Source organism: Ceratotherium simum, chromosome X (genome assembly GCF_057802395.1).
Source record: "Ceratotherium simum simum isolate JZ-2026a chromosome X, ASM5780239v1, whole genome shotgun sequence".
Classification (NCBI taxonomy): Eukaryota; Metazoa; Chordata; class Mammalia; order Perissodactyla; family Rhinocerotidae; genus Ceratotherium; species Ceratotherium simum.
The window spans coordinates 50756764-50828852 of record NC_141940.1 but is presented as its reverse complement, the minus strand read 5'-3'; the positions used below and the strand labels follow the sequence as shown (position 1 = coordinate 50828852).

Here is a 72089-nt window from a genome sequence, read left to right as displayed (position 1 = left end):
TTGAATACAAAGGGAAAAGAGACAGAAAAGAGGAAGAGAAAGAGGAAATAAATTTTGTAGTGTATGGGAGAAAATGGGATGAGGAGTAAGGTGGAAGAGTTTGTCTTCCAAACTGTAAGGCGGGGGACGTTGTCCGCTGGGACAGGAAGGGAGGTAAAGTTTTCAATGAATTTAGTAATCACATGAGATATAGAGAAAGAAAGCACAAACACATGCATGATTATCTCTATTTTCTTTTTGTAGTAGTGGGCAGGCATGAGCAAATAAGAACTGAGCATAGTAAATATGTTTTTCAATTTTTAAATTATTTTCTAAAAGTCACTGAGAACACTTATAACTAAATTTTATTAAGAAGACATAGAAACTGTTTACTCCTAAAAGACAAGTTGTTTCACATTTAGCAACATTCGTCTATTTCTGAGAATGTTTTGAAAATACAAATTTTCTCAATATTTTCACATAATACTACTATATCTTAAAGTGATTAAATGACACTGGATTTGAAGTTTACTATATTTTAAATTTTCTTACATCTTTCAGTAAATGATACTTGTTACATAAAATTTTACCATGGCAAAAAACCAAAGTATACTATTGACACTTTATATGTTACGCTTTTCATGCAAAAGAAATATTCCAAAATTTACATGGAGAATGTGTGGCAAAGAAGGATTTTAATGACATAAGAAAGTCAACATAGGATTTAAAATAATTTTTCAGCGAAATCAATTTATTTTTAATTGCTTGGCCCCATCAGAACCTCAGTGACAGAATTTCACTAATCTTCCTTCATCAGTATCTGACGCTTTCTTCTTAAAACTCTTTTATTCGAAAAGCTGTTTTGATAACTTTCTTGTCACTCATTACATATTTACCCAAAATGTTTCTCAAACTGTTCACAAAACTTTCAAAATGTCTTCCTTCGTAATATTTGTTCTTGACAACATGAGTCCAACCAAGAAATGATTTCTAACATTCCCGGACTTTCACATAAATGAAATGTCAGGTGAAGCCTCTGGCTTTTAACAGGAAAAAATAGATGGAAAGTTGGATAGAAATACTATGCATTTGCAGAAAAGAACATTATTACATCAAAATGGATGTCTTTTTGTACATGGATTTACTATTTTCTTCTCTAAATTACTTTTGTGCTTGTTTATTTTGCAGCAACTTATTATAGCACATGCTTTTCGATTGCAACGTTCACTACGTGAATAAAAATTGATGAGCCATGAGTGGAAACAATCAATTGTATTTATTGGAAGGACGTTTTAAAAAGGAGTACATATTCCAATTTAAAAACATCGACACACTGCAGCTTTGTTGAAAAATTTGGTATTGGAGAATATTTTATCATGGTAGAAACTGATTATTTTAAGTAATACATGTTGCTATCATTTAAAATATACCTGAAATCATATGTGTAAAGTGAATTAATTACATTTTGGATTAATATATAGAGTCTGACAACCAAGGCCTTTCTTCATAAAAGTTTAATGTGATAATTAAATTCCAGAGAAAAAAATAAATACATAAAATAATCCAGTTGGAAATTTGGTTCACAGAGGTTTCCTTTTTTTTACCATTTATCTTTTATTAAGTACTCTGTTAATTTAGTACTGTGTCTTAAGTACTTAGTACTGTGCTAACATATTTTTTACATTTGCCAGGCACTTTTCTGGGTACTCTACAAATATTCATTATTTAATTTTCACAATGACCTTAATGAGGCAGGTAATGCTATCATCCCAGTTTTACAGATGAGGAAATTTATGGACAGAAAGACTAATTTTCTCAGAGTTACAGCTACTAAGTAGTAGAGCTGCGATGTGGACTCAGGCCTTCTGGCATCAGAGTCTGTGTTCTTAACCACTGTGTTATAATATCTTTTAACTGAAGAGCATCCCAGCCAGTTAGGTAAACTATATTTTTATATGTTATAAAAGGTACTTAACTGACTTGCTTTTATTCCCCAAATTCATTGTTACATGAAAGTATGCAGGTAAGTTTTAATAATCTCAGCAGGACTTGTATTCACACATTTTTAATACTGACGTTCCGTACATGGCCATTTTATCTCCTCTTACACATTTTGCTTCGGCAGTCACCTTCATGTACATGACTTCATCTACCGTTTCTGCAATGATGAATGTCTTATGCCTAGCTTTTTCTCCTCAGCTCCAGATTCACATGTCTGTTCCACAGTTACCACCCTGTTGTCATGTGCTCAAGCTTCAGATTAGGAGGGTGGGTTAATTATTTGCACACTCACCAAAACAACAAAGAATGGGGGATGAGCACTTCCCCGCGTACACAGAGAAGTGTTTTTGCATAGCAAAGAAAATGAGTATCAAAAAAAGAAAAAGATATCTGTATACACTTCAAGATCAACATTTTAACCACAGTATTTGGTTAACATACTTTAATTAATTAATTAATTCATGTATGCATTCATTTATTCATGTTTATTGGGTAGCTACAGAAGATACCATTTCAAAGCAGAGCTTAACATGTTTCTTATTCTTGTACTTTTTACACTTAGTAAGTCCCTTCATTGGTAGGGCAAGCTCTAGCTTATTCAGTATTTCCAGGTCTAAGAAAACATTTTCATTTAAAAACATCCTGTAGTATTTTCTTAGTTTTGCACAAAATATACAGCAACATTTTGAATAACTTTTACTTTGTTCCAGCAAACAAGTATGGATTTTCCTATTGAAGGTCTCCACTTTGGCAATTTGACTAGTACGTAATGACAAATTTATTTAAATATAATTTTCTAAAGGACACATGCTCAGTTGCATCAGTAAAATTTTATTTTGTCTGCATAGTAAATCTCCACACCTTGTTGTGGATTTGTTTTACATATGAAATTTCCACTCAAAATCAGTGAAAGGGAGATTAGAGGAATGAAAATGAGGCCTAGTAAGTGTAGATAATAATGTAGTGGTTATCCCAGATTGATAAACTAAGTAGTGTTCAGTCCAGGATAAAGACATATCTGGGCCCTTCGGAGCCACTGGGATGACTACTAGGGATTTATTTGCATGAGGTATGGGAAGGGAGACTTCCTAAGAAAGAACTCATCATCCCAAAAAACAAAGCCTTGAGAACTTCACCATGTGTTCAAGGAGAATTGCCCATTGTGAGAGGGGAAGAGGATTTTGAGTGAAGCATGACATCTGTACTCAAGTTGTCCTCTAACCCAGTTCCTACAAATTCATGCCCAATTCTCATAGAGAGGGCCCGTTATAGAAAGAGAGTCAATTCTAAAGCACTTGCTTTACTAACATCTTTGTAGGAAGTGAGCACACAAGCTACAGTACAACATTGAGGGAAGCACAAGTGGGAGCTAAAGGTAGAGTACTCTCTTGTGTCTGCACTTGGAGGCACGAGTTAGGCCCATTAGCCTGAGTAGGGAGTTGAACCAGAGAAGAAGTAGGATAGGCCATTGCACTGCAGTTGCTGTGGTCATAGCATTGGAAGCTGGCAGCCACACAAAAGAGGAAGAAAATGGGTAGACAAGAAGATTATTTCATAAATGTGACACCCTCTGAGAACTCTCAGATTTAGTGGGGAGGAACTTGAAAAACCTAGAGCTTTCACAAAAGATGGGGATGGGGACCAGAGATATACATTGTTATTCTTATTGGGTCTTTCAAAAAGCTAAAAATAATTACTTTTATGTGTTCCTTTTCTATATCTTACAAAAGGTATGTTAAAAGTTATGTAGCTACTTAAATTCATTTTTCATAGATCAAACTTTTATTGGGAATAAACAACATTAATAGAAAACACGAAGACTCATTTTAACCACATACTTAAATTTCTACAAACACAGAACAAATAATACACACACACAAATAATTGTGTACACTGGAACAACCTTGGTGTTGCCTATAAATGAAAACTTCAGAGTATCAGAAGAAGCTAGGTGGAGTTGTTATGCTCTTTTAGTACAACGACCTACTGTCATTTTTGAATGAATATGTGCAAGCTAACATCTAATTTCTCTTATTTTAATTAAAATTCTCATAGCTGTTTATGATATTAAAAAGAAAAAAAATTGTGTCTAATTTTTCTGTCTTTTCCCTTAAAATAGCCCTTTTATTGCTTTAGTTGTAAAAAATGGCATACATGATAAAGTAACTGGTTTGATTTCTCCTTTATGTACACTGCTTCAGAACATCTAATTGTTTTTAGTTGTCTACATAAAATTCCTCTAAATCAAAGCAAAACAGGAAAACAAGCAAACAAAATACTCCAGAAATAGAAACAATAAAACAATAAAAAAAAAATTACATTGGCTCCCTGCTATGTGACTATCTTCTCTTCACAAATCACCAAAAGTTGCTCTAAATCCAATAGGGATCTTATCCTAGCCAATTGCGCTTTTTTTCTTTCTTTTTAGTTAGTTTCAATTCTTCTTGATCTCTCTGCTACCATGCCTTCTTTAAAAATTCTTGCCATCATTTGCTTCTAAGATTCTGTTGTCTTGTTCTTGTATTTCTCAGTCTGGTGCATTCTTGATGTCTGCTAGCCTCTTTTCCTTCTTTTGCCCTTTAATTCTGGATATCCTTCACAGTTTAATCTTTGATCTTTTAACACTTTAGAGATTTCATCTCTCAAAAATGTTTAAACTACCACCTGTCAACCAAAATCTAAACTTTGGCCTTGATCATTGACCCTTGTCCCAAATAGCTGGCTTACTCTAAATATTTTGCAGCTCTTCACATGGCATATTTTTTTGCATCACATTAATTTGTACCTGGGTTGATTTTTGTACATTTCTTTAAGTAAGCCTGTATTTTAAGGACCATTGTCATCTCTACGGCAGAGATAGTTTCTCATTTCTTTTGCATCTTTCCAAAGCTCCTAGTAAAGTGCTTTTTAAATATAATGAACATTCAATAATGGAGCTGAAAAGCAGTCAAGTTGCTTGAGCTCAGTTTCACTCTATTATTTCTTAGTTTTAACCATATGCTTAGCACTGACAATATAGAGATCAATAAGACACCGTTTTTCCTAGAACACACAGTTTGAGGGTGGGGAGACAAATATGTAAACAAATACAATCCACTTGTTAAGGGGCATAATAGAAATACAAGGTATATAGGTAGCTCAGACAAAGTAGTAAACGACTATAAGGAAGTGGGGAGGTGAGACTCAAGTACCTTCAGATATTTTAGTAACTAAGGAAAGTAAAATATTCATTTGATAGGCAGTAGAAAGGTAAAGAAGTTAAGATAAAAGGCCTGGATAATACGTATCTGAATAATTGAGAGCTGCCTGTAATATATATTTTTGACATGAACTAGTACTGGAGACTAATGGCAAGGTTCCCCTCTCAGAGCTGATTTGAAATATATTAGGGTCTCTGGGAGATGATTTTTTTTCCCCTTGCAAATGTGTTTCAGCTGACACTCATTGAGTACAATAAACTGAGATGAAAATTAAAAATGAATAATGGAAATTAATTTTTATACTAATTTTTATTCTAAGGAGTTCATCTTTGGGTATATTAAAAATATCAGTAATTGTTTTGTGTCTGAAGTCAGATTTTTTAGAATTACAATCTAATGTGAACCTCCTGGCAAACGTAGTACTTTTTAGCTTTAGGAAAATGAACTGAAAACCAACTCCCACTACGACAGCACTTTTTGAAGTTTTAACTTAAATAGAAATATGAGGCTTACCGAAATCTTGCATATTTTGGTTCTTGTTTCAATTGGAAAATGAAAAAAAGGGTATGGATATGTTCATAATTTTTGGTAAATCTTACATAAATGCACAAGAAGGAAATTATAATTATGAAACCAAAGCTGAGCTTGATGCTTAAAGAACAAAGATACTTTTTATTATTAATTTTTGCCTGAAAAAAGACTTTAAAGATTTCTAGGGTTGCTAGGCTTAAAAATGACAGCTCTGCCTTTAGACATTTAATTGCTGCTTGGGGACAATTACTTGTGCAAATAAAATTTCTGTGCCAGTCTGCAAGTCTTTGCTGCCATCTGTTGGCTATCTGAGAAATCTGTAAACTGCTTTCTAATGATAAAGACAAAATGAAGCTTCAACAGAACTGAATAGAATTTTAGGGGTCATCCAGTGCAACACGTGGCCTCTCCTTTCCACTCACTTACACGTTTAAATTACTTAAAAAAAAAAAACTACTACTATACACTTCTACTTGTATGTGTGTAGGAAATTTCTGCATTTTCAGAATGTTGTGGATAGTCCTGGCATCCATTTTAAAGCAAGAAAAAGTTCCAGAAAATAAACAATAGAAGAAATCAGAATGTATTAATTTTTTAAAATTTAACTGCTCTAAAATACACATAAATCATATCTGAACATATGTACAGAAGCTAACAACTCACACTTTAAAAAAATATCCATCTATTATTGCTGAGGGAATGAAGGTAAAACAAAGGAAATCAACCAGCCTTTTCTACTTGGCATATATTAAATGAAGGGCATGATTGCTCCCTTCAGAAATTGGTCTTTGTACTCATTTCTTTCTCTTCCTATACTCTGCTTGCTTGTATTTTTACTGTGAATAAGATTAAAAAAATCTGCTTTGTGCATTGTAAGGGTACTGAATATGCTCCGGAGAAAACGAGAGGTCCGAGAGCCAGCAGCAAGGAGCATTTCCGATGGCCTCCTCATTCCCTGGTTGTGTTTGGTATATGAAGCACAAGCAAGCTGCCTCTCCCCCGCTTTTGCCACTCGGCCCCTAGCTCACCTCTTTTGAACACTGTGATTTATAATTAAAGCCATGCTTTTGGTTTTTTAGTCACTTGCCTTTTCCGAAAGCTTCCTTTCAACAAGTAAATTCCTCTAGTAAAAGTTTTTCCTATAAACATCTTAGAAATAAAAATGCTATGGAAATCCTATACAAATTGAAAAGTCTGAACTACCTCCACTAAATGTGTAAATGTAACTAGAAAAATTCATGATCTTCTACATCATTATCCTTGTTTTAGATCCTATGAACAAAATGAAACAGTCTACAGGCAAATGGCTTTCAGACCAGACATACTGTTCTTCCTACTGTACTGTTATATGGATCTTTCACATAATAGTTTAGAATATATTATAGCAATTCAGAGCAGTAAACTCTTCCGATGTTTGCACCATGACTGTACTAAGAAAAGGTGAGGATAAAATATTCGCATGCAGATAAACCAATTGGTATGCCAAAATTTTGCTCAGAATTGGACTGTCATATTTTATTTCTACTCCTATTTTAACCTCGAAGAAAAGAAATAGAAAAAAAATAGTGATGCTCTGTATACTTGAATGACAACGACTGTTTCCATACCGTAAGATATATTAATTAATTAATTTTATTCCATAAAATCAGTATTTGCTTCATTTCTATTGTTCATCTATTGGGTTTAAATATGCCTTCGTTTTTATGTATAGTGGTTTCTACAGACAAGCAGAAGTGAGATACATAAAGCAAGAAAAGGTGAATAACTGGAAGAGCCAAAAATGGCAGCAGTTTTCTAGTACGAGAGGGAAACTTGCAAATATCAAAACAGATGATTAGAAGTCTTTGAATAAGAGTGGGTTGAAATCATGGTGTTTTAAAACCATTAATTTTAGAAATATGTTTAGATAAGTTCCTGAGGCAGAAACTAGGAGAAAAAATGAAATCTTACCTACTCTTAGAACATTTTGTTTTAATTAGTGCCCCAATGAAACAAGCATAGAGAATGGGTAATGGCAACGAATGCTACTGGCCTAATGATGAAATGTGCTAGACAAATGATTCAACTTAATTTCAGTTAGGCCCATTAATATTACACCATTTACTATATCCACAAACTAGAAGAGAACCAAGAATCCCAAAGTAATTTGTCCAAAAGATTTATAACTATGTGATAAAAATAATTTTTATGTACTATATTGCTTAAAGGAGTAATAGGCACTTTGTGAGATTAAGAAACAAAATAAGCATATAAGCATATCTTCATCAATACCTCTAGGTGCTCCATTGGAAATTCAAGGAAATACTCCTAAACAAAAAAGAGAGGTTTCTTTGGTTTTGTCTTTATTGTCTAATAGAATATTCAGGTATTGCATGTTACTATACTATTTGGGAAAACAAGATTATGGATTCTCTGTTTTAACTCATTAAATGAGAACAACAACTCCAAAGATTTTATTATTTCTTTGGTTCTATCCTTGAGTATTTCCTTTATGTATCTATCCATATTTTCATAGGTTTATTGAGCTTAGGCTGTGTGTAAAACATACATATATGTAAACACATATAAAGCTATACCCATGTGGATATACACTTCCTTAGAGACCAATGAAAAAAACACTTAAAAAGGAATCATTTCTTGGGATATTTACAAATAACTTCTGTTGGTTAAATAATGTTATTTACAAAAATAATACATGATTCATTTAATATAATTCGAACAACAAATTTATGAAATAAAAAATATGAAAGTCATCTTTCATCTCCCCCCCATACTACTTTCCTTTCCAGAAATAGTTATTGTTTGTGGTTTGGTCTGTATCCTTCCAGATCTCTCTTTCTCTCTCTCATATTAGATTAGGGGTGTGTGTGTGTGTACATGTGTGTGGCGAGGAGGGAGAGAGAGAGAGAGAAAAAGAATACTTGTTCTGCTACTTGACATTTTGGTATTTTCACTCGGTAATTTACCTTCGATATCTTATTATTTTAGTACATATAGATCTACTGAATTATTTTTTAAAATCTGCATATTATACAAAAGTATGGATAGACTGTAAAATATTTAACCATGTCTTATTGATATGCATTCAGGCTGTTCTCAGTCTATGCCTATTACAAACAACGCTAGAAAAAAAAAACCATGCACAAATCTGTATGTATTTATAACTATGCACATATGTAGGACTTTCTGTAGGATAGCTTCCTAAAAGTACATTGCTGGGCCAAATGGTAGGGACACAAAGACATTTTTGTAAAGAATTTTTGCATAGAACCTAGTCTGATATTTATCATACTCAGACAAAAATTAGCCCTATGATGACAGAATCTGTAAGGGATACTTCTTACCCTGTTTTGCTAGTCCTGGGAACCAGAACGTTGTCTGTAAAAGGAGCTTCAACCCAGCCCACGACTCCATGCATACCAAAAACGGATATGACTTTTTTGAAGAGAAAATAATGGTTTGAGTTTTACTGTCTCTGTGAATACTATATAGACTTCTTTATCTATACTGATAATATAAGTGTGTTTTGGAAGACAAAAGAATTGTTAAATTGAATTTGTCTGTCCCTGTGCATATTATATAGTTCTCCACACTAAGTATTTTTTGAGATATCTTAGCCTGGTGATGAATGCAATACTTTCTAGTCTGGTTGTGTCTAGGTTCTTTGTTTTCAAAGAACTGATGATTTTTACCAAGTTGCATACCATTCTTGTTACTCTGGGATTGTTTTGTCCTTGTATTGAGGTCTTTAATCTTAGTTTCTACTTACGAATTTGCATATAGCTTTCTCTAAATCAAACCTTTATCCAATTACTTCTACCTAAGGCTCTGCTTCCATCAAGCATGCTGTGCCCAATTCTAGCTTTTCTTCTATTTATTCATCTAGGAATGGCGGTTCTGCTGTGGCTCTGTCTAACTGAGCACTTTGTATTGTGTCTATGTTATCTCATCAGTATATTAGTATTATCGTGATGGGAGCATATTTGAAACACTTTGGGCTGAAAGACAGAGGGGACTTAACGCTTATTGCGGTCTGAGTTGTACCACAGCACGTTCTGTGTAATACCATTAATAAACCTCTGTATGTAGCCATCTGCCACCTCATCCTTATCCGCAGTCACAACACGGGATATCACCGCCATCTCACACCCACTACTCCAAATTAGCGAGCACAATGTCCTACACATAACAGGCATTCGAATGTTTGTTTAATAAATGAGTGAATTAATCAATCCTACCCACAGGTTCTTCTACCATGAAGTTTGTCAAAACGCTGAAGTCTGCCGTATTGTCATTTCACTTTGGAGAATTTGGAGTAATTTCATACAAATCAAAAATACTTCTTCAAATCTTAGTATTCTATAAATCTGCCACATAACCTTGTTTTTATCCCACAGGTATGCAATGCTGGAGGCCATTATAGGCCATTAAGACAGCATTAAGGGCACCCCTGCCATTGTTTTGCATTGTGTTCTTGATGTCTTCTTAGTGCTTTCTTGCCAGATGAATGAATTGTTCATATTTTAACCCAGCGGTCCTAATCATTATTATTAGGTATTTAGCATTAATCACTAAATGTTCTATCACCTATTAAAAATATGCAAGAATTATATTCTATAGAAAATATCAACAACTAAAACATTGACCTTTTCAATGTTCTGATATAGCACATCCATTCCAGTTTTTCCTGAGTGCCTACTCTAACTAACCTATGGGGAGCAGGTGAAATAGCCAGCCATTCTAAATGCAAAATATTCGAAAGGTCAACTATAAAAATATTCAATTAATGATGGACCATAAATTGTGATAAGCAGAAAATAGTAGTTATCAAGAAGGAATTCATCCTCATTCACTTTAATGGGAACAGAAAATGGCAGGGATGTAACCTCTTTTGATTTCATGTAGTGCCTATGGGTTTGTGGACTGCCTCAGGCAGCACTAGAACTATGAATGCTGCCTGCAGCAGATGAATAATGATGCTTTGGATTCTAGATTGGTTTGCAACATTTATATTTTCTTTCTTCTGTATCACATCACTCTTTGATTAAAGCCATAGCATCATTTCGGTTAGAACGCTTAGAGTCTCATGCATGTTGATGTAAGAGAATGTCGCACTAATTTAATATTCTGACATTTTTCAAATTTTCATGGATAAAATCAGATGCCAAAAAATATGAAATCAGAAAATCCAAGACCTTCTGTAAGTGTGGACCCTTTATAAAGCTGTTTCCTACACTTGGAATGCCCTATTCTCTTCATACCATGGACCTATTCATCTTTGAAGTCTAGTATAAGGTCCTCTCTTCCATGTTGTTAATGGCCAGTCTTGGCCAAATTAGAGAATTTTAAAGAAAAATGTTCATATTATTTACAAATTGGCCATAACTTGAAATAAGGAACATAATAATCAGAAAACTATATTGGAAAGTGGTGGTCTGTCTCTTCTTACAGTTCCCACTGTTAGTTATGTTAAAAGTGGCTTAGATGAGATATCCAAATCCTCAATTTCAAAATGGTTACATCCATGGTTGCTAATTAATCTACTTGGTTGTTCAGAGTATTATACACCAACAGTAGTACAGGCCAATGGTTAGGGCTCTGAATCTCAATCTTGTCATCTCTCATTTCATGAGCTCTCATCTATCTGTTTAGCACACAAACTAATTTGAGGTCTGTCTCCCTTTTTCCATAGGCTCTCCTTGAGTCTCACTTGATTTTTCAGAGGTAGGATTTAAAAAGCAAATAAGACATGCCTTTCTTCCCTAATATCTAGGATAAGCTACTCATTTCACGCTTCCTTTCCCTGATTTTTCACTTTGGTCTGCTAATTTAATCAAGGGCAGGGCCATTTCATCCATTCTCCTTTTCTTCCTTACTAACAGAACCCTAATTTTGGAAGGAAGTGGCATAGTGTCTTTTCCATTTTCATGAGGGAAAGCTACATTTACCAGACCCTCTTGCCACTAGGCATGCCATGTAACTTTGTTCCAGCCAGTGAGCTATAAGTAGATTTTACCTGTGAGGCTTCCAGGACAGCTATTGTTTTTCTGATTAAAAAAGAGCGAGAAAGAAAGACTCAGCTGCAACGAGTGTTTTGCCCTTCCCCTTTTGTTCTGCCTAGAGTTAACAGCAGAAAAAGAGAAGAAACTTGACATAGTGGGGCCACATTTCTAGCCCTGGACTGCTTACTTATGGATATCTTTTTATGTGCAAAAGTAAAATTTTACGTATATAAGACATTATTTGTCAGATTTTCTATTAGTATATCTTGAAAGTAATCCTTACCAAAACAACCTATAATATAACTTCTCGGGGAGAAAGAAAGACAGATGGGGAGAGAGGAAGGGTGGAAGGCAGACAGAGAGAGAGAGAATAGTTCTGTGTATGTAGAAGTGAGGAGAAAACTCGATTCTCCATAGGAAATTAGGGTGTATAATTAAAAATCACTTTATGATACTATCATATTGTTATTAGTGCTGCTGAGTCAATTCTGACTCTTAGCGACGTTGTGTACAGCAGAGTGGAACCCTGCCTGGTTTTTTTGTGCCATCCTCTGACCTTCTGGCACTATATCAGACAACTTTCGCTGCTATTCATAGGGTTTTCATGGCCAAATTTTTAGGAAGTGAGTGACAAGGTCCTTCTTCCTAGTGTGTCTTAGTCTGGAAACTCCACTGAAACCTGTCCACTATGGGTGATCCTGCTGGTACTTGAAATACTGGTGGCATAGCTTGCAGCATCACAGCAATGTGCAGCTGCCACAGTATGACAACCAACAGGTGGGTGGTGTGGTTCCCTGACCGGGAAATGAATTCAAGCTGTGGCGGTGAGAGTAGCGAGATACTATCATGAGTGGGTGATATTTAACATAAGCAATAGAATTATAATAGTTGAGATGAGTATTAGATATTTGGACAATTCCCTTCCTAATAAGTGTAAAGTGGCTAATTAAAAGTTTAGACAAAGAGAGTGGGATAAGAGTAACAGTAGATTTCAGAAAGGACAAAGAAATATAGATGGAATGAAGAAGGAGAAAATTATAAACATGTCAATTAAAGTTCTAAGTATAATAAAAGTCCAGACTGATTCAAAATTGTTTCAAATGAATGAAACAGTGCAAAGAGGAGTGAATACATTTTGTACATGGAAGTACTCCCGAGTTATTACTTATGCCAATCTAGCATTCATCCCCAAGGGAGAATTTTTTGAGAATATTTGGCTTAGACTAAAGGAAATGAGCTTCAGTCATATTGGTGAAATCTGAATCTTGACATGCATGTGTCATTTACTTCCTGTTGTTCTTTGTTCTGTGGATAAAAAGGAAACATTGAAGCATTTGGAGAACTGTTATTTGTACTGCATCTTGGAAAACCAGTTGTGATTTTCTTTGCTTTTCACTGTTAAATAATCTTCTAAATTAGGCTCTTTTGGTATGTGGTATATAGTTTCCTTGTTTCTACTAAATGAACCAGATTACCTGAGACAGAATTTTGCCATTTTATGTATAGGGATATTATATAGTAATTCATGAAGCAAATTTATCTTGTCACTGGGGACAGATGTTTTTGCATTGGCAAGTTCTAGGCCTGTTAGTTTGGGTTTGAGTGAGGCTAGAAATTGCAAACTGCCATGCTTAGTTGGCCTACATTCAGCTCCAAAGAACATAGGTTGGAAATCTAATCAATTGAAAATAGTTAAAAGAAAAGTTGTAATTTTTTCTTCTCTGGGAATCTTGATGACAAGTATTAAGCACTATCTTCCTGGGATGTTAAGAGCATGATTCTGCCTTGAAGCAACTAAAAGAACTAAATTATCTCTTTTAGGAATTCTTCTAAGATAATGTGATTTTGTGAGAGGGATAATTGTATCATACGGTTCATTCCTCCTAAAACAGGGAAATAAACATTTTACCAAGAATAACTTATTTGGACTACAGAAGGAACAAGAGTCTACTAAAGAAAGAGAATGCTGTTTATTTGTCAGGGTGTTTTTGGTGGCATGTGACAGCTCAAGCTAGAATAAATGGAAAGGGGAATACATTGGCTCATAAATGGGAAGATCAAGAGGTTAATTGACCTTAGGCATGTTAGAATCCAGGGTTTCAGCCAATGTCATTAGAAATCTGTTCTTTCTTTTTCTTCATATACCGGCTTTATTCTCAGCCAGGCCCTCCCTATGAGATAAGCAAAGATATTAACATGCTTTATGTCATCTATACTGCTTGAAATTCAAGTATAAGAAAATTCCTCTTTCCCAATAATTTCAGCAAAAGTCCCAGTGAGGACTTACATTGGCACAGCTTGGTTCATGTGCTTACTACTGAACCAACTGCTGTGCCCAAGGGGAGGTACTACCCTAATTGTTCAGGCCTTGGTCATATCCCAGGCCCGTTAGTTTGGGCTTGAATGATGCTCGGAACTCTGGAATGAATGATGTCAACCCACCGAATCTGTATTAATTCTGATAGTTAACAGAAAGGTGTTCCTTAAAAAGAAAACCAGATGCTATTACTAAAAGAAGGAAGAAATGCTGAGCAGGTAAATTCTACAGATATTCATAATACACTACAATCCATCACAGGAAGTGTAAGTAAAAAGACAAAATCATTATAGGTGAGAAACGTGGAACTATATACACTCTTGTCCAACTGGCACTAGATGGCTTTTTACTTCATAATAAAGTAAAAGATCATTTCTTGTGTGTGTGTGTGTGTATTCCAGATATCTTTTAATACAATAGATTCAGACTTCAGACTTATTCTACTTGATAATATATTTCAAGGTTTTAATAGGTCTAGCACTGAAACATTTTATAGATGAGCAGGGAACAAAATGCAGACATTATAGTTTCAGGATTGGTCATGTGGCTTTCTTTGACATTGTATTAAATGCGTTGTACTTCATTTTCATATGCTGCTTCTTTTTTTAATTTTTTTTGTGTTTTTTTTTTAACTTTTTGTTTATTGCAGTAACATTGGTTTATAACATTGTAAAAATTTCAGGTGTACATCATTATACTTCTATTTCTGCATAGATTACATCATGTTCACCACCAAAATACTAATTACAGCCCATCACCACACACGTACCGAAATATCCCTCTCACCCTCCTCCCTCCCCCCCTCCCCCCTGATAACCAGCAATCCAATCTCTGTCCCCATGTGTTTGTTTATTGTTGTTATTATCTACTACTTAATGAAGGAAATCATACGGTATTTGACCTTCTCCCTCTGAGTTATTTCACTTTGCATAATACCCTCAATGTCCATCCATGTTGTCACAAACGGCTGGATTTCATCGTTTCTTATGGCTGAGTAGTATTCCATTGTGTATATATACCACATCTTCTTTATCCATTCGTCCCTTTTTTAAATTTTTGAATCAGACTTTTAGAATGGATTAAATACTGAATATTAGGGAAAAATTAGGATGCAGTTTCACCAAAAAAGCAAGGCATATATACACCCATTGAGTCCAATTCATAAGCAACAGTGAAACTAGATGCCTATCCACTGCAGATGGTTTTATAGGCCATGATATGTAAAAGTTAAAACCATAGCTGTTAGTACATGACATAGATTATGGGTGTTTTCTGAAAACACCAAAATAAAGTGGGAGATTCATGGTGGTTTTTCCCACAAAATACTAGATGCTCAGAGAAGTTAAGTTTCAAGATACTAGACTACACTGGCAGAGTGATTGTAATTTACTGAAAGTACCTTAGTGATATGAATATTTTAACAGTGATTCCAAATAATATGACATCTACTAATATTACTCATCCATGGGATCCTATCTAATATATGATTTTCTAATTTATTGTAGAAAATATGCATGATAATTTTGACAGAAATTCTTATTGTTTTTGAGTTTTTTATTAATACTTTGATCTTAATCACTTTTCCATTTACAAAGCAGGAATTATCTTTATCTCACAAGGCATTCTGAATCTTGATCAATTGGTCTGTACTTGATGTTTAAAAATTATTTGATAAAGAGTGTTGAAGACTGGGTGGGGAATTGTTATCAAAGATAATTACTATGGCAGAAATTTTGAAATCACCTTAATTTTGACATAATTCAAAGGACATTAGGCAATTGCTTTTGCATTTAAAACAATGTTTATAAGGCATTGTGATATATATATACATATATAATTTTATTTTACTTAAATCATCATGTTGTATTCATTAGTTGGACACAGTATTCCAGAACCATTTAGGTTTATTACAATTCTGTGTGTTTAATATTAAAATTTTCTTAGAAAAACTTGGATAGAAATGATTTTATGTCAACAAATATGAAAATTTTATTTGGTGAACTGCTCATGGCAGGGTCAAGATTGATTCAGTAAAAAGGAGCAAATATGCAAATGAAAAAACTAGCTGTATGTCTCAAAGTATATAAAACAACCAGGTGATAGATTTTTATATTTTCACCTTTTATTTTGTCAATACAAAGAGGTATTTACTCTATGGACAAAAGCCAATGTTGATGTTAAGATGGCAGTATAGCCTTAAAGATGAGAGCATGCTGTTTGGAGTCAGACAAAGCTGTGTTCAAGTACAGGCTGCCACTAAGAATTGTGTGGCTTTGAACACATTACTGTAAAATGGAGATAATTGTAGGTTGTTGTGAAGATCAAATGACACAATGTTTATAAAGCTTTAGCAGAAAATTTGAAATAGATATTAGCTAAAATATGTAGACAATGAAGAATAGAAATGTAGCCAGGGAGGGATGTCAGCATCGTGGCAGAGTGAGTTGTTCTCTTTGTCTCTCCCCTCTAAGTTACAACTAAATGAACATTCATTAACCAACAGAGGATTCCCTTCACAGCACAACAGGACTCTTGAGAGATCCACACAGCCATACATCTAAAGGTGGGTGAACTGGATCCCTGGAAGCGGTGGAAATGAGTGAGCAGTCCCCTCCAACTCCCTGGCAGCAATGATCCAGGTAGCAGGTCCTCACACAGTGGCTGGTGTGATTGTAAGAGGAGCCAGGGGCAGCCCAGCTGCATACGAAAGCTTTCAGAGTGGTGGCCCAGCCTGTGGGAGCATCCACCATGCTGCAGCGGCTCTGCCCATGAGAACGCTCCCTACTGAGTGGTGGTTGCTCAGCCCCAGCTAAGGAACCCTGCCCACCAAGCACTGTGACTCAACTGAGCTGTCTGCAAATGAGCACAGAGCCAGCCATCACATGAAAGAAAGCACCCCTCTCCTCCCACGTAGTGCAGCAGATAAGCCAGTCCCCTGCCAAGCACAGCAGTCCCACTGAGACAAGAGTGACTTGCCTGAACATGTGTGCATGACCCGCCAAGAAGCTGTGGCCAGGCCACACAAATACAGAACAGCCCCACCAGCACAACTTCCAGTAGATGGGGCAGGATCAGAAAACACAGCTCCTGCCCCACTGCCCACCTGCCAGTGGTGGCAGGTGGAATCTGCAAACTGATACTACCACAAATGCACTGACAAAGGATCAATTCATCAAACACCCTGAAGAACTACCATAATACTTCAGAGAAGAAGGAAAAACCAATCTTGAAGTCACAAAAATTTACAATTTAAATGACAGAGAATTCAAAATAGTTGTCATAAATAAACTCAAAGAGTTACAAGAAAACTCCGAAAGACAGTTGAATGAGCTCAGGAATATAATTAATGAGCAGAAGGAATACTTCACCAAAGAGATTAGAGCTCTAAAAAACAACCAAATAGAAATTCTGGATATGAAGAACACAATTAATGAGAAAAAAAATAATGTGTAAACCATAAAAAACAGAACTGATGTTATGGAGGACAGAATTAGTGCTTTACAGGCTAGAAATATAGAAATGCTTCAGATGGAGGAGGAGAGAGTACTAAGATTTTAAAAAAATGAAGAAATTCTTTGAGAAATATCCAACTCAATTACAAAAACCAACATAAGGATTATAGGTATTCCAGGGGGAGAAGAGAGGGACAAAGGAGCAGAGAGCTTGTTCAAAGAAATAATAGCTGAGAACTTCCCAAACCTGAGGAAGAAACTAGACTTACAAGTACATGAAGCCAATAGAACTCCTAATTACATCAACGCAAAAAGACCTTCTTCAAGGTGTATAATAGTAAAACTGGCAAAGTCAATCACCAAAAAAAATATTAAGGGCAGCAAGGCAGAAGAAATTAACCTACAAAGGAACCTTATCAGGCTTTCAGTTGGTTTCTCAGCAGAAACCTTACAGGCTATGAGAGAATGGAATTATATATTCAAAATACTGAAAGATAAAAACTTTCAGCCAAGGATACTCTATCCAGCAAAACTATCTTTCAGATATGCTGGAAAAATAAAAGCTTTCCCACTTAAACAAAAGCTGAAGGAGTTCATCACCACTAGGCCTGCCTCACAAGAAATGTTGAAGGAGCCCTCCCATATGAAACTAAAAAGCAAAGGTTTATAAAACCTTGATGAAAGAGATAAACAGACAGACAGAATCAGAAAATTACAGCTCTATATCAGAATAGGTTAGCAAATATTAATTATAACATAAAAGATAAAGGTAAGGAAAGCATCAAAAATAACTATAAATGTTTCAATTTAGTTACAAACTCACAACACAAAAAAGAATAATTTGTGACAACAATAACTCAGAAGGGGAAGAGGAAAGGGATGGAACCTCCTTAGGCTAATGGAGATAAGAGACTATCAGAAAATGGACTATGTCATCTGTGAGATCTTTTATAGAAACCTCACTGTAACCACTAAAAAAAAAAAACCAGAGCAGAGCCACAAATCATAAATAAAGAGAAAACTGAGGTAATCATCACAGAAAACCACCAAACTGAAATGGCAGTCAGAAATACAAGGGAAAAGAGGGCCGGCCCCGTGGCTTGGTGGTTGGGTGAGCGCGCTCCACTGCTGGCGACCCGGGTTCGGATCCCGGGCTCGCACCGGCGCGCTGCTTCTCCGGCCATGCTGAGGCCGCGTCCCACATGCAGCAACTGGAAGGATGTGCAGCTATGACACACAACTATCTGCTGGGGCTTTGGGGGGAAAAAATAAATAAATAAAATCTTTAAAAAAAAAAAGAAATACAAGGGAAAAGAAACAATGGAAATATAGACCAACCAGAAAACAAGAGATAAAATGTCAGTATTAAGCCTTCATATATCAATAATAACTCTTAATCTAAATGTATTGAATTCTCCAATCAAAATAGTGGCAGCATGGATTATAAAAAAGACCTAACAATAATCTGCCTCCAGGAAACACATCTCAGCTCTAAAGACAAACAGAGGCACAGAGTGAGGGGATGGAAGATGATACTCCAAGCAAATGGCAATCAAAAGAAAGCAGGTGTTGCCATACTTATATCAGACAAAGCATACTTCAAGATGGAAAAGACAATGAGAGATAAAGAGGGTAAGTATATAATGATAAAAGGGACATTCCACCAAGCGGACACAATGCTTATGAATATATGCACCTAACACAGAAGCGGGAAAGTATATAAAGCAACTATTAACAGATCTAAAGGGGGAAATTAATAGCAACATAATAATAGTCAGGGACCTCAACATCTCACTTACATCAATGGATAGATAATCCAGACAGAAAGTCAACAAGGGAATAGTGGAGTCAAATGAAAAACTAGACCAGATGGACTTAATAGATATATATAGAACATTCCATACAAAAACAGCAGAATACATATTCTTCTCAAGTGTGCACGGAACATTCTCAAAGATAGACCATATGTTGGGACACAAGGCAAGCCTCAATAAATTTAAGAAGATTGAAATCATTTCAAGCATCTTTTCTGACTATAATGCTATGAAACCAGAAATCAACTACAAGAAAAAAGCTGGGAATGTGACAAATATGTGGAGACTAAACAATAGAATACTGAACAATGAATGGATCATTGGAGAAATTAAAGGAGAAATCAAAAAATATCTGGAGACAAATGAAAATACACCATACCAACTCATAGGAGATGCAGCAAAAGCAGACCTAAGAGGGAAATTTATAGCAATACAGGTCCACCTCAACAAAGAAGAAAAGTCTCAAATAAGTAATCTTAAACTACACCTAATAGAACTAGAAAAAGAAAAACAAACAAAGCCCAAAGTCAGCAGAAGGAGGGAAGTAATAAAACTTGGAGCAGGAATAAATGAAATAGAGACTAAAAAAACATTAGACAGGATCAATGAAACTAAGAGCTGCTTCTTTGAGAAGATAAACAAAAGACTGGAGGTTTTGGGCAGAGCAATTAGGAAAGAAAAAGCAATAAAAGGTATCCAAATTGGAATGGAAGAAGTGAAACTCTCGCTGTTGCAGATGACATAATCCCATGCATAGAAAACCCTAAATTATCCAAAAGAAAACTATTAGAAATAATCAACTATAGCAAAGTTTCGGGGCACAAAATCAACTTAAAAAATCAGTTGCATTTCTATACATTAACAACAAACTAGCAGAAAGAGAAGTCAAGTACACAATCCCATTTATAATCACAAGAAAAGGAATAAAATGTCTAGGAATAAACTGAACCCAGGAGGTGAAAGACCTATACACTGAAAACTATAAGACATTATTGAAAAAAATCAAAGAAGACATAAAGAAGTGGGAAGACATTCTATGCTCTTGGATTGGAAGAATTAACATAGTTAAAATGTCCATATTACCTAAAGCAATCTACATATTCAAGGCAATCCCAATGACAATCCCAATGACATTCTTCATGGAAATAGAAAAAAGACTCCTAAAATTTATATGGAACAACAAAAGACCCTGAATAACCAAAGCAATCCTGAGAAAAAAGAAGAAAGCTGGAGGCATCACAATCTCTGACTTCAAAATATACTACAAAGCTATAGTAATGAAAACAGCATGGTACTGGCACAAAAACAGACACAGAGATCAATGGAACAGAATTGAAAGCCCAGAAATAAAACCACACATCTATGGACAGCTAATCTTTGACAAAGGAGCCAAGAACACACAATGGAGAAAGGAAAGTCTCTTTAATAAATAGTGTTGGTAAAACTAGTTAGCCGCATGCAAAAGAATGAACATAGCCTATTATCTTACACCATACACAAAAATTAACTCAAAATGTATTAAAGAGTTGAATGTAAGACGTGAAACCATAAAACTCCTAGAAGAAAATATAGGCAGTACACTCTTTGTCATCGGTCTTAGCAACATCCTTTCGAATACCATGTCTGTTCAGGCAAGGGAAACAAAAGAAAAAATAAACAAATGGGACTACATCAGACTACATCTGTAAGGCAGAGGAAACCATCAACAAAATGAAAAGACAACCCACCAACTGGGAGAAAATATTTGCAAATCATATATCTGACAAGAGGTTAATTTCAAAAGTATATATTTCAAAAGTATATAAAGAACTCATACAACTCAACAACAAAAAACCAAACAATCCAATTAAAAAATGGGCAGATGATCTGAACAGATATTTTTCCAAAGAAGATATACAGATGGTCAAGAGGCACATGAAAAGATGTTCAACATCACTAATTATTAGGGAAATGCAAATCAAAACCACAATGACATCTCACCTTACACCATCAGAATGGATATAATTAACAAGACAAAAATAACAAGTGTTAGAAGGGTTGTGGAGAAAAGGAAACCCTCATCCACTGATGGTGGGAATGCAAACTGGTGTGGCCACTAATGAAAAGAGTATGGACATTTCTCAAAAAAGTAAAAATAGAAATACCATATAATCAAGCTATCCTGCTACTGGGTACTTATCCAAAGAACATGAAATCAACAATACAAAGAGATACATACACCTGTAAGTTCATCACAGCATTATTCACAATAGCCAAGATGTGGAAGCAACCTAAGTGCCCATCAACTGATTAATTGATAATGAAGACGTGGTATATGTGTACAATGGAATACTTCTCAGCCAAAAAAAAAGACAAAATCGTCCCATTTGCAACAACATGGATGGACCTTGAGGATATGATGTTAAGTGAAAGAAGCTAGACAGAGAAAGACAAACACTGTGTGATTTCACTCATATGTGAAAGATAAACAAACACATGGATGAAGAGAACAGATTAGTGGTTACCAGAGGGGAAGTGGGTGGGATGGTGGGAGAAAGGGTTAAAGGGGCATATATGTATGGTGACAGATAAAAACTAGACTATTGGTGGTGAGCATCATGCAGTGTATATAGAAACTGATATATATTAGTATAAACTGAAATTGCACAATGTTATAAACCAATATGACCTCAATAAAATTAAAAGAAATCTGAAAAAAAAGAATAAAAACGTAACCAGATTCAGAAGGGGACACCATTTTCCTCTAACCTATAGAATATCCTTGCACAAATTAGAAAAGCATGTCCTCTCTGGGTGCATACAACTTCAAGAGTGCAGGCTTGGCAACTGGATGGAGCCTTTGTGCAAAGCCTAAGGCATCTCTTCCTACAGGCTGCAGCAACCTTGCACCAGAAAGCAAAGCTTGGCAATTCAAGTGCATTCTGAATTCAAGCCTTCAGTTGCTCCATCTCTTAGATGTCCTTACGGTGAACAACTTATATAACATAAAACTCTGTCTCAACTTATACCCCAAATTGTTTTGTCAATGAATTTCTTCTGGACAAGTATAGTCCTTTCCCTACAGAGAGTTCCAGTGACTATATTTTTCTCCATCTCATTATAAAATCTTAGTTGAATAAAACTTGTCCTAAGTAAAGAAAAAGAATTCCCCAACAATTCTCTATTTAGTCAATAATTGGCTATGAGTCCTATTATAATGTCTTAACGGATCAAAGAAGTATAGTCCAAAATTCTGGTATTAGTTTTAGTGGAAGGACTTTAGAACCATGTTTATTGAAGGGTTAGACTGGATATTTCAAGTTGTGATCACAAACTCCTCTGCATATGTAATTTAAGAATGCTTTGAGATATCAAGAGATGGAGTTGATCTTTAACTGGGCAGAACCTAGACAAGAAAGTAATATGGTTTACTGCTTAGGAGAGTGGCTTTTGGAATCTAAAAGGGTTGGAATTTACTATGAATTTCAGTCTGTTATTTACTAATTATTTGGCCTTGATCAAGTTTCTTTACCTCTCTGAGCTTTAGGATTTTCACAAGTAAAGGAAAATAATACTAACTTTGCAGAGTAGTTGTGAGAATTACATAAGAATCTAGATAAAGAACTGGCATATTGCAGTCTCTCAATAAATGACAGTTATGTTTATTGACTATTGATGCATGTTCCTAAATTTCCAGTATCATTATGTTCTGTAATGCCCCGCATCAGCCAGCTTACATCAACCTGGGGATGAGTAGGCTCATTTGTACTGTATCAAGACCTTGGATGAACATTCAGACTTTTTCTGCACATGATTGGATGAGGCTCTTTTACGCTCTTGAAAGAGATAGTGACAGAAGGCAAATGTCAATATCCTTGAAGAGAAACACGTGACTGATTTAGTCTGGCAGCATGATATCGATTTGACTGTTTGCCATTAGAAGGGTAAAACACGTAATTGTGTATCAAACTTCAAATATGATGCTCTCAAGTGAACACTAAGAATCTACAAAATTGCAGCTAAAATTTAAAAAGTATGTTTTCCTACCTCTGCCACCAATACACTGTGGCTTTATGCTTCCAGGAGACCTAAGTGTTGCATAAACATTAAGCTGTGTCTTTGCTTCAGTCTCTTCACAGAGAGCCAAGCACACAAGGAGGTTAAGTGATTTGCCCAAGGCAGTGTGTTGTGCCAGTAACAGAACTGGGAATTGAACCAGAAGTCAGGCTCACAGGTAAAGTAAAACCTAGATGAGAAAGTCCTTTTGTTGTTGGTTCTGTTGCTTATCCTGTTTCTCTTTATACTAACATCAACTACATTCCCTCCCTTTATGATCTGGTTCGGTGTTTGTATGGCTGTACTAAATCACTGGTGCCTGTCTTATATGAGAAACTATGAGAAGGTGGGAACTACGTTTATACAACAAAGATAATGGAATTAACAGTCAGCTCTCCAATAAGTCTATAGTTCTTTTATAATCTGACACAGCTTGCAATAAATGTGGCTAGAAAGTCACAATATGAGGGAGGATTGAGGCTTTCTCCCAGCAAGTAATTGCCTTTGCACTTCCCTTTTCAGAACTACTGTTTTTAGGAGGTACTAGAGATATCATGATAGTTGAATGATTTCTCTCAACCAGCCGCAGAAAAGAGAGAGATCCTGAGATTCCCATCAGTCACTATGATTAAGAAAGAAAATTAACATGGATTAAGTATAGTTTACTTTTCCAATGCCAAGAATTATTGAAAAAGTTCATTAGCCATTACCAATTTTATCAACCTGCCCCCTAGTGAGGCAGAAATTCATTTGACAGACAATTTATTTGGTAGTACAATTAATCAAAGATCATAGAAACTGTCACAGCTTCATCATCATATTAATAATTTAAATAGCACGCTAAGGTTTATAAAAAATATTCCAATGCATCATTATATTTGATCCTCACAATAGTCCCATCAAGGACACAAGACATAATTTGTATCCCATTTTAATGGTGATCTATCTTGACACCTGACTAGCAAGCGGCAGATTTAAGACTAGAGAGCGATATCTTCTTAATTCTAGTTCAGGGTCTAGACCAGGGTCTGTCCATTATACTATGCTTGCAGAAAGGACTTCAAAAGCATCATATCTGGACTACTGACTTCAGTCAAGAAAGATAGTATTTCCATTTATTATATGGGGTACCTGAGACCCAAATGCCATATTACTTCTCTACATCTAGCTCTAGATCACACAGCTAGCTCCTAGAGGTGTTATACCCACCAGACCATGCTGCTTTATCTTTAAACAAATTTTTGCTCCTTTCCAGACCCCATATAGTTAATGCCTATAAGAAATCACTATGGGGCCGGCCCCGTGGCTTAGCAGTTAAATGTGCGCGCTCCACTACTGGCGGCCCGGGTTCAGACCCCGGGCGTGCACCGACGCACTGCTTGTCCTGCCATGCTGAGGCCGCATCCCACATACAGCAACTAGAAGGATGTGCAACTATGACATACAACTATCCACTGGGGCTTTGGGGAAAAAAAAAAGAGGAGGATTGGCAACAGATGTTAGCTCAGGGCCGGTCTTCCTCAGCAAAAAGAGGAGGATTAGCACGGATGTTAGCTCAGGGCTGATCTTCCTTACAAAAAAAAAAAAAAAGAAATCACTATGTATCTTTTTTAAACGTTTTTTGTTGAAAATCTATTTGAATTATAGAAAATCAACATTTTTCACACCGAGCGGCTCCTATGATTTAATGGATATCCAAAGGCCACTCTATTTGCCACAGGTTTTATAAATTACAGTTATCATCTCCACTGTCTTCCCTATCCATTGTTATATTGCTGTATATAAGTTGTATCAGGCAGTGGTGTGCTGATAAAATGATTTGGGAGGGAAAGGAGAAAGCCTTGATTTGTAGCACTTGATGATTTCCATTGTGTAAATACTCCCGCCATTGCTGACTTCAAGCTACCAATGAGACAGTATTGAACACAGAATTGAGAAGACATGTACAAAATCAGCTCTTGTAAGCTGGTATGAGCTGGCTCTAGAACATCATGGAGAAGGAGATCTAGAACATGAAGCTGTGAGGACATGGACAGACAAGGTGAAGCATTTATTTATTGATTCAAACATGTACTCAGCACCTACTCTATAATTGGGGTTCTGTTCTGTGCTTGTGGGGGGAGATGGAGATAATAACATTTACCATTTTTTGAGTGTGTACTACGTGTTGGGCAAAATGCTAGACTCTTTACGCACATAAGCTCATTTCACCTTCAGAGCCTCAATATAAAACATGCATAATTGCTGTCATTTTTTCAGATGAGGAAACTGATGCTCACTGAGATGAAGTGATTTGTCCAGTAAGTAAGTGACTAAGCCAGGATTCTGGCTCATGTCTCAGGGTCTTCAAAACACTTTGTATTATACCAAGCCAACCTGATCAGGGGTTCATTGACTTCAAGGAACTCACAGTCTAGTTGAGACTATAGACAAGAAACACAGCCATAATATACTGTTACAGCATGAGGGTTGCAGAAGGGGAGTGGGGACAATTAATTAACCTTAAAGCGAATTAGTGAAGGCTTCCAAAAGAAAGTGATTTGAGTCAATTCATAAGAGCTTACAGGAGTTAATCTGGCATATTGAGGTAGGGAGGACATTCCTGGCAGAGAGAAGAGCATATGCAAGTCATAGAGAGGTGGTTGTAGAAATTACAAGTGGATTTGTACTTCCTTCATTCAACAAATATTTATTGAGCACCTACTATGTTCTAGACACCATTCTGGGCACTAGATATACAGCAGTCAACAAAACTTAAAAAAACTCTGTCCTCGTAAAGCTTACATTGTATTGGGGATAGAGGCAAAATTAACAAATACATAAGTAAATATATATATCAGATGGTGATTAATGCTATGGGGAAATAAAGCAAGGGAGGAGGGATAGGTTGTGTCAGGAGGATGGTTACAATATTAAGGAGTGTAGACTGGGAAGGCTGGGACTAAGATGAGACATGGAAGGCACCCAGAGCGCAAAATGTAAGGAGGCACTCACTCTCAGTTGCCGACCCTGTGCACTTGCACAAGCCTGAGAATGAGAATCTCCTTAAATTTTGTGTCCTGTTTTAGTCCAGTTCTGTGTCCTGACAAGTCGTATTTGACTAGAAGTGTAGATGAGGGTGCAAGGCATTCTGATATCTGAAGGAGAGAATTCCAGCAAGTTCAAAAGCTCTGAGGCAAAGAGTTTTTGTGAGAATGTGACGAGACAAAGGAAAAGCAGGAGAGATACGCAGGAGTGAAAACATGGAGAGCCATGCTTGCCAGATGAAGAATTTGAACTTGGTCCGGAAGACAATGATGGAGAGTGTTTAACAGATTTTAAATGGGGTAGGCACATGGTCAGGTTTGAATTTTAGAAATATTGTGGTTGAAGCCTGGATGATGTTGTGAATGGAGAACAGAACATAAAAAAGTATTAAGAGGTAAAAGAAATTAGTGTCTGTGGATGTATTAATATGGGCTCAAAGCGAAGATAGAGGCTGAACAGAGAAGGCAAATTGGTTTTCCTTAAAATGTTCCTATGGTCAGTCTTAGTCTTCAAACATTTACACTGAGAAAGAAGAGATGAGGAGTAAGATCTGCCAACAAAATGTCATTGGAGTAGTACGTAATATCCAAGGTGGTGGGAGATGCGAATGTCTTGATAACAATCACACAATATGTAGGTTACACCTCTTCTTATTTAGAATGAGAGATTAATTTTTTATTCAATTTGGTCTACTATCTTTACACTAAGTATTTATTATTGGGAATGGGCCTCAGCAGGAAGGCAAATTAGAATATTTTAATGGAGGAAAAATAGAAGCTATAAAAGATACAGAAAAAATTAAAATTTTTAACAATGAAAGAACACCTTTTGCATTTGTGTATGTATGTGTGAATTTGAATATAACTCATCTTTGGATAAACAAAGAATGGTTCATTTCTTCAGCACTTTTCCTAACTTTCCTCTCTTTTTATGCCAATCTCCCATCACTTCAAGTTGCCTCTTGTTCTCTTGTTAGAAGTGAGGACATCAGGGCTATGCACTGTGGTTTTTATACCATATATAAGTAATTGTGTTCTTCACTCTTACAAGAAAATATTTTTATGGCATTGGATTCAAAATGGGAATGAAATATATATCAACATAAATTACACTTTATTTGGTGGACATTTTATCACAAATTATATTCCTGTCAGAATGTTAAAAAAAACTGACTATTAACGAGAGTTCTTTGGTTACAAGATGAAGAAGGCTATGTCACTCTAGTTTACGCAAAATAAGGAGAATATGCTGAACCACTTGATATGGTTCTTGTTAAAATTCAATCAAATAAGATATGTAAAATATTTGGCACACTGCCAGGTACATAGTAAATGTTCGATAAATGTTAGTTGCTATTATTATCACTATTAATTCAACAAAATATTTACAGATGCTGGGCACCAGTCAGGCACAACAACCCTATGAGGTAGGGGTTATTATCCTCATTCTACAGATGAGAAACTGAGCTCAGAGAGGTTAACTTACTGTCCCACAATCACACAGCTAGTGAATGAAAGACCTGAAATATGAATTGAAGTTTATTTTTATGGAGCCACCACCAAAATGGGCTAGAGTTAGTGGAACTGAGAATATGGGTAGAGGATTTTGTCTCAGAGAAAAAATTCAGGAAGAAGGAATGAATTTGGACAAGTTCTATAGTTGAGAGCAGTTCTCACTAATGGAAGAAAAGGAAGAGAAAGTTCAATTTGTTTAATATTTACTTTTATTAGACACTGATATTTGCCTTATATAACGTATTTCTTTTAATACTCACAACAATCCTTTGAGACAGATATTATCACCCCCATTTTTCAGATGGAGAAACTGATGTTTGGAGAGTACATAAGTACTAAGTGGCAGAGTTGGGATAAAAAAGAGAATCAGTTGACTCCAGTAAATCATGTCATCTGTATTTTGCTCATGATAATTGACTTCTTTATGAAATTGGAAGTTAGTTCACATAAGTGATTAAAAATAATCTACTAAGTGGTGTTGTTATGGGCTGAACCATGTCCCTCTACATTCATATGTTGAAGTGTTAACTCGCAGTTCCCCAGAATGTGATTGTATTTGGAGATAAAGAGGTAACGAAGTTCAAATGAGACCATTAGGGTGGGCCTTAATCCAATGCAAATGGTGTCCTTATAAGAAGAGGAAATTACGACACAGACATGTACACATACAGAGAGAAGACCATGTGAAGACACAGGGAAAAGACAACCATCTACAAGCCAAGGAAAGAGGCCTCAGAAGAAACAAACCTTGGCAACACCTTGAGCTCAGACTTCTAGCCTCCAGGACTGTGAGAAAATAAATTTGTTGTTTAGGCCACCTCGTCTATGGTGCTTTCTTATGGCAGCCCCAGCAAACTAATGTAGGTGTCTAGAGTAACATTCGGGTAAAATCACACTGTCTATCTGAGACAAAGAGTTTGTACTCTCCTGTATTTGTTTTTAATAATGTTTTAATTATAAAAGTTATATATGTATTTCTTATACATAATTTGAACACCACAGGAAAGTATTTTATCTAAATACAATTACCCTACTTCCTATCACTCAAAGAAAATATTAGCATTTTACTATTTTCTTTCCAGTAGTTTATAATGTACTTTTTACTTATATAAAGTATTTATCTTACTTTTCAAGCAATATTATAAATTTAACATTTTCCCATGCTGCTGAAAACTTCTCATAATCATATTTTTTTTTCCCTTTTTCTCCCCAAAGCCCCAGTAGATAGTTGTACGTCATAGTTGCATATCCTAGTTGTTGTATGTGGGACGCCGCCTCAGCATGGCCAGACAAGCGGTGCGTCGGTGCGCACCCAGGGTTCCGAACCCGGGCCACCAGTAGTGGAGTGTGCCCACTTAACTGCTAAGCCGTGGGGCCGGCCCCCCTCATAATCATATTTTTAATGGCCTTGTTATATTTCATTGTATTTGTCTATTTTTGCACATTTAAAATATTTACCCTTTTACTGTTCTGAACAACATTGCAGGAAGCATTTATATGAGTTAAGAGTTTCCAAAATCTTATTATTCCTTTAAACTAGATTCCTGGAAATAAGATTATTAGATCACAGTTCTAGGAATGTAGGTCCAACATATACTATGTACACAGCAATGCTGCAAATATGGTTAATATATGTCACAAGAGGGAAAAATAATAATTATTTAGGCACTTAATATGGGCCAAATTCTATGTTCGACACTTTAATATATATTTCTCATTATTCACATAAGACTGGGAGTCATTTGATATCCACTGTAAAGGTGAAACTGAGGCTCAGAAGGGTTAAAGAATTTGCTCAAGGTCATGTAGCTAGTGAGTGGCAGAGCAGTAGACTACCAAAAGGCAGAATTCTATTGAACTGAGGCAAAGACTATCCTGCCTTCACTGTACAGATTTTTTATTTACTTGTTTGTTTGCTGTTTGTTTCCTATGAGGAGAGCAATTTATATCCTAGGCAGTATGTCATTCTTCTTTGACTATATCCAGTATGTAGAAAAGCTAGTGTGCTCTGCTTCTCTGACCCTCATCTCTGTGTTGTATACTGAGAATTGTTCTTTCCAATTGGATAGCAAGAGAGAATCACTTTTGGGCTTGTGAGATGAAGAAGTTCTGGCTGCTGCATGAGCTGTCTGAATAGATGGCTGGTACAAACCTATGGGCAAGTGATATAGGAGGGGCCAAGCCTATTCATGACCATACTTTTGCTGCCTGTGCTGTTTTTCTTCAGTGGTGGACTAATTTATACTACCTATATGTTTGTCTGTCTAGTTCCACTTGTATAAGAATTAGTGGGAGTTCTCCCCATACCCCGGCAAGTGACTGAATTGTTCCATATCCTTGGTTTTCAATGCTTTTGCTAGTTCTTGTCTTTTATTGAGTAATTTAATAGAACTTGGGAGATGACACACCAAGAGCTGATAACATGATTATCATCCATAATCTTTATACAGAAATCTAATTCCTAAATATTAAAAGTGTATCTCTTGTAAAAGGTGTAGTCTTTTTTTTTTTTTTTGTGAGGAAGATCAGCCCTGAGCTAACATCCATGCTAATCCTCCTCTTTTTGCTGAGGAAGACCGGCTCTGAGCTAACATCTATTGCCAATCCTCCTCCTTTTTCTCCCCCAAAGCCCCAGTAGATAGTTGTATGTCATAGTTGCACATCCTTCTAGTTGCTGTATGTGGGACACCACCTCAGCATGGCCGGAGAAGCGGTGCGTCAGTGCGCGCCCGGGATCCGAACCCAGGCCGCCAGTAGCAGAGCACGTGCACTTAACCGCTAAGCCACGGGGCGGCCCAAAGGTGTAGTCTTTATAGTGCATGCCTATTCACTCAACTTGATCAAAAAAGGAAAATTTGTAGCATATTATAGCTGGGAAAACATAGTTATAAATGGCTTCTGAGCTGAGTACATGTGCATTTTTATAGTCGTCTAATAGTAATACCCTGTACTCTGGTGGCTTTACGTAATTTTTGGTTATAATATCGCCTTAACAATTTGCATGGCAAAAGTCATATTGGAACAATCTAATAATATTTGAGCTCTGACAAGAATAAGCCTAGGCTTATATATAAATTATAAGTCAAGGATGCCTACCCCAAAGAAATATAGGTGTGGTGTAGCATTTGTAGGGATTTCATGGTTATTTTTATAATATCAAACATCATATTCTCATTTTGACATTTTCCAATTTTACTATAGAATAATTTGCAGGGCATTCATCTATGACATTGCCTGAAGCTAGAACTCTATTTTCAAAGTACAGATTCCTGAAGTAAGTATTGTGTGGTGATTTTTTATGTGCACTTAAAGATTTTTTTTTATTTATTCATTTTTTTCCCCCCAAAGCCCCAGCAGATAGTTGTATGTCATAGGTTCGCATCCTTCTAGTTGCTGTACGTGGGACTCGGCCTCGGGTTGGACGGAGAAGTGGTGCCTTGGGGCGTGCCCGGGATCTGAACCCGGGCCGCCAGCATCAGAACGCGCGCACTTCACCGCCAAGCCACGGAGCCAGCCCTATGTGCACTTAAATTGTACATACTTTCTGGAATAAGTGTGCATTTGTCTATTCATAGAATGTGCTTCTGAAACTATTTGTAAATGCAAGATATATATGTACAAATACATTAAAATGATAATATTTGAGTAAAAGAGGTCCAGTTTCTTGGACAGAGTGGCAATTGGTGCATTTTTAAGTTCAGTTGCTTCATTTTAGTTGTAACAATTGCAGATTTTAATCAAAACTGAGGAGTAATTTAAGATTTTGGGAACAAAATATGCTTCAAATCTTCAACTAATTTCAATGTCTAAAGCTCTGAAATCAACTTGGTCCTTCATTGCCAGAAACTGCACAAATGAAATGGGAACTGGGGATGATTTGTACCTTGTGTAATGTATACTGACTGAGAATGGCAACAAGAAATCCAGGGAAGGGAAATAATTTGATCTGTAAATCATACTTAAAGAAATTCAGAGAAGAAAAAAAAAAAAAACTTCTCCCATTACTGCAGAAAGTGATATAAGCTTCTTTAATTGGTCTATTCAGCAGAAGACCTGCTTCAGAAAACCAGATTAGTTGGGTATAGGAAGACATCATCCGTAAGACGTTACCAGGAAAATGCTCACGGAATCATCATCTACTGACAGAAATCAATGATTTCTAGAACAATGTAGGTGTGGTGAGTTTTAAAACAGAATACAGGGAGCAAAATCATACAGATATAAATGATTTCTGAATTATATGTTTTATTTATTAAAGAAACCACACACTCCTAGTGTATATGTGAGAAAACTACCAGAAACAGAAGATGGCATGATTTGTAAGCTTAGTGTCAGATGTCATGTGTTAACACAGCTGAAGGAAAATCACAGGCCAGGCACACAGAATATTTATTTAAGAAAGTGACAAACTGTTCTGAAGTGGTATGAAAATACTGAGATATTTTGAAAAAGAACTTTTTACATACCAAATAAGCTTTATCCCTTCATTCTGGTTTGGGGGGAAAAAAGAAAGAAACAGAGAAAGAAAAAGAAACAAAAAAAGAAACAGATAAATTTGCTTCTCACCAAATAGAAACCAAATAGCTTTTTTTTTTTTTGTGAGGAAGATCGGCCCTGAGCTAACATCCATGTTAATCCTCCTCTTTTTGCTGAGGAAGACCAGCTCTGAGCTAACATCTGTTGCCAATCCTCCTCCTTTTTTACCCCCAAAGCCCCAGTAGATAGTTGTATGTCATAGTTGCACATCCTTCTAGTTGCTGCATGTGGGACGCCGCCTCAGCGTGGCTGGAGAAGCGGTGTGCCGTTGCGCGCCCGGGATCCGAACCCAGGCCGCCAGCAGTGGAGCGCGTGCACTTAACCACTAAGCCACGGGCCGGCCCCCATATAGCTTTTTTAAAAGTCTAATTTTTAGCCATAGTTGCTGAATGTAAGCTTGGGTCAGGCACCTTGCCGTATTATACTTCTTGTCAGAAGGCTTGACAATTCATATATCCCTCTGGGGTTGGTGATAAATAGCATAAAGATATTGTCCTCTCCATTGTGATAATTATATTTGCAATCATAAAATATATATATTTTTTAATTACAAAGTAATCTGTGATCATTGTAAAAATAAAAGTATGCAGATAGGTATAAAGTAAGAAGTGAAAGCACTCCTCTTCCATCTCTTCCCCCAGGGTGAATGACAAAGGTTTGGTATGGATGCTTCCAGACTTTTTGTGCTTATGTGAACATATACACAGAGGCATACACACTACAGTATGTAGAATCCAATTACACATCTGGTTTGTGAGTAATTTTTTCACTTATTAACATATTTCTGGACGTTTAAGTAGTCTTGGAATTGTTGCCTTACAAACAAGACTGGAATGAACATCCTTATACACATATTCTTGTGCAAACTTGCAAGGATAGAGATTCCTAGAATATAATTGCTGAGTCAAAGGGAGAATGAATTTTAAATTAGGATTGAAACTGCTGAATTGACTTCTAAATATGTATATCCCACAAAGAGTTCATGAGTGTACTTTTTATTGTACGCTCTCCCCAAATCTGAATGCAACCAATTTTGGTTTTATTTTTTGCCATTCTTACAGAAGAAAACGGAATTTCAATAAACTTTAACTATTTTATACAAAATCTATTGCTGCTTCAATTTTTAGTTCAAACTCTTGCCTCTTCAGAAACCTCATTTATTGAATTTTCAATCCCCATAAATCTTTAAACTTTCCCCTGAGAATTCTTAAAAAAAAATTAATGATGGTATATGGCCAGCAATGCTTTATACTTCTTCATGCCTCAGTCTAATTCTTTCAATAAATTAAAAAAAATTTATCTAAAATCACATGTGAATCAGAAGAGCTGCAATTCTTTATGCCTAATAACGTTTCACATTTTAGCTCTCACCTCTTCAGGGAACTTGCTCCATCAATTATCTTCTATTCTTTTATACATTCAATCTTTACCTCTCCACTGACTCTTTCCTTCAGCCTTAAAATATTCTTAACTTTCTTCCATTTAAAAATAAACTCTCTCATGGGGAGTGAAATAAGTAAAATGGCAGAGTAGGCAGCTCCAAATTCCAGACCCTCCACAGAATTTCTTTTTTTAAGCAGAAACTGTCAGAACCAACTTTGTCAGAACTCTGGAAAACAAAGGTTTACAGCAATCAAGAGAATGCTAAATGAAGAAATAGGCAACTTAAAATGATTAGAAAGTGTTGGGGCCCAGGGAAGGCCACCCCAAAATATCCCACAACAGCATATTTATTATTTTGAATTAAAGTTACTTGAGAAGCAAAAAGGGGATTCTGACCCTCCTGTCTCTGTTTCCCCTGAGAGCAGGAAATAAATCTCCCATGTGAAACGTGCTCTCCCTGCATCCTTATCACCAGAGCTAGGGTATTCAGGGATGAGAAGCCTGCATACACAAACTTTGCAAGTTTACTATCTCAAGCCTAAACTGTGCTTAAATTCTTCACTAACTATCCTCACTAACTACACACCTCAAATCTAAGTTTCTGTGTTCTGTCATTCCTCACAAATTTATGTTTCTTTGTGTAAAAGATGTATATATTGCCTACTTTGTTCGCTCTCCGAGCATCATTTCTTTATGATCTCCAATACGTATGTATTAAACTGGGTTTTTCTCCTGTTAATCTACTCTTATGTCAATTTTATTGTTAGTCCAGCCATAAGAACACAAGAAGGGAAGAAAGGGGATTTTACCACAACCCGACAAAATCTTTGTGGCATTTTTACTTGCTTTTGCCCCACCCTGTCCCGAGCTCAAAGATAGTCTTGAAGACACGTTCCCAGTGTAGAACCCTGGTCCCTGGTTTCAAAGGAAGCAGAAGATACCTTATTCACAATTTATTGTGTTTGCCTGTTGTAACCTGTCAGGAGGCTACCTGAAGGACTGACATAAGGCACTCGTCTATGTTTTGCCTAACTCAGAATTCATTCAGGGCTGAAGAGTGGCAACCTTTTTATTTAAATTCATTGCTCAAAAACATCTTAAGGTGAACTAAAGCCAGTAGCTACCTGGGGCAAAGATTACTGTTGAGATAATGGACTGCCTAAAGCACTGGAAGAAAAGCTAGAGAGAGAATTTCTCTGGGAAATTAGGGTATTCTAAAGTGTCTCCGTATACTAAGGAACTTAGAAAGCCATATATATTTCCAGCGCCGGACACATACTCAAAAAAAAAGACCTAGTGTCACTGCCAAATAGGGGTCCTCTACTCACCACCAAGACAAGCCAACAGTCCAGAGGCAAGGTGGTAGGAGAGAAAGGGTCTTTTATTATTATTACAGCTTGCTAGTAAGGGGGAAGATGGCGGACTAGTGTCCATAAAGAACCATCTTAAAACTACAAACTTTTGAAACAGTTATATAGGGCAGATGGGCTGAAAGGGGGGGAGGGGCGGTTTCGGAATGTGACCATCTGGTGTTGTAGTGCTTGAGACTCCAGATCATCCCTTTTTCTTTTCACCGGCGATGGATACCGAATAGGGGCTCCTTTCTGAAGGTCATTACATTCCTGGGAACACTTAAAGAACAAAAAGTTACTGTCTTATCACAATAGGGAGGTTTATGTGTAGGCTAAGGCTGAGAAAGTAGCGGAGCATGCATATTGCTCACAAGCAGATGTAGACTTATCCAGGCTATGTGTAAACTAAAGCATTGCAGACTCAACAAAGGGGTGCCTTGTGGATCAGGGTTATTTATAGCTCCAACATGGTTCCCTTCTACAAGATGGCTTCCCTTATGCTAACTTATGCTAACCTGTGACTACATATCTATCATAGCTATTTAAGCAGCGCTAACACTAGGAAGACCCTAAATTTTTAACTCTGGCTGATCTCTAGGCTCAACTCAAGTAGGAAATGAAGACTAAGGTAGATTTGTAAACAGCCTAGCCAACCGGTTTATTATTATTACTATTATTGTAAGAATACTTAATACGAGATCTACCCTCAGCACATTTTTAAGTATACAATACAGTATTGTTAACTGTAGGCGCTATGTTGTACAGTAGATCTCATGCACTTCTTCATCTTGTAAAAACTGAAACTTTGTACCTTTTGACTAGTACCTTACCATTTCCCTCTCCCCCAGCTCCTGGAAACCACCATTCTAATCTCTGTTTCTATGAGTTTGACTATTTTAGATTCTTCATATAAGTGATATAATGTAACTTTTGTGCTTTTATTTCACTTAGTGTAATGTCCTACAGATTCATCCATGTTGTCACAAACGGCAGGATTTCCTTCTTTTTTAAAGGCTAAATAATATCTCGTATGTCTATACTACGTTTTTTTTAGCCATTCATCTGTTGATGGACATTTAGTTTGTTTCCACCTCTTGGCTATTGCAAATAATGTTGCATTGAACATGGGAGTGCAGATATCTCTTAGAGATCCTGATTTCAACTTTTTTGGATATAAACCCAAAAGTGAGATTGCTGGATTATATGGTGGTTCTACTTTTAATTTATTGAGGAACTTCCATACTGTTTTCCATAGTGATGGCACCACTATACATTCTCACCAACAGTTTTCAAGGGATCCCTTTTCTCCACATCTTTGAAAATATTTATCAAACTGAAAGCTTTTGCACAGTGAAGGAAACCATCAACAAAACAAAAAGACAACCTACTGAATGGGAGAAGATATTTGCAAATCATATATCCAATAAGGGATTAATATTCAAAATATATAAATAACTCTTACAATTCAATATCAAAAAAACCCAAACAATCCAATTAAAAATGGGCAGAGGATCTGAATAGACATATTTCCAAAGGAGACATACAGATGGCCAAGAGGCACATGAAAAAATGCTCAACATCGTTAGTCATCAGGGAAATCCAAATCAAAACCACAATGAGATATCACCTCACACCTTATTATCAAAAAGACAAGAAATAACAAATGTTGGAGAGGATGTGGAGAAAAGGGAATCCTCGTGCACTGTTGGTGGGAATGTAAATTGGTGCAGCCACTATGGAAAACAGTATGGAGGTTCCTCAAAAATAGAACTACCATATGATCCAGCAATTCCACTTCTGGATATTTATCTGAAGAAAATGAGAACACTAATTCAAAAAGATATATGCACTGCTATGTTCTTCTTCTTTGTTTTTAATAGTAGCCATTCTAACAAGTGTGAGGCGATATATCTCATTGTCATTTTGATTTGCATTTCCTTGATGATTAGTGATGTTGAGCACCTTTTCATGTACCTGTTGGCAATTTGCTATGTCTTTTTGGAGAAATATCTATTCAAATCCTTTGCCCATTTTTAAAAGTGGGTCATGTGCATTTCTGCTATTGACTTGTATGAGTTCCTTATATATTTTGGATATTAACTACATATCAGATATATAGTTTGCAAATATTTTCTCCCAGTACATAGGTTGCAATTTCACTCTGTTTCCTTTGCTGTGAAGAAAATTTTTAGTTTATTTAGTCTGATTTGTCTGTGTTCCTGTAGCTTCTTGTGCTTTTGATGTCATATCCAAGAAATCATTGCCAAGACCAATTTCAAGAAGCTTTGCCCCTCTGTTTTCTTCTAGGAGTTTTAGTTTTAGGTCTTACATTTAAATCTTTAATCCATTTAGAGTTGACTTTTGTTTATGGTGTAAGATAAGGGTCCAGTTTTATGCTTTTGCATGTGGATATCCAGTTTTTCCAGCACCATTTGAAGAGAATATCTTTTTCCAATTGTGTATTTTTGGCACCTTTGCCAAAGATCATTAGATTATGTATGAGTGGTATTATTTCTGGACTCCCATTCTGTTCCGTTGGTCTATAGGTCTTTCCTTATGCCAGTACCATACTGTTTAAACTACTGTAGCTTTTTAAAATATATTTTGAACTCAGGAGGTGTGATATTTCTACCTTGGTTGTTCTTTATCAAGATTGTTTTGGCTATTCGGGGTCCTTTGTGGCTCCATATGAATTTTAGGATTGTTCTTTCTATTTCTGTAAAAAACGCTATTGGGATTATGATACAGATTGCACTGAATGTTTAGATCATTTTGGGTAGTAAGAGCATATCAGCAATATTAAGACTTCTAATCCATGAACATGGATTGTCTTTCCATTTATTTGTGTCTTTAATTTCTTTCATCAATGTTTTGTAGTTTTCAATATACGAGTTTTTTACCATCTTGGTTAAGTTTATTCCTAAGTTTTCTTTTTTTTTTTTTGATGCTATTGTAAATTCAATTGTTTTCTTAATTTCTTTTTTGAAGAGTTTCATGTTACTGTATTAAAATGCAACTGATTTTGTATGTTGATATTGTATCCTGAAAATTTACTGAATTTGTTTATGAGTTCTAACAGTTTTTTTGTGGAGTTGTTACAGTTTTCTATATAAAAGATTATGTCAACTGCAAACAGAAATAATCTTATTTCTTCCTTTTCAATTTGGAAAACAGTTTGGGAATTCTTCAAAAATTTAAACATAGAATTACCATATCAGCCTGAAATTCTATCTTTAGGTATATACCCTAAAGAATTAAAAATAAGTACTCAAACAAGTATATGACATGCATGTTCATGGCAGCACTATTCACAATAGACAAAAGGTGGACATAGCCTAAATGTTCACTAATGGATGAATGGATAAACAAATTTTGGTACATACATACAATAGAATATTATTTGCCCAGAAAAATGAAGTACTGATATGTGCTACAATGTAGATGAATCTCAAAAATGTTGTTAAGTGAAAGAAGCCGGGCACAAAAGGTCACATGTTGTATCATTCCATTTATATTAAACATACAAAATAGATAAATCAAGAGTGAGAGAATGCAGATTGGTGGTTGCCAAGGGCTGAGGGATAGAGGAATGGGGCAAAACTACTTAATGGTTAAGGGGTTTTACTTTGGAATGATGGAAATGTTTTAGAACTAGATACAAGTGGTGGTTGTACAACATTGTAAATGTACTAAATGCCACTGAATCATTCATTTTAATTGGTGAATTTTATTTTATGTGAATTTCACCTCAAAATATTTTTAAAGTAACCCTCTTGTGACCCTGTATGATCCTCTAAAGCTATCACCTTATTGTTCTTTCTCTTAGTCAAACTTCTCTAAAAGTAGTCTATACACACTCTTTAAATCCTCACTTCCCATCACGTCTCAACCCACAGCAATCTGACTTCCACTTCAATAACAACCCTACTAAAAACTGCCAGTTTTCCAGTGACTGCCATATTGCCCAAGTGGACATTTTCCATTGTCTTTCTAGACTTCTCTTGCATTTTATATTCTGCTCCTCTATTCTCATTAACTCTCCATTTCCTTGTTTCTTCTTGTACTTTTATAGTTGTTTCATCTTGTTCACCTTCATGGGTTTCTCTTCTCTATTCTTTAACCATGGAACTTGCCCAGGAATCCATACTTAGCAATGTTTTTCTCTCTCAATCTTATCTACTTCCATGATTTTAAAGAGAATTTGAATGGATAATCCCTAAATCTATCTATCCACCATTAACCTCACTCCTGATCTCAAATATTTATAACCAATTTCCTGTTCATCACATATACTTTGATATATGTTACGGGTTCCTCAAATTCCAAATATCCAAAATGGAAATTCTCATACAATTCCTTACACTTACTCCTGTTCCTGCACTCTAGACTACTGTAAATGGCATAATTATCCACCTGGTTACCAACATCAGAAACCCTGTGTTCATCCTAGACTTCTTGACATCCAATTAATATCCAATCTGGTTGATTTTCCTTCTCAGTATATCTCAAATTCCTCTCATCCTTTTCACCACTACTTTCATTAGCATAATTCAATTGTTACTCCTATGGACTATTATGATAACCTACTAACAACTTTCCCTACTTCCTCTCCAATCCATCCGTCACACATCATTCACAGGAATATAGGTAAATACAAAACAGATCATACTACTTTCAGGTTTAGTACACTTCTGGGGTTCTTCATGGCTTACAAAATAAAGTCTTACATCCTTTGCTTGCCACTCTAGTTTGGTCAAAATCTGATTCTGTATTTCTCCCGTCTCATCCCTCACTCTTCCCTGTCTTACCTTTGATGATCTAATATCAGACTGCTTATAGTTTTCCAACATGGTATACTGTTTTTCACCTCCTTTCCTTAACTCATACTCCTTCCTCTCCCTTTAACTGTGCTTCCTATCTTTCAGTGTGCTTCCTATCTTCCTATATTTAGTTTCAGGTTAACTCTTACTCATCTTTCAAGATTCAACTAAGGTATCATCTACTCCAGAAAGCTTTCCCTGAACTGCCAGGCCAAGGAGAAATGTCCTTTTTTGTGTTCCTATAAGACCATATACAGATATCTGTCTTAGCACTTATGTTAATTGAAACCATGTGATTCTGATTGTTTCCCCTCATTTGACTGTAAGATCCTTGAGGCAGACACCATAGCTTACTAATTTATGTCTTAAGTGCTTCATACATTCAATGAATATTTGTTGTAGTAGAGGGGAAAAAATCCTCTTAAAGACAGAGGTGGTACCCTTAAATATGCCAAGTGCAAATCTTGCATATATTTCTGTCATTTGTTTCACAGCTTTCTTTAGCCTCTTACCTGTCTTGCCTGCATTCTCTTTGCTGGCTGTGTTTTCTGACTCACATTTTAGACATGGAAATGTTCTTTTGCTAACTTCTTTTGGTGGGAAGTTATTTCCATATGAAGTTATTTCCTGACAAAAACTAAGTCTCCAATTTTGCAGCACAATGATGTCAATTTACTGGGCAACATCATCCCTCTTGCAGTATTAACTACTGTGGATCTGTTTGTTTCTCCCTATCTTGTAGAATATATAGAGAGTCTACATCCTGCCATTTTGAGTTAGGAGATATCTAGTAAAAATATCAAGGCAAGAATAAAGAAGTAATTTTTGTATGATTGATGTGTGCTCTATTCATTAACTTGTGTAGACAAGAATGCAGAATAGTATAAAATTGTTTGGGTATAAAAGATACATATAAATAGAACAGAACTATTTTAACAATAGAACCAAGCATATCTAGGTCCAATATATTAGATACATCTGATAACCCAGCAGAGTAGTGAAAGACTGATACTTCATGTTACACAGTTCTCAGAAACTCAAGAAAAAAAATCTCAAACTTAGAAAGCTTATTATTAGACATTGCTTTTCTAGTTTGTGTACTTCATTTGTGGAAAAATCAAAGCATGCCACCAAATTTTGACCTCCACCAAATATTTAAACCTTTTCTTTTGATCAGTTCCTTTTGGTGATGTGCAAAAGCCTGTATCTCTTTACTGTTGCTAAATATGGATCAAGACAATTAGGGCTTTCTTAGAGCAAATTACACATTGTGCTTTTCCAGCCATTAGTAATGTAATTGGTTGGATTTCAGTTGTTATTTTCACAACATCAGTAAGATAGGCACTACCTTACCTCTTGTGCTGCATAACTTTATATAAATCAGTTGCTTTTCAACAGTTAGTTTTGCACTGTTAAGCACATGATAGTTTTGGTTCTTGTTTATAACTCTGGCAACTTGCATTAGAGAGACTCAACGAGCAATCATTTGGACTATAATTATTGTTTTTAAAGCATGCTATCTAATCTTAAGAAAATGCCAGAACTACTGAATTCCAGATAATCTTCTAATGTACTTTGCATTTTGTCTACAAAGAAGGATTACTTTTAAGGTTTCTTTTTTTAACTTTGCATATTCTTCTTCAAGGATAGTTCAATCTGGCACAGATATGGGGAAGAAAATGCTAAATATAATAATTTAAATAGTTTTAGAGTGCTAAAACTCCTAGATTTTAATTCTAGTTTCAAACAGATTTGGGTAAGGGGGAGAAATCACTCAAAATTAGAGTTATTTTTCTCATACCTAATAATTATTGGATCACTCAGTTTCAGAGAAAATGATATGTCTTAAGTATGCATTTGTTTGGTTTCACTGATGGAAATATTAACATCTGTATCTATTATACTATATCAAGAAAGAAGAGATAGTTAAAAATAAATCAACAAACTAACCAATCAAACAGAAAACCTTAGAAACCTATGAATTTAATTTCTAAATATATTTTTCTATGTCTGATAATTTTCTGTGGGTATTTGCATATATTAAATCCTATCTTTGATCTCCTCACTGTCTCCCCCAATACTCATCTTGACAGTTTTGCTGAAATTGCATTAAGGAGTAAGCCTGATGTTCCTGTAAGAAGGTGATGTGGGCTTTATTATCCTACAGCTGTTGGTTTTTACCTAAATATGGTTATTTCTGTGTTTATTGTTAGCAAGAGCAAAATTAAACCAGTTTACACAGTACAGTTAGATATGTGTATATAAAACCAAACTAGGACGGTCAATTGTACTTCATGGAAAACTCTCCTTGACTCCCAGGGTCAAAGTCTGTATCGTCTAACATACATTTCACCTTCTTTCTGGTAATCCCTTTTCAACTTTATCTGCTTATCATAACGAGGGATAATGGCAGAAGGAGGGGATCCATCGTCTGGGATGATTTTCTAATAGTTATCTAAATTCAATTGTTTTGATTCTTGCTGGGTTCTGGAATCTGTTTCTTGAGCATGAATGCAGCACTCCCCAAAACAGAACATTCTTTGAAGATGTTGGTTACTTACCTCGTACATTGAATCCTGGATGAATATGGTGGATTTCCAGTGGAAATCTGGTAGAAGAGAAGGAATGTGCATAAGATATGTTCTCATTATTGAACACATAAGGAACACTGCCTTTGGAACTCTCTCAGAAATACTTGTGGAGGAGAGACAGATTATGCAGTGAACTAGAGTATCAATCTGAATAGATAAGAACCTAAAAGCAAGATAATTTGAGTCATGATGCTAAGGGTGAATTTGCTTATTCCAATTGGCTTTTGGGGCCTAGGGAAATTCAGGTTAAATCTGGATACTGAAAAGGCTTGAAGCTTAACATACCAATTTATGATATCATCTCATTACATCTTTAGCAGCACTGAACAATAGCAATTATTTTCACTTTAAGAATTGTATAGTAAACATGGTAAATTTGAGTTGTTAAAATTATTGATTTGAATGAACATTTTTTTTTAACTTTTTTTTGTTTTGTGAGGAAGATTAGCCCTGAGCTAACATCTGTCGCCAATCCTTCTCTTTTTGCTGAGGAAGACTGGCCCTGAGCTAACATCCATGCCCATCTTCCTCCACTTTATATGAGACAATGCCACAGCATGGCTTGACAAGCGGTGCATTGGTGCATGCCCAGGATCCGAAACCCAGGCCACCGCAGCAGAGTACACACACTTAACTGCTACGCACCCGGCCAGCCCCTGAATGAACATATTTTTTTATGTTTATTGTCAGCTATATTTCTTCTGGAAATTGTTCTTTGCCTATTTTATTAGAATGTTGTTAAAACATCTTCATATGACAATTATATAAATTCTTAGTTGCTGTTTTGGGAAAATATTCCTACAGTTTCCCATTTGACTTTTAATTTTACTCAGCAGGCATTGAATTAGGATATATACAGGTCTGTGAAGATTTATACATGTGACTTCTTCCACTGAGATTATCCAAGATTATTCTATTTGACTCAGAGTTGAGTTAAAATTTGATTATTTCATGAACAGACACTTCTCCAAAGAAGATATACAGATGGCCAATAGGCACATGAAAAGATGTTCAACATCATTAATCATCAGGGAAATGCAAATCAAAACAACACTAAGATATCACCTCACACCCGTTAGAATGGCTATAATCACCAAGACAAAAAACAACAAATGTTGGAGAGGATGTGGAGAAACAGGAACCCTCATACACAGCTGGTGGGAATGCAAACTGGTGCAGCCTCTATGGAAAACGGTATGGAGATTCCTCGAAGAATTAAAAATAGAGATGCCCTATGATCCAGCCATCCCACTACTGGGAATCTATCCAACAAACCTGAAATCAACAATCCAAAGAGGCTTATGCACCCCTATGTTCATTGCAGCATTATTCACCATAGCCGAGAGGTGGAAGCAACCTAAGTGTCCCTCGACTGACGATTAGATCAAGAAGATGTGGTATATATATACAACGGAATACTACTCAGCCATAAAAAAAAGACAAAATCGTCCCATTTGCAACAACATGGCTGGGCCTAGAGGGTATTATGTTAAGTGAAGTAAGCCAGAAGGAGAAAGACAAACACTGTATGATCTCACTCACATGTGGAATATAAACCAACACATAGACAGAGAAAACTGTATTGTGGTTTCCAGGGGCTGTGGCGGTGGGGGTGGGCACAAGGGGTGAAGGGAGACATATATATGGTGATGGACAAACAAAAATGTACAACCCAAAATTTCACAATGTTAAAAACTATTAAAACATCAATAAAAAAATTTAATTATTTCATTACAGATGCTTAAAAATAGTTGCTTAAAAATCTATTATTTTAGAAAACATGGATTGTATTCTTAAATAATCTGAGTGGGGAAAAAACTTTCAACACATGACACAAAGCCATAAAGAGGATTAAAATAAATGAAGTTATTTTAACCAATCTCATTTGAACAACTCACTAGATTAGACAAGTCTCTTCATTCTCTATGTGAGACATACCAATTGATGCACCTGGCATTCTGAATGTTCATGGCCAATAGATTACTCTCTAGTATTGGAGAGAGTGTGAACAAATACCACTCATTTGCTGCTGCTGGGAATGTAAATTGGTGTAACCTATTTTGAAGTGCAGTTTGACAACAAGCATCTTTTTAAAAATACATACTTTCTCTCTGTAAGGAATTTATCTTATATAAATGCAGACAAAAGTCTGCCTACATATACATAAAAGGATTTTCATCACTTCTGTATTTATAATTGTTAAAAAGACTGGCAAAAATTAATGTACATCAGTAGAGGACTGATTTAGTATATTTACGGTACAGGCATACAATGGAATACCATTAAAATGAGTGGAAGTATATGTATATTTTATGATATGGAAGATGGCCAATAAATATTGCGATTAAGTGAAAATAACAAGATGCAGAGCAGAATGCATTGTAGGAATCTATTTATAAAATCTCTGAAAGGATATGTAAGAGACTTGATAATGACTATTTCTTGGGGGTGGAACTAGAGGCTCAGGGTGGGGAAAATCTTTTCGTTTCTATTCTTACATATTATGTACTGATTGTATTTTATATGAACACGTAATTTCTTTTAGATATTTATTTATGTTAAAAAAATCCATTATTGTTTAATTCAGGCTCTTTTTCTTCTTTATGAAAGTTCTTCCAAAGACAAAGCTATGGTAAGATAGAGAAATTAGTGCTCATCTCTATGTAACTCTTTCTTGGTAATCTACGTGACTGTATAGGCCTCAATTACACTCCTACTTCAATTGGGAGAATATTCTGAAAGTAGATTAAAATTTTGAATTAGCTCATGGCCAGAATCTGGCTCACAGGCATGTTTTGTTTGACCCAAATATTTGTAAAATAAATTTTAAACATTCAAAAAATTACGATTTTAAGTTTAAAAATTGCATCTCCTACATCTTTGAAAAAAATAAAAAGATGTGATAATACTGAGACTCATGGCAACAATCAATTGGGACTGAGTAGTAGCCGCCACCTTTACATGGGGCATGTGACTTAATTTGTCACAGTCTCACCACTCATAATTGTCGTATATCTGGATAACCAAAACCTCCATGGTCCCTGTAGATATGAGCTTGACTCAGGCTCTAGAATCTGTGGGACAATCATGTTTTAAAAGCACATTTCCCCTTTCCTTGTTTAGTTAATCCTAGGATAGCAAATCATTTTAAAAAACTTAATCACAAGCAGGGGCACCTTTTGTGTAAGTTCACAATGGTCTGCTCTGGAGTCTGATCAAAGTGAGATAAACTCACAAGAGCCTCTGTCAGGCTCTTAAGATTAACGCCACACCTCAAATTGATTTTGGAAAGAAGCAGGGAAAAAAACAGATAGATGAGACACCAGCATATAGTCAGGACAATATAAAGACCTATCTATACTGCAGAAAACACAATAAAACTAAGACTATAGCAAGATTACAAGTTACTTAAGACTATTCATATCTCTACAGGCTTTAGTTTAAGGAGCATTACAGATAGAAAAGCTATGAAGCAGACACTCTTGTATTTTCCAGAAGGTTAGAAACAAAGTAAAAGCTTTTTGTCCAAGGTTACTAAGATCATTTGAGGAAGGTCTAGAATAGCCTTCAAAGATCAACAAAGCCTTTCAAATTCCATGCCATAGTCCAAAGCATGTCATTTTTTATCACAGTCTTGTTAATTGAAAGAAAAAAAGTGAATCATAGCCAAGTGAATCCTGCAAGGGCTTTAAATATTAAGTAATGATTATCTGAGACAGAATGAATAAACTGAGAAAGGAAAAGTGGACAGATATACCAATTATTTTCCTTTTTGTCCATTATAGTTCATATTGAGTGACATAAAATACAAAGCTAGAGGTGGAGAGAACAGTAGTGTAGCTGCATTTAAAATATGCAAACAGAGCAAAATAAACAGAAAGGGCAAAACACTATTGATTATTAGAAAGCTTTCACTTGGATTTCAAGATTGCCAAGATTTGCCATGTTGGCTGAAGGAAGACTCAAAACTAGAACTCAAAATCAGAAAAAAAAAACTGTCTCCAAAATTTTAGCATAAATCATAGCTAACCTTCTAAAGAAGCTAAAAAATAAAGAAATATATATTTTTAATTTATTTTTTAGATTAGTTTTAGGTTTACAAAACAAATTGAGCATAAAGTACAGAGAGCTCCTGTGTGCCACTCTCTCCTCCCCACCCCCAAGTTTCTCCAATTATTAACATCTTGCGTTAGTGTGGCACATTTGTTACAATTGATGGGTTAGTATTGATACATTATTGTTAAATACAGTCCATAGTTTACATTGTTTCACTTTTTGTTTTGTACATTCAATGGATTTGGACAAAAGTATGATATCATGTATCCGCCATTACAGTATCATACAGCATATTTTCACTGCCTTAAAAATCACCTGTCCTCCACCTATTCATTCCTCTCTCCTTCCTCCTAAACCTCTGGCAACCACTGATCTTTCTACTGTATTTATAGTTTTGCCTGTTCCAGAACACCATATAGTTGGAATCATACAGTACGGAACCTTTTCAGATTCACTTCTTTCACTTAGCAATATGCATTCAAGTTTCCTTCATGTCTTTTTGTGGCTTAATAGCTCATTTATCTTTATTGCTGAATAATATTCCATTGTATGGATAAAGCACAAATTGTTTATCCATTCACCTGTTGAAGGAAATCATGGTTGCTTCTAAGTTTGGGCAATTTTAGTAAAGCTGCTATAAACATGTGTATGCAGGTTTTTATGTGGTCATGTTTCCAACTTGTTGAATAAATATCAAGGAGAGTGATTGCTGGATCATATGGTAAGAGAATGTTTAATTTTGTAAGAAACTGCCAAGTTGTCTTCTAACTGACTGATACGATTTTGCACTCCCACCAGCTATGAACGAGAATTCCTGTTGCTCCACAACCTTGCCAATATTTGGTGTCAGTGTTTTGGATTTTAGTCATTTGAGTAGGTGTGTAGGAGTATCTCATTGTTTTAATTTGCAATTCCCTAAAGAGATAAAATGTTGAGCATCTTATCATATACTTTTTTGCCATCTGTAGATCTTCTTTGGTGAAATATTTGTTCAGACCATTTGCCTATTTTTAAAATTGAGTTATTTGTTTTCTTACTGTTGCATCTTAAGAGTTAATGTGTATTTTGGATACCAGTTCTTTATCAGATACTTGTTTGGCAAATATTTTCTCCTGGTCTGTGGCTTGTATTTTCATTCTCTTAATGGTGTCTTTCATAGGGTAAAAGTTTTTAATTTTAATGAAGTCCAATTTATCCAGTACTTTCTTTCATGGATTATGCTTGTGTTGTTATATCTAAAAAGTCATCACCATTTTTACAATGTTATAAACCAATGTTACTGCAATAAACAAAAAAATTAAAAAAAAAAAATAAAAAGTCATCACCAAATCCAAGGCCACCTAGATTTTTCTCCTATGTTATTGTCTAGTTTTGTAGTTTTGCATTTTATAGTTAGGTCTATGATACAATTTGAGTTAATTTTTGTGAAAGGTGCAAAGTTTGTGTCTAGATTTTTTTTTTGCATAAGTATGCCCAAGTCTTCTAACACCATTTGTTATAAAAGGCTATCCTTTCTCCATTGAATTGTACTTGCTCCTTTGTCAAAGATCAATTGACCATATTTGGGTGCATCTTTTTCTGGCTTTCTATTGCATTGATCTATTTGTCTACTCTTTTGTCAACATCAAACTGTACTCATTACTGTGGCTTTATAATAAGCCTTGAAGTTGAGTAGTGTTAGCCTTCTGTCTTAGTCTGTTTGGGCTGCTATAACAAAATACCATAGACTGGGTAGTTTATAAACAACAAACTTTTATCGCTCACAGTTCTGGATGCTAGAAGTCCAAGATCAAGGTGCCAGCATGGTCAGGTTCTAGACAGGGCCCTCTTAGAGGTTGCAGATTTCTTGTTCTATCCTCACATGGTAGAAGGGGCTAAGGAGCTCTGTGTGATCTCTTTTGTAAAAGCACTAGTGCCATTCATGAAGGCTCCACCCTCATGAGCTAATCACCTCCCAAAGGCCTCACTTTTTGCCACCATCACATTGGGCTTTAGAATTCCAACATGTGAATTTTGGAGAGACAAACATTCAGACTATAACACTCTTTGATTGTTCCCCTTCAATATTGTGTTGGCTAATCAGGGTCTTTTGCTTTTCCATACAAACTTTATAATCAATTTGTCGATATCCGTATTCACAAAATAATTTGATGAGACTTTGATTGGATTGTGTTGAATCTATAGATCAATTTGGAAAGAACTGGAATTCTAACAATATTTAGTCTTTCTACCCATAAACACGGAATATCTCTCTGTTTACTTAGATCTTTGATTTCTTTCATTAGTTTTATAGTTTTTCTCATATAGGTCTTGCATATATTGTGTTAGATTTATACCTATGTATTTCATTGTTTTGGGTGCTAGTGTAAATGATATTGTGTTTTTAATTTCAAATTCCAGTTGTTCATGGTGTACAGGAAAACGATTGACTTTTGTGTATTAATCTTATATTTTTCAACCTTACTGTAACTACTAATAACTAGTTAGTTACAGGAGATTTTTTTGTCAATTTTTTGGGATTTTCTACACAGATAATCATGTCATCAGCTAATAAAGACAATTTTCTTTCTTTCTTTCCAATTGGTATACTTCTTTCTCTCTTTTTCTTGTCTTATTGTATTAGCTAAGACTTACATTATAATATTGAATAGGAGTGGTGAGAGATGACATCCTTGCATTATTCCTGATCTGAGTGGCCAAAATTTGTAAAACTCTGTTGTGCAGCCCACGTGGATTCAACTGAACAATGTTTTTTTCTTTTTTTTTTATTGTGGTAAGAATACTTAAAATGAGATTTACCCTCTTAACAAATTTTTAAATGTACAATACAGTATTGTTATCCACAGGCACAATGTTCTAAAGAAGTTTGGTAGAAGTTAATAATCTTGCAAAACTGAAACTTTATACTTGTTGAACAGCAACACCCAATTTCCCTCTTTTCCCAGCTCCTGGCCACCACCATTCTACTCTCTGCTTTGATGAGTTTGACTGTTTTAAATTCTTCATGCAGTATTTGTTCATCTGTGTCTGGCTTATTTCACTTAGCATAATAGAGTTGCGATTCATCCATGTCGTCACATATGGCAGAATTTCGTTCTTCCTAATGCAGAATAATATTCCATTGTATATATATACCACATTTTCTTTATCCACTCATCTGTCAGTGGACACTTGTGTTGTTTCCATATCTTGGTTATTGTGGACAGTGCTGCAAACAACATGGGACTACAGATATCTCTTCAAGATCCTTATTTCATGTCCTTTGGATATATACCCAGAAGTGGGATTGGTGGATCATGTGGTGGTTCTATTTTTAACTTTTTGAGGAAAAAATTATACTGTTTTCCTTAGCAGCTGCACCATTTTACATTCTCACCAACAGTGTACAAGAGTTCCAATTTCTACACATCTTCATCAACACTTTTTATCATTTTTTTTTGGATAATAGTCATCCTAAGAAGTATGAGGTGATAATCTCATTGTGGTTTTGATTTGCACTTCCCTAATGATAAGTGATGTTGAGCACCTTTTCATACACCTGTTGGCCATTTTTATATGTTCTTTGCAGAAATGTCAATTCAAGTCCTTTGCTTTTTTAATTGGATTATTTATTTGTCTGTTTATTGGTTTTTGGAGTTTTTTTGCTATTGAGTTGTATGAGTTCCTTATATATTTTGGATATTAACCCATTATCAGATATATGGTTTGAAAATTATTTTCCTATTCTGTAGGTTGCCATTACAATCTATTAATTGTTCCCTTTGTTGTGCAGAGGCGATTTAGTTTGATGCAGTTGTATTTGTCTATTTTTGCTTTTGTTTCTTGTGCTTTTGGTGTCTTATCCAAGAAATCAGTGCTAAGACCAATGTCACAAAATTTTTCCCCTACGTTTTTTTCTAAGGCTTGTACAGTTTCTGGTCTTATGTTTAAGTCTTTAATCCATTTTGATTTGATTATTATGTATGATGTGAAACAAGGTTCAAATCCACTGTTTTGTATGCGAATATCCAGTTTTCCCATCACCATTTGTTGAAGAGCGTATCTTTTCCCATTTTGTATTTTTAGCACCTTTGCTGAATATCAGTTGACCACATATGCATGGGTTTATTTCTGGGCTCTTTATTCTGCTCCATTGGTCTATGTGTTTGTCTTTATGTCAGTACCATATTGTTTAAATTATTGTAGCTTTGTAATATATTTTGAAATCAGGAGATGTGATGCTTCTACCTTTGTTTTTCTTTCTCAAGATTGTTTTGGCTATTCAGGGTCCTTTGTGGTTCTGTATGAATTTTAGGATTGTTTTTTCTGTTTCTATGGAAATGCTATTGGTGTTATGATATGGATTGCATTGAATGTGTAGATTGCTTTGGGTACTATGGACATTTTCACAATATTAAGACTTCCAATCTATGAATACAGGGTGTCTTTCCATGTACTTGTATCTTTTTAAATTTCTTTCCTCAATGTTTTATAGTTTTCAATATATAAATCTTTCATCTCCTTTGTTAAGCTTATTCCTAAGTGTTTTATTCTTTTTGATGCTTTTGTAAATGGGATTTTTTTTCTTAATTTCCTTTTTGGATAGTTCCTTGTTAGTGTATAGTAACACAACTGATTTTGGGATGTTGATTTTATATCCTGAAAATTTACTGTATTTGTTTATTAGTTTTAACAGATTTTTGGGGGAGTTGTTCGAGTTCTCTACAAACAAGATCATGTAACATATAAACAGAGATAATTTTCCTTCTTCCTTTCCAATTTGCATGCCTTTTGTTTCTTTTTATTGACCAATTGCTCTAGTTAGGACTTCTAGTACTACGTTGAACAGAAGTGATGGGGGTAGGCATTCTTGCCTTCTTCCTGATCTTAGAGAAAAAGCTTTCTGTTTTTTACCTTTGAGTATGATGTTAGCTGTAAGATTTTCATATACGACCTTTAGAATGTTGAGGTAATTTCTTTTTATTTCTACTTGAGAGGTTTTATCATGAATGGATGTAAATTTTGTCAAATGCTTTTTCTGAGTCTATTGAGATCATTGTGTGCTATTATCCTTCATTCTGTTAATGTGGTGTATCACAATAATTGATTTTCTTATGTTGAACCATCTTTGCATCCCAGGAATAAAGCTCACTTGGTCATGGTACATGACTCTTTTAATGTGCTGTTGAATTTGGTTTGCTACTACTTTTTGAGGATTTTTGCATGCGTGGTCATTAGAGATATTGTCCTGTAGTTTGTTTCCTTGTAGGTACTTTTTCTGGCTTAGGTATCAGGGTAATTCTGGCTCATAGAATTAGTTTAAAAGTGTCCCCTCCTCTTCAATATTTTTCGAAGATTTTGAAAATAATTTACATTAATTCTTCTTTAAATGTTTGGTAGAACTCATTAGTAATGCCATCTGGTCTTGGGCTTTTCTTTGTTGGGAGTTTTTTGAGTACTAATTCAATCTCCTTACAAGTTACAGATCTGTTCAGATTTTCTTTCTTCATGATTCAGTCTTGGTGAGTTGCATGTTGTTAGGAATTTATCTCTGCTAGGTTATCCAATTTATAGGTGTATAGCTGTTTATAGTAGTCTGTTATGATCCCTTTTATTTCTTTGGCGTCAGTTGTAATGTCTCTTCCTTCATTTCTGATTTTACTTACTGGAGACTTCTCTCTTTTATTCGTAGTCTAGCTAAAGGTTGGCCAATTTTGTTTATCTTTTCATAAAACCATATCTTTGTTTTGTTGATTTTTTTCTATTGTTTTTCTATTCTCTATTTCATTTATTTCTGCTCTAATATTTATCTCTTTCCTTCTGCTTACTTTAAGCCTAGTTTATTCTGTTCTTTCTAGTTCCTTGATGTGTAATGTTAGGTTGTTCATTTGAAATCTTTCTTCTCTATTAATAGAGGTGCTTATTGCCATAACCTTCCCTCTTAGTACTGCTTTTGCTGTATCTCATAAGTTTTGGTATGTTGTTGTTTTGTGTTCATTTGTCTCAAGATATTTTCTAATTTCCCTTTGGATTTTTTCTTTGACCCCTTGGTTATTCCAAGCATTTTGTCTAATTCCCACATATTTGTGAATTTTCCAGCTTTCCTTATACTATTGAATTCTAGTTTTATTCCACTGTGGTTGAAAAAGACACTGGGCATGATTTCAATCTTCTTAAATTGGTTAAGACTATTATGTGACCTAACATGTGGTCTATCCAGAAGCATATTCCATGTGTGCTTGAGAGGAATGTGTGTTCTTTTGCTGTTGGGTGGAATGTTCTATATATGTCTGGTAGGTCCACTTGGTCATAGTGTTGTTCGAATCTGCCATTTCCTTATTGATTTTCAGTCTGGTTATTCTGTTTACTGAAAGTACAATAATTAATTTTCCTACTATTTTTTGTATTTATGTTTATTTCTCACTTTTTTTCTGTATTTGCTTTTTATATTTAAGTTCTCTGATACAGTGTGCATATATATTTATAATTGTCATATCTTCCAGGTGAATTGACCCTTTTATCATTGTATAATATCCTTCTTTGTCTCTTATGACAGTTTTTGACTTAAAGTCTATTTTGTCAGATGTAAGTACAACCATCCCTGTTCTCTTTTGGCTACCATTTTCATGGAATATCTTTTTTCGTTCCTTCACTTTCAGCCTATGTGAGTCCTTAAATCTAAAGCGAGTCTCTTTTAGACAGAATATACTTACATCTTTTTTAAAAAATCCATTTTGCTTCTCTATGTCTTTTGATTGAAGAGTTTAACCCAATTAAATTTAAAGTAATTATCAATAGGGAAAGACTTACTATTGCCATTTTCTTAATTGGTTTTTGTCTATTTTGTAGCTCTTTTGTCCCTCTTTTTCTCTCTTGCTCTCTTCCTTTGTGTTTCATTACTTTTTTTGCATCAAGCTTACATTAAAAAAACTTATAGCAGTCTATTTTAATCTGATACTACTTAACTTCATTCACATACAAAATCTCTGCATTTATCCTTCTCCTTCCTCCACATTTTATGTTAATGATGTAAAAATTTACTTCTTTTTATACTGCACATTCATCAATATATTCTTATATTTATAGTTATTTTTAATACTTTTATCTTTTAACTTTTGCACTAGAATTAAAAGTGATTTACCCACCACTGTTATAGTATTATAGCATTTTGTATTTGTCTATACATTTACCTTTAGCAGCGTGTTTTATACTTTCATATGCTTTTGTGTTGCTGTTTAGCATCATTTTGTTTCAACTTGAATTCCCTTTAGCATTTTTGTAAGGCAAGTATAGTGGTGATGAACTCTCCTAGCTTTGTTTGTCTGGGATAATCTTTTTCTCCCCTTCATTTTTAAAGAACAGTTTTGCTGAGCATAGTATTCTTGGTTGGCAGTTTTTCTCTTTCAGCACTATGAATATTTCATCCTACTCCCTTATGATACTTTGCTTTTTTCTTACTGCTTTCAAAATTTTCTCTTTGTGTTTGACTTTTGACAATTTGATTATATGTCCCAGTGTGGATTTCTTTGAAATTATCTTTTTTGGAAACTATTGAGCTTCCTGGATCTGAATGTTAATATTTTCCCCTGATTTGGCAAGTTTTCCTCCATTATTTCTTTTTTTTTTTTTTGTGAGGAAGATCAGCCCTGAGCTAACATCCAATGCCAGTCCTCCTCTCTTTTGCTGAGGAAGATTAGCCCTGGGCTAACATCCATGCCCATCTTCCTCTACTTTATATGGGACACCGCCACAGCATGGCTTGACAAGCGGTGCATCAGTGCGCACCCGGGATGCAAACCAGCGAACCCTGGGCCACCAAAGTGGAGTGTGGGCACTTAACCACTGCACCACCCGGCCAGCCCCTCTGTTATTTCTTTTTTTTTCTTTTTTTTTTTTTTTTTTTAAAGCTTGGGGAGAACACTGAGTTAGGCAGTGAGGAAGCTGGGATTAGTCCTTTCTTTTTTTATTATTTATTTATTTATTTTCCCCCAAAGCCCCAGTAGATAGTTGTATGTCATAGCTGCACATCCTTCTAGTTGCTGTATGTGGGATGCGGCCTCAGCACAGCCGGAGAAGCGGTGCGTCGGTGAGCGCCAGGGATCTGAACCCGGCCGCCAGCAGCAGAGCGCGCACACTTAACCACAAAGCCACAGGGCTGGTCCCTCTGTTATTTCTTCAAATAAGCTTTCTGACACTTTCTCTCTCTCTTCCTCCTGGGAATTCCGTATTGTGCATATTGGTCTGCATGCTGAAGTCCCATAAATCCCTTAAGCTTTCTTCATTTATTTTCATTTTTTTTTCCTTTTTCTCCTCGGATTGGATAACTTCCAATGGTCGCCTTTGAGTTTGCTGATCTTTTCTCCTGTTCAATGTAGTCTACTATTGAATTTTTCAGTTGAGTTACTGTACTCTTCAGCTCCATAGTTTTTGTTTAATACATTTTTCTATTTTCTGTTTCTTGGTTTAAATTCTCACTTGTTCGTGCATTGTTCTCCTGACCTCATTGAGCATCTTTATGACAGTTATTTTGAATTGTCTGTCAAGCGAATCATGTATCTCTATTTCATTGGTTTTGTTCTCTGGAGATATATCTTGTTTCATTTTTTGGAATATATTTCCGTGTTGCTCCATTTTTCTTGATTCTTTGTGTTGGTATGTGTACATTAGGCAAAAACAGCCACCTCTCCCATTTTTCATGGACTGTCCTCATTCAGGAGAAGACCCTTACCAATCAGCCTGGCCAGATATTTTGGCAACCTCTCAAACCTTTGTGCTAGTTCAAACCACGGTTTTTTTTTGTGTGTGTGTGAGGAAGACCGGCCCTGAGCTAACATTTATTGCCAATCTGTCTCCTTTTTTCCCCTTTTTCTCCCCAAGGCCCCAGTAGATAGTTGTATGTCATAGTTGCACATCCTTTCAAGTTGCTGTATGTGGGACGCTGCCTCGGCATGGCCGGACAAGCGGTACCTTGGTGTGCACCCAGGATCCGAACCCAGCCCGCCAGTAGCGGAGCTCGCGCACTTAACCGCTAAGCCATGGGGCCAGCCCCCACTGTTTTTATCTTTAGTGCCTTTTGACCATTGGTCCTGTCAGCACTTGACACAAGAGAGATAAAAGCCAGTGTCTTGGGCAGCTCCAGAAAAATCAGAACATAAGACACATGATCAAGTACTTTCCTTCCTTCCACAGGAATAAGCTGGGGGTTGGGATTTCTGCCTGCTTACTCTGAACTGAGCCAGTGGGAGGGGCTGTGAACTAACTCGCATGTTAGTTCAAACTGTCTTTGTTCTCAGTGGTCTCCAAGTGTCTAAAGTATGCCTGGTCCTGTCAGCACTCCAAGTCAGATGAGACAAAAGCAGTGCTTCAGGCAGCCCCTAGAAAAATCAGAGTGTTTTATGTATGGTTCAGTCCTTTTCTTCCTTCCTCAGGGAGAAGCTGGGAGCTATGGATTTCCTCCTGATTGTATGGTGCTGTACCAGATGTAGGGATTATGATGAGAGCATGTCTCAATTTTTCCTTCCAGCTTTAATGTGGTTAATTTCATGCTTACTTGCAATGCAGAGGCCTCTCAACTTGTTTCCGGATTTTTCACAGAGAGAATAGATCTGTTTGTAGTTGAATTGTTTGTCCATGGGGGTAAGGAGGGTCCAGGGCTTCCTAATCTGGTATATTACTCATTTCACTACAGAAGTTCTTAATTCCTGGGATCATCCCAGATCACCCATATGTAGCTGGAATTTTATGTCCTAATAACATTGAAACATGACTATCTTGGGGTGGGAGAAGTAAATAAGCTTTTATTTTATTGAGATAACATTGGTTTATAACATTATATATTTCAGGTGTACAGCATTATATTTTGACTTCTGTATAAACTATATCATGTTCACCACTAAAAGTCTAGTTTTCATGTGTCAACACACAAATATGCCCCTTTACCCACCCCTTTCCCTTCTGGTAATCACCAATCTATTCTCTGTATCTACGTGTTTGTTGTTATTTTTGTTTTATCTTCTATATATGAGTGAAATCATATGGTATCTGACTTTCTCCGTCTTATTCCACTTAACATAATGCCCTCAAAGTCCATCTGTTTTGTCACAAATGGCAAGATTTCATCTTTTTTTATAGCTGAGTAGTATTCAATTGTGTATATGTGCTACATCTTCTTTATCCATTGATGGGCACTTAAGTTGTTTCTAAGTCTTGACTATTGTGAATAATGCTGCAATGAACATGCGGGTACATATATCTTTATGAATTAGTGTTTTTGTGTTCTTTGGATAAATATCCAGAAGTGGAATAGCTGGACTATATGATAGTTTTATTTTGAATTTTTTTGAGGAATCTCCATACTGTTTTTCACAGTGGCTGCACAAATTTACATTCCTACCAGCAGTGTACGAGGGTTACCTTTTCTCCACATCCTCTCCAACACTTGTTGTTTCTTGTCTTTTTAATAATAGCCTGAATCAGCTTTTTAAACAAGCTTTATAGTTGATTCTTAAGCGCACTAAAGTGTGAGAACCTCTTATCTGAGGACTAAAGAAATCTGACTTGGAAATATCTTTTGATTAATAAAAGGAATACCCTTCTGTGGTGACTTTTTTTATTTCTGGGGTCAGTGATCATTTGTTCTAGCTTGAGTAAAGAGTAGGTGGACTTTGTCTTTGATGCTGTCACAGTTTCCTCTTCATATAGCCTTAGTATCCCTTCCAAAATCCTCCTTTCCCCAGATTCCTATCTCTCATTTATTTTTTATTTTAGCTAGTGGTCAACTAACGTCTGAATTGTTAATTTATATCTTGCAATTTTAAGAGAGGAAATTTTTATGAACAATAATCTTTCAAATTCAAAAACAATGATTTTATAGCAGAGAAGATTTAGGTCTTATGGCAGGCAAATAGAGAGATATTAGGGTGGTAGGAGGCTCTTTCTGGCACATCTCAACCACACTATTTAGATATATTGAGCCTATACTCCATGGTAGCTGTGCTCACTTTTTGTAGCCTCTTCTGCACAATGTCTCTTATGATTTAGAAGAGTTCACAGACATTTTCAAGATAGAAAGTTTGGAAGTTCTGAATATTATGCTGATCTAAATGAGTCATGAGATTCCTCACAACTCAATGATTTGAAAATATTCTATGATCTTTGTCAGACGATTTCCCACGGACTCAGAAAATTCAAGTACAATTTGGAAGAACAGAAAAAACAGAGTTTCACAGATTTAAATTATGTATTTGCATACTTGTACAAACAAGGAGCTAACAAGACAAAAGAGAGAAGCATCATACAGACAAGTTTCAAGGCTATTTTAGCCAGATGTGAGGGTAAGGATGTGCAGCAATACAAGGTAATACAAATAAATTTAAAAATATTAAAACACCAATAAGCATAAAATTTCAATTCGATAGAGATCCATTTCACTTTATTTGATAATGTTAACCAGCACTCCTAAACCTAAAAATATAACCTTTACAGGTTTCTTTAAAAATGTTATTTTTTGCTATTATCACTAAAATTATTTTAAAGGGACTATTTCTTAGAGCTCTCATATTCCCTCAAAAGGAAGTCACAATAAGTTACAAGGTCTTTATTCATTAGTCCTTAACACTAAATGTTTTCTCCCTCCACCCTATTGCATTGCAGAATCGTTCTCTTTTTCCTAAGTATAGGGATCAAACCCTGTAACCCCCTAATATTGGGTATCATTCAAAATTCTTTTGACTCCAAGTATCAGAAAACCCAATTCAAAATGGCTTAAACAATGTCACAGAAGACTTATGTCAAAAAAGTGTAAATAATGAGATTTATTAACTTAACAAGAAATCTAAAAATCTGGTAGTTCCAAGGTTGGTTAATTTAGTGACTCTACAATGTCAGCAAGAATTCATATTCTTTAATTATTTTATGATCTGCAACTCTTTAGCATATTGGCTTTTGACTTTAGACTTGTTCCTTTAGAATTACAGGATGGTTGCTGCAGCTGCAGATATCATCATATCCTTACACTTCCTTATGACTCTTTTTAAGATTGAGAAAAACTTTCCTAAAAGCTACTTGTGTGGAATTTTCCTTTTGGCTCATTGGCCGTGACTTTGCCAACAAATGACTAAAGGTAATGGAATTATCATGATTGACTTAGGCTAATCAAGATTAATCTCCTGGGCTGGGGAATGGGGTACATCCTCCCCTAATGCACATGGCTTCCCTGAATCTGACCCAAATCAGGGTGATGTTACTAAGGAATGTGCAGGGTTGCGGGGGATAGAAAATGGCTATTGTGAGATGAAAATGTCTGCAATAGGAAGTTTCAGTATGGTATACTGAAAAAGGGCTCAAGTCAGTGCTTTTCAACAAATACCTGTTCAACTTTCAGTAAATCATTTGATCTCTCTGTATCTCAGTTTCCAGTTCCATAAATGAAGGAGGTTGGACTAAATCAGTGATTCTTATGTGGAGACTGGCATAACACTTCAGGGGGATACAGCAGAAGTACCTTGGAGAGTTTTTCAAAATACATATCCAAATGGCACACCCCCTCAGAATTATGGATTCTGAGACACTCCCACAAAAAATATGTTTTGTTTTGGTTATTTTAACGTATATATATTTTTTAATTTTGAGTTAGGTTAACCATATTTTAAAATCTAATCTTTTAGCCAGTTACTACTACAGAGAAAAGATGAGATGTGGGGAGGAAGAGAGATAGAAAGAGATAGAAATAATATTTGGGCCATCAATGAATGTTACTTGCTTAGACAAGTAAATAAGGAGGAATCTTTCAAATTTTTCACACTAGTTGACAAACTCAGTGTCATCTTTACCAGGCTGCTGCATTTGAGTCTCCAATTCTTTGACAGTCTATCATGGCTTTATCTATTACTTGGTCATTTTTTTACAATTTTATTGACATATAATTAACATATAACATTGTATAAGTTTAAGGTTTACAACATAATGATTTGATATATGTATATATTGTGAAACGATTACCACAATAAATTTAGTTAACATCCGTTACTTCACATAGTTACGAAATTTTTTTCCTTTTGATGAGAAATTTAAGATTTACTCTCTTAGCAACTTTCAAATATACAAAACAGTATTGTTAGCTATAGTCATCGTGTTGTACATTATATCCCCAGAACTTATTTATCTTATTACTGGAAGTTTGTACCTTTTGAGAGCCTTCATCCAATTCCTCCATAAACCCATCCCCTGCTTCTGACAACTACAGATCTTATCTCTGTTTCTATGAGTTTGGTTTGTTTAGATACCACATGTAAGTGCGATCATACAGTATTTGTCTCTCTCTATCTGATTTATTTTGCTTAACATAGTGCCCTCAATGTCCATCCACGTTGTCACAAATGGCATGATTTTGTTATGCTTTATGGCTGAATAGTATTCCATTATATTTCATATTATATCACATTTTCTTTATCCATTCATCCATTAACGGACACAGGTTGTTTCCATGTCTTGACTATTGTAAATAATGCTGCAATGGACATAGGGGTGTACATAGTTCTTCAGGATAGTGATTTCATTTCTTTTGACTATATATCCAGAATTGGAATTACTGAACCATATGGTAGTTCTATTCTTAACTTTTCGAGGGACCTCTGTACTGTGTTCCGTAGTGGCTGCACCAATTTACATTTCCACCAACAGTGTACAAGTGTTTCATTTTCTCCACATCCTTGCCTGCATTTATTTCTTGTCTTTTAGATAATAGCCATTCTAACAGGTATGAGGTGATATCTCATTGTGGTTTTGATTTGTATTTCCCTAGTAATTAGTGATGTTGAGCACTGAAAAAGTGTTTTTGAGAATCAATGCCATACTGAGACAAGAAAAATGTTTGAGAACTCTTGGACTAGATGATTTCTAGGTCTCCTCTCAGTACCATCCTATTTTGTGTGTATATTCTAAAACATAATCCACTTTATAAAATGAGTTTATGTATTTTTATGTCAGTTAACAGAATTTGATTAAATTCAAATCAGAAAAAAACTGTTCTAAAATTCAGACATTGTACAACAATGCATTCCTTTACAATCACTGTCCTGAAGTATTTCATACAATTCTATACAGTTTTTTTCGTACAGTTCCAGACCATATTTCATACAGTTATTTTTGACAAAATATAAAATTTCCATAATTTTCTCCCAAACACCAATTCAGTTAAAATAAACAAAACAAAATCAAATACTAGTTCCATACACGATATTAGATATGAGGAATAATGTTGAAAATATAAAGTAATAGGTGACCTCTAAGGTCCTGTCCAGTTCTAAAGTTCTTTACATCTAGGAAATCTTCAGACAGCTACTTATGGAACTATGGGTATTAGGAACAATCAACCAAATAGAATGTTTTAAATGTTCAGTGTCATTCTTTGACCACCAAATCAGAAGTAAATATTAAGCTGTGGGGGGCGGAGTCAAGATGGCGGCGTAGGCAGACTCTGAACTCACCTCCTCCTGTGGACACAGCCAATTTACAACTACTTGTGGAAAAATTACCCCTGAGACAGAACTGAAAACTGGATGAGAGGAACTCCTGCAACAACGGACAATCCTAACTGGGGTGGAAGAGGCAGAGACTCCCTTCCGGAGAGGAAAAACGCCGCCTTCACAAGCCGCCAGCGTCACGGCCGGCCGCCGGGAGCAGCTCACAGGTACGCAGCCTCCCTGGAGGCGCGGGGCCCTGAGCCGGGGAGCGCCCCCGCTGTGGGCATTTTGTGGACCCAGCACAATCGACACCAGTGGCATAATATCTGACCTTGCCTGCTACTAAAGCATTGGGGAGCACCCCCAGAAAACCCGGTTCACAAAGAAACTAAAACTGGCTCTTAAAGGGCCCGCGCACAAACTCACCCGTTCCAGAAAGCATCCTAAAATCACCAGAAAGAAAGGTGCACACTGCTTTGGTGACAAGAGACTCACCTAATAGGCCCTGAGTGCATCTCGGTGAGGGGTGAGACCTCTCCAGGGACTGGGACATTGGCGGGGGCCATTGTTGTGGCCTGGTGTGAGCGTGCTGACACAGACGCCATTGGAGTTTTCCCTGAGACCTGCTAGCCCAGGGTCTGCTCCACCCGCTAGAGCACCGATTTAATCCAGCTCAGCCAGGGCAGGCAGCCCACCCTAGAGACTGGCCCCACCTAACAACAAGCCCTCAGGCAACGTGTGGGCCTGCATAGATTGGTGACTGGATTTTCTGCAGCCTGGCAACTGAGCTGACTTGAGCAGGGCAGGGTGTGCACAAGGAGCGGGTGGAGAGTGTGGGGTGGTGGCGGAGTGTGTGGGGCTCCCGCTGTGGAGAGACTGGGTCCACTTGGGGAGGTCGGGGCGCTCACACGAGGCAGGACTGTGTTGACTGTGTGTGTGGACCTCTGGGCGGCAGGGCTTGTCAGCTGCAGAAGACTTGTGCTTCTCAAAGACCCACATAGGAGGTTTGCCCCACCTTCCAAAGCCTGAAACAATTGGGTGCTCCTGTGCCTGAGGCCAGCCCCACCCAGCTGCAATCCTCAGAGAGCTGACAAGAGACCTAATAGGCTAGAGGTTTACAGCAATTCTAAGGCCCTGAGCCTAACAACCTGCCACACTGGGGGCCTACTCACTTAAAAGAAATACTGCAACACAAATGTGGTATTAGAACTTACAGCCAACTGTGCTGGGGCTCCCCACACCTGATAAAGAGACTGAAGGGCCCACAACAACTACAAGCAGCTGAGCATTACAACAGCTGGCCAGGAGCATAACTCAGCCTCCCTGGGCGCCTATAGGGAGAGCTAACAGGCCACAATAGAAGGACACACGTAGCCCACATAGGGGCCACCCCTGGAACATTGAGAACTGAGGGAAGCACACTGGAAGCCTCCTAAGGCATCACTTACATAAGGTCACCTATCCAAGAGCAGGAGACGTAGCTGACCTACCTAATACGTAGACACAAGCACAGGGAAAGAGGCAAAATGAGGAGGCAAAAGAATACATTCCAAGTAAGGGAACAGGACAAAACCCCAGAAAAGGAACTAAGTGAAACAGAAATGAGCAACCTACCTGACAGAGAGTTCAAACTAAGAGTGTTAAGGATGCTCACTGATCTGGGGAGAAGAATAGATGAACTCAGTGAGAATGTCAACAAAGAAATGGAAGATATAAAAAGAACCAGTCAGAAATGAAGAATACAATACTGGAAATGAAAAACTCATTAGAGGGACTCAAAAGCAGAGTAGAGGATACAGAAGAACGGATCTGTGAGCTGGAAGAAAGACTAGAAGAAATTACCCAAGGTGAACAGCTAAAAGAGAAAAGAATTAAAAAGAGTGAGGACAGTCTAAGGGACCTCTGGGACAACATCAAGCGCACTAACATCCGTGTTATAGGTGTCCCGGAAGGAGAAGAGCGAGACAAGGGGGCAGAGAATCTATTTCAAGAAATAATAGATGAAAACTTCCCTAACCTAAGGAAGGAAACAGACATCCAGGTACAGGATGCACAGAGAGCCCCAAACAAGATAAACCCAAAGAGGCCCACACCAAGACACATCATAATCAAAATGTCCAGAATTAAAGATAAAGAGAGAATCCTAAAAGCCGCAAGAGAATGTCAAGTTACATACAAAGGAAACCCCATAAGGCTATCAGCTGACTTCTCAGCAGAAACCTTACAGGCTAGAAGAGAATGGCACGATATATTTAAAGTGCTAAAAGGAAAAAACTTACAGCCAAGAATACTCTACCCAGCAAGGTTATCGTTCAAAATGGAAGGAGAGATCAAAATTTTCCCAGATAAGCAAAAATTAAAGGAGTTTGTCACCAAGAAACCAGTGTTACAAGAAATGTTAAAGGGACTGATTTAAGGGGAAAAGAGAAGACTACAAATAGGAAAAATTATCTATTTCCACGATTAGAACGTAATGGATACAAATGCACAAAAAAGAGGTTAGATATGATATCAAAAACATAAAAGGAGGGAGGAGGGTAGTTAAAGAGTACAGCTTTCAGACAGAGGTCAAACTAAAGTGACCATCAATTCTGTATAGAAGAAGTAAGGAACAGAGAAGGACTACTTAAACACTGAGGAAAAAAATAAAAAAGTTAAAAAATGGCAGTAAGTACATACTTATCAATAGCTACTTTAAACGTCAATGGACTAAATGCCCCAATTAAAAGGCATAGGGTGGCTGACTGGATAAAAACAAGACCCATATATATGCTGCATACAAGAGACACACTTCAGACCTAAAGACACTCACAAACTGAAAGTGAAGGGATGGAAAAGATACTCCACGAAATGGCAATGAAAAGAAAGCTGGGGTAGCAGTACTCATATCAGACAAAATAGACTTTAAAACAAAAACTGTAAAAAGAGACAAAGAAGGGCATTACATAATGATCAAGGGAACAATCCAACAAGAGGATATAACACTTGTAAATATCTACGCACCCAATGTAGGTGCACCTAAATATATAAAGCAATTATTAACAGACATAAAAACAGAAATAGACAGTAACACAATAATAGTAGGGGACTTTAACACTCCACTTACACCAACAGATAGATCATCCAAACAGAAGATCAATAAGGAAACATTGGCCTTAAACGACACACTAGCACAGATGGACCTAGTAGATATATACAGAGCATTCCATCCAAAAACCGAAGAATACACGTTCTTTTCAAATGCACATGGAACATTCTCCAAGATTGATCACATATTAGGCCACAAAACAAGTCTCCATAAATTTAAGAAGATTGAAATAATACCAAGAATCTTTTCTGACCACAACAGTATGAAACTAGAAATCAACTATAGGAAGAAAATCAGAAAAGCCACAAATACATGGAGATTAAACAAAATGCTACTGAACAACGACTGGGTTAACGAAGAAATCAAAGAAGAAATCAAAAAATACCTGGAGACAAATGAAAATGAAAATACGCCATGCCAGAATTTATGGGATACAGCAAAAGCGGTTCTAAGAGGGAAGTTTATAGCGATACAGGCCTATCTCAACAAACAAGAAAAATCTCAAATAAACAATCTAAAAATGCACCTAAAGGAACTGGAAAAAGAAGAACAAACAAAGCCCAAAATCAGTAGAAGAAGGGAAATAATAAAAATCAGAGCAGAAATAAATGAAATAGAGACCAAAAAAAAATAGAAAAAATTAATAAAACCAAGAGCTGGTTCTTTGAAAAGATCAACAAAAAAGACAAACCTTTAGCTAGACTCACCAAGAAAAAGAGAGAAGGGACAAATAAGGAAAATCAGAAAAGAAAGAGAAGAGGTTACAACAGACACCTCAGAAATACAAAAGATTATAAGAGAATACTATGAAAAACTATATGCCAACCAATTCGACAATCTGGAAGAAATGGATAAATTCTTAGAATCATACAACCTTCCAAAACTGGATCAAGAAGAAGTGGAGAATTTGAATAGACCAATCACCAGTAAGGAGATCGAAACAGTAATCAAAACCTCCCCAAAAATAAAAGTCCAGGACCAGACGGCTTCCCTGGGGAATTCTACCAAACATTCAAAGAAGACTTAATACCTATCCTTCTCAAACTCTTCCAAAAATTGAGGAGGGGGAAGCTCCTAACTCATTCTACGAAGCTGACATTACCCTGATACCAAAACCAGACAAGGACAACACAAAAAAGAAAATTACAGGCCAATATCACTGATGAACATCGATGCGAAAATCCTCAACAAAATACTAGCAAATCGCATACAACAATACGTTAAAAGATTATACACCATGATCAAGTGGGATTTATTCCAGGGATGCAGGGATGGTTTAACATTCACAAATCAATCAACGTAATACACCACATTAATAAAATGAAGAACAAAAATCACATGATCATCTCAATAGATGCAGAGAAAGCATTTGACAAGATCCAGCATCCATTTATGATAAAAACTCTGAATAAAATGGGTATAGAAGGAAAGTACCTCAACATAATAAAGACCATATATGAGAAACCCACAGCTAATATCATCCTCAATGGTGAAAAACTGAAAGCTATCCCTCTAAGAACAGGAACCAGACAAGGATGCCCACTGTCACCACTCCTATTTAACATAGTATTGGAAGTCCTATGCAGAGCAATCAGGCAAGAGAAAGAAATAAAAGGGATCCAAATTGGAAAGGAAGAAGTGAAACTGTCACTATTTGCAGATGACATGATTTTATATATAGAAAACCCTAAAGAATCCACCAGAAAACTTTTAGAAGTAATAAACGAATATGGTAAAGTTGCAGGATACAAAATCAACATACAAAAATCAGTTGCATTTCTGTACACTAACAACGAAGTAGCAGAAAGAGAAATTAAGAATACCATCCCATTTACAATTGCAACAAAAAGAATAAAATACCTAGGAATAAATTTAACCAAAGAGGTGAAAGATCTGTACACCGAAAACTATAAAACATTTCTGAAAGAAATTGAAGAAGACACAAAGAAATGGAAATATATTCCGTGCTCTTGGATTGGAAGAATTAACATAGTTAAGATGTCCATACTTCCTAAAGCCATCTATAGATTCAGTGCAATCCCTATCAAAGTTCCAACAACATTTTTCACAGAAATAGANCNANNAANCCNAAAGTTCATATGGAACAACANAAGACNNCGAATAGCTAAAGGAATCCTGAGAAAAAAGAACAAAGCTGGAGGTATCACACTCCCGGATATCAAAATATACTACAAAGCTATAGTAACCAAAACAGCATGGTACTGGCACAAAAACAGACACACAGATCAATGGAATAGAATCGAAAGCCCAGAAATAAACCCACACATCTATGGACAGCTAATCTTTGATAAAGGAGCCAAGAACATACAATGGGGAAAAGAAAGTCTCTTCAACAAATGGTGTTGGGAAAACTGGATAGCCATATGCAAAAAAATTAAAGTAGATCCTTACCTTACACCATACACAAAAATTAACTCCAAATGGATTAAAGACTTGAATGTAAGACCTGAAACTGTGAAAGTTCTAGAAGAAAACATAGGCAGTACGCTCTTCGACTTCGGTCTTAGCAACATCTTTTCTAACACCACATCTGACCGGGCAAGAGAAACAATAGAAAAAATAAACAAATGGGACTACATCAAACTAAAAAGCTTCTGCACAGCAAAGGAAACCATCAACAAAACGAAAAGACAACCTAACAATTGGGAGAAGATATTTGCAAACCATACATCTGATAAGGGCTTAATCTCCAAAATATATAAAGAACTCATGCATCTCAACAACAAAAAAACTACCAACCCAATTAAAAAATGGGCAAAAGACCTGAACAGACATTTCTCCAAAGAAGATATACAGATGGCCAACAGACACATGAAAAGATGTTCAAAATCACTAACTATCAGGGAAATGCAAATCAAACCTACAATGAGATATCACCTCACACCCGTCAGAATGGCTATAATTAACAGGACAGGAAACAACATGTGTTGGAGAGGATGTGGAGAGAAGGGAACTCTCATACACTGCTGGTGGGAGTGCAAACTGGTGCAGCCACTATGGAAAACAGTATGGAGATTCCTCAAAAAATCAAGGATAGAACTACCATATGATCCAGCTATTCCACTGTTGGGTATTTATCCAAAGAACTTGAAAACACCAATTTGCAAAGGTACATGCACCCCTGTGTTCATTGCAGCCTTATTCACAATAGCCAAGACTTGGAAGCAACCTAAGTGCCCATCAAGGGACGAATGGATAAAGAAGCTGTGGTATATATACACAATGGAATACTACTCAGCCATAAGAAACGAGAAATCCAGCCATTTGTGACAACATGCATGGACATTGAGGGTATAATGCAAAGTGAAATAAGTCAGAGGGAGAAGGCCAAATACTGTATGATTTCCTTCATTAAGTAGTAGATAATAACAACAATAAACAAACACATAGGGACAGAGATTGGATTGGTGGTTACCAGAGGGGAAGGGGGGAGGGTGGAGGGTGAAAGGGATAATTCGGTACATGTGTGTGGTGATGGGTTGTAATTAGTATTTTGGTGGTGAACATGATGTAGTCCATGCAGAAATAGAAGTACAATGATGTACACCTGAAATTTTTGCAATGTTATAAACCAATGTTACTGCAATAAAAAAAAAAAAAAATATTAAGCTGTGATGGTCTGTTGGTTTAAAAATGCTGCACTAGGAGCTTATGGTTAATTCAATAACAATTCTTCAATATGTGGGGCCGCGAAGACAATGATATAAGACAGGAAAAAGAACAAAGAAATGACCAAGGAAAAAAATCCCCTCTTTGAAGTAAAAACAAGCTGGAAAAAAAAAAATCCCTCTGCTGCTTGATTAAAATTGGTTGCTCTCTTCATTTCCAACTGAACCACACAATGAGATAGGTGTTCTTAATAGGGAAGGATCACAGCATGTCCTCAAGTAAAACTCTCATAATGTACTGTGTCACTATATCTGAGGCCATCAGGGGATTGGTTAGTGTTTGAAATTTCATTGACTTATTCATTAATTAGCTCCTTTGCTTCACATTTGATCATTTCGTTGCTTGTTAGCCTCCTTGAAATGTTGAGGAAGAGGACGTATTGTTGGGGAAAGAGCTTGGGCTTTGAAAGTCTTGGTTTAAATCTTGATTTTACCATTTCGCTAGCTGAATCACCTATAGAAAGTCTTAGTATCTCTATGATGATTAGGATAATAACAGCAATAGAGCTATCTCATGGGGTAATTATGGAGAGTAAGTGGAATAATGTATGGAAAAATATTATAGATATGCTAGTTATCACTATTGTCAATTTAAAGATTTTATTTATTTATTTTTCCCCCAAAGCCCCAGTACATAGTTGTCTGTCATAGCTGCACATCCTTCTAGTTGCTGTATGTGGGATGCTGCCTCAGCATGGCTGGAGGAGTGGTGCCTCGGTGCGCACCCGGGATCCGAACCCGGGCCGCCGGCAGTGGAGAGCACGCACTTAACCGCTAAGCCACGGGGCCGGCCCCACTATTGTCAATTTAAAAACAGAAAACTCTATTACATATTAGCAATGTGAGGACAATGTTTGAAATTGGATAGAATTCAAAATTAATGGTTGAAATAAATTTAGTGTGTGATAATATTGATGAGACTGCTTCCTCAATTCCCATTATAACTATACCCAAATAGTGATGATCATAATTGGGACAATTTAGAATTAACAAATGGTGTAAACAACTACCATAGGAGAGAAATAAACTCTAAAAAAATAGGAGAGATAAGGAAATTATATAGTAAAACTGAAGATTAATTTATTTGTTAGGAAATGGTGCAAACACAGAATTTCTTTATTTAATTTGTATTAGTGACTGTGAGCATCTAATATTAAGCAAATTTAATTTGTATAATAGGCTCAAAGTCTTGAAATAATATAATAATAATAAATATTTGAATATAAATGGAATTCCCAATTGATCCAATGATTATAATTTTCATAATTCAAAGAGATAAACCGGTAGCAGTGTAGCATAGTGCTTCACAGCACAGGATTTGGAGCCTGAATGTCTAGGTTGATATCCTTGCTCTGCCAGTTACTATCAGAGATTGTGGACAAATAGCTTATATCTTTGTTTCCCCAGGCTCTTTTTGAGAATTTTTTTTAAAGTTAAGATTTATAAAGTACTTCAGAACAATACATGGAATATTGTGAGCATTCAAAAAATGATAGCTTTTATTTGTCCATTACTTTATAAGGAAATGATTGTGAGAATATAGCTAAACAAAAAATAAGAACAATATCTTTTAGAATATCAGGAGATAAAAGGGTGTAGCCAGTGTAGCCATAGCCATGAATAAAGGCAAGAATTTATTTTTACTCAACTGCTCAGTTTAGAATGTCTTAAGTGAAATGGATATTCTCATATACTACTGGTGCAAGTGTAAATTACTACAACCTTTTTGGATAGAAGTTTAGTAATATTAACAAAAGCTTTATAAATATATACACCCTTGACCCAGAAATTCTAATTATAGGGAGTTATCCTAAGGAAATTGTTAGACTTCTCCTAAACTGTGTGGCAGTTTTGCCACTGCCATTATGTTCTCCCCTATCCCTGCAGACTACTCACTCTCAAATGTGTATTCCCTTACCTGCTGAAACATGGTCTTCCAAGTCCCTAGGAATTAAAGTTTCAATGGCCTAACATGTAAACTTTATTGTTTGTTTTTTTCTCCCACAAAGGTTTCCACGGCCAAGATATTGGAGGCCTGGCAGAGTGATACCTTGAGGCCCTTGTCCTCAATGCTGAGATCCACAAACACATATTGTTTGAACTCCCCTGCCAGGTGCCTTAGTGCTCTGTGTCTTCTTTAGTCCTTTGTGCCTTGTTTTATAATTAGGAGACAGATTAGGCAAGAAGTCTAATAGGGAGGGGCTATTCTAATACCAACTTTGTTACTCATCTTTGTGTAGGAGAAATGTAGGCATTTGTGATTATACGAGGTTGAACATGTCAACTTTGAAGACATATGTAACATAGACATATACAAAAATGATATGGATGCAGGGATATGAATTCAGGTCTATTGCAGTAGATGAGGGATGATGGTGACTTAGACTAGACTGCTGTCAGTGTAGATTAAGATAATTGGATGATGTTAAGAAATAATTTGGAAATAGAATCACCAAGACCTGGTTGACTAATTTGATGTGAGGGGTATGATAATGGGAGGTGGTATCAAGAATAAATTTTAGCTTTCTGGTTTAAGCAAACTAGATACATAATAGTGCCATTTCCATAGTTGGGGAAGATTTTGGGGGAAAACAAGATGGAGGAGATGAACAGTTGAATTTTGGTTATATCTATTTGAGATGCACATGAATTATCCAAGCAAGGATGTTAGGTAGGCAGTTGCATGTTACTAATCAGGGAAGATTTGTGAATTTGAAATACAAAATTCAGATATATCAGCATATAGTATATAAAGCCACTAGAGTAAATGAGACAACCAGGAAATAGTAGTGAGCATAAGATAAAATAGGGCCTAGCATAGAGCCTTGAGTAATTTTACCAATTATGGGTCAGGTCTAATAGAAGAGGATGAACTGGCAAAGGGTAAAAAGATAAAGAGGTAAGAAAAAATTCAGGCGATAGAAGTCAAGAGAAGAGAATACCTTGAGAAGTACAGTGTTGTCAATACTGTCAAATGTTTAAAGGCCGAGACCAAAGCAACTGGATTGAATATAGTGATAATGGATGTCACTGGTGAACTTAGCATGAGAAATTTGAGTGGAAAATTGGGAACAGAAATCAAATAAGTGGGTTAAATAGTGTACAAGAGATGAGGAAATGAAGACAAAGGGCACAGACAACTCATTCTACAAGTTTGACTATGAAGGGCAGGAGAGAGAGCAATAGCTGGAAGAGGATATTGAGTCAAGGGAGTTGCTGTTGTTGTCATCTTTCATTTAAGAAGAGAGATTAGGCATTGAATGTTGATGGAGAGTAGAGAAAAATAAGTCAAATATACAAGAATGGGTGTGGTAATTGATGAGGTCTCTAGGCCTTTGATGAAGCTGTGTGGATGGAGAGACTAAACAGTATAGAAGAAGATATTGGAATCATTCCTCTGTTAACTCTCCTTCCATGATTCCTACAACAGTTTTCTCACCATTTCCTTTCCTTCCAATCAGCTCAGGATACCTTTATCCTGCTCTATAAAGTTTTTGTGTATTATAACCCTGGGGTTCCTAAAATGCTAGTATGGTAGAATCATTAAGAGATAAGCTTTGGAATCAGTCAGATCCAGTTTGAGTCCTTTTTCTGCTACTTTATTACTGTTTAAACTTGGGCAAGTTGCATAATCTTTAAGCTTCCTCATATGTAAAACAGGGACAATAATAACTAACTAGTAAGAATAGTGTGTTAAATAAGGTAAAGTGTGAAACACAGCGTAATATCTGATATATAGTGACTGTTGGTTTCATGCTATGCAAGAGGCTTGTTGCCAGCTCAAAATAAATGGTCCCTGAGCAAGGTCAATTGGGGACATGAGCCATCAGTTTATTCATTGCATCCCTATTATCAGCAGCTGCAATCTAGTAGCCTATAGGCCAAATCCAAGCCACCAAATATATTTTCTTTATTCCACAGTATTTTTAAAAATATTTAAAACTTTTTGTCAGCATTTAAAAGTCATGAGATTTTACATATACATTTGGTTTTTTGACTTCTTATGGACAATAGATAGATCTGCACATAGGTATGAAAACACAAGACTGTGCCAATAGCTTCATTAATTCAATTTACCTGTTTCATTCCTTTAGGCACTTGACTTTACAATCCCTGCTATGAGGCATCCCTAGACCTTGAGGTTGTATGCACAAGGGATCAAATTCAAACCTTTAGCAAAGCTTTGGTCAATATTTATTCAGCTATTTGCAAAACAATTGAAGACAAAACTCCAAATCTTTTAGGCTTTATTTTGGTCTAA

General features: G+C 36.1%; 1 long non-coding RNA gene across 1 annotated transcript; it reads right to left on the bottom strand.

The window, feature by feature from the left end:
- Positions 1-35305: 35305 nt before the first annotated feature.
- LOC147911857 (uncharacterized) lies at positions 35306-61656 on the bottom strand. Its single transcript, XR_015550623.1, has 3 exons — positions 61547-61656; positions 42525-42571; positions 35306-35422 (listed from the first exon to the last, which is right to left on the bottom strand). It is a non-coding gene; the product is annotated as an uncharacterized LOC147911857 (long non-coding RNA).
- Between the last annotated feature and the right edge of the window lie 10433 nt (positions 61657-72089).